Consider the following 68265-nt stretch of genomic DNA (forward strand, 5'->3'; position numbering starts at 1 on the left):
AATACAAAAATTACAAAAATTACAAAAATTACAAAAATTACAAAAATTACAAAAATTACAAAAATTACAAAAATTACAAAAATTTCAAAAATTTCAAAAATTACAAAAATTACAAAAAATACAAAAATTACAAAAATTACAAAAATTACAAAAATCACAAAAATTACAAAAATTACAAAAATTACAAAAATTACAAAAATAACAAAAATTACAAAAATTACAAAAATTACAAAAATTACAAAAATTACAAAAATTACAAAAATTACAAAAATTACAAAAATTACAAAAATTACAAAATTACAAAATTACAAAATTACAAAATTACAAAATTACAAAATTACAAAATTACAAAATTACAAAAATTACAAAAATTACAAAAATTACAAAAATTACAAAAATTACAAAAATTACAAAAATTACAAAAATTACAAAAATTACAAAAATTACAAAATCACAAAAATTACAAAAATTACAAAATTACAAAATTACAAAAATTACAAAATTACAAAATTACAAAATTACAAAATTACAAAATTACAAAATTACAAAAATTACAAAATTACAAAATTACAAAAATTACAAAATTACAAAAATTACAAAATTACAAAAATACAAAAATTACAAAATTACAAAATTACAAAAATTACAAAAATTACAAAATTACAAAAATTACAAAATTACAAAAATTACAAAAATTACAAAATTACAAAAATTTCAAAATTTCAAAATTACAAAAATTACAAAAATACAAAATTACAAAATTACAAAATTACAAAAATCACAAAATTACAAAATTGCAAAATTACAAAAATTACAAAATAACAAAAATTACAAAATTACAAAATTACAAAATTACAAAATTTCAAAAATTACAAAATTACAAAATTACAAAAAATACAAAAATTACAAAAATTACAAAAATTACAAAAATCACAAAAATTACAAAAATTACAAAAATTACAAAAATTACAAAAATAACAAAAATTACAAAAATTACAAAAATTACAAAAATTACAAAAATTACAAAAATTACAAAAATTACAAAAATAACAAAAATTACAAAAATTACAAAAATTACAAAAATTACAAAAATTACAAAAATTACAAAAATTACAAAAATTACAAAATTACAAAATTAAAAATTACAAAATTACAAAAATTACAAAAATTACAAAAATTACAAAAATTACAAAATTACAAAATTACAAAAATTACAAAAATTACAAAATTAAAAATTACAAAATTACAAAATTACAAAATTACAAAAATTACAAAATTACAAAATTACAAAATTACAAAAATTACAAAAATTACAAAAATTACAAAAATTACAAAAATTACAAAAATTACAAAAATTATAAAAATTACAAAAATTACAAAAATTACAAAAATTACAAAAATAACAAAATTACAAAAATTACAAAAATTACAAAATTACAAAAATTACAAAATTACAAAATTACAAAATTACAAAAATACAAAAATTACAAAAATTACAAAATTACAAAAATTACAAAAATTACAAAAATTAAAAATTACAAAAATTACAAAATTACAAAATTTCAAAATTTCAAAATTTCAAAAATTACAAAATTACAAAATTACAAAAATACAAAATTACAAAATTACAAAAATTACAAAAATCACAAAATTACAAAATTACAAAAATTACAAAATTACAAAAATAACAAAATTACAAAATTACAAAAATTACAAAAATTACAAAAATTACAAAAATTACAAAAATTACAAAAATAACAAAATTACAAAAATTACAAAAATTACAAAATTACAAAATTACAAAAATTACAAAATTACAAAAATTACAAAATTACAAAATTTAAAAATTACAAAAATTACAAAATTACAAAATTACAAAAATTAAAAATTTCAAAATTTCAAAAATTACAAAATTACAAAAATACAAAAATTACAAAATTACAAAATTACAAAATCACAAAAATTACAAAAATTACAAAATTACAAAATAACAAAATTACAAAAATTACAAAATTACAAAATTACAAAAATTACAAAATTACAAAAATTACAAAATTACAAAATTACAAAATTACAAAAATTACAAAAATTACAAAAATTACAAAAATTACAAAAATTACAAAAATTACAAAAATTACAAAAATTACAAAAATTACAAAAATTACAAAAATTACAAAAATTACAAAAATTACAAAAATTACAAAAATTACAAAAAATACAAAAATAAAAGGTCCTAATAAAAATAAGTGACGAGTAAAAAAAATAGACTTCCTACAGACTTTTTGTCAAGATTATAAAGACACCGCCTTTCAGGAAAATGGCATCCCTTCCTACAAGGCTTTTTACGTGGCGATCAGACGGGACCATTTGAGGTTAAGTAAATTCAGACCATTTTTGAAACTGCTTGTAATTTTAGATAGTTAAGTCAGATCTTGAAAATTCTTAATCCACAAGAAAGGTCTTCTCATATGCTTTCTATAATATATATATATAACATGTGAGGGTTTAATGAAAAAAAAAACACCCTTTTTACCATAATTTTAATTTAATATGAAACAGTTTTTTAACATAACTTTTTGAATACATGATAAAACTGCATGAATTTAAATAGCAACTTAGGGAACGTTAAGACGGATCGATTAAAACCATTTCGGCCAAAATCGGTTGAGCCTGTGACAAGATATTCCAGTGACATTTATTTGGTACACATGTCTACATACAGCCAAACACACAGACATTTGCTCAGCTGGTGATTCTGAGTCGATATGTACAAATGAAGGTAGGTCTAGGAGGTCTAACTAAAAAGTTCGTTTTTCGAGTGATTTTATAGCCTTTCCTCAGTAAAGTGAGGAAGGCAAAAAGGAAATTCTGTTTTGTTGTGCAAATACTAAAGGCCATAACTGATTGTCGAAATTTTCTAATATCGATAACTCAGCAACTAATGGTTCGATTTTTAATGTTAAAACATGAAACATTTGTGAAATTTTCCGATCTGTTCGGAAACAATATTTTCGGAAACAATATTTTTTAAATCAAGACTAACATTTCAAAAGGGCGTAATATTGATTGTTTTGGATATCACATTAGAAAATGGTGGGTTGTTTGGGTGAGACTTAGAAAACTTAAATTTTCTTGTTTCTTATTCATAAAGCCGCAGTATCTCAGCAACCAGAGGTCCAATCTTCAATGTCTCTTAGACAATTTTATACCCAATTTTCTGAACCTTTCAAAAAAAAAATATTAGAAATGGTCACTCATGATCACTATTTTTTTTTAAAGCGAAAAACTACAAATATTTCGCTAAAATCAAACTTTCGGTGGCTTTATCTTGAAAACGGAGCCCTTTATCAAAAAATCTGTACAGTACTTTTCGATTGCCAATTCAATTTTACATTGAAAAATTCATTCAATTTTGTTTTTGCATGAAATTTCAATTTTTTCCAAAAATCACATTTTTTTCAAAAAAATCGTAACTCGGCGGCAGGTTTTTTGACCATGTTTTTCTATGGCTTATAAGTTGCGGGTTTTTGTCTCCCAAAACATACATAAAAATCCCGAAAATCGAAAAATACATATTTTGGGAAATTGAGTTTTTGTGAAAACAAGTTGATTAAAAAATCTGCAATTTTTTTTCCGTGTACCTATTTTTTCCTCAATAGTCCTCAACAAAACCTACAACTTTGCCGAAGACACCAAATTGATCAGAAAATTCACTCAAAAGTTACAGCTGTTTGTAAGGACAGCTGCCAAAATTGTATAGAGACTTGTATGGGTGAACCAATGACACAAAATAGCTTCTTTGGTCATAGGGAAGGCCCCCACAAAGTTTGAGCCAAATAAAAAAATTCAATTAAAATCAATTTCTGGTTTTGGAAGAGAATTGCTCACATGCAAAAAAAAAAAAACACACACACACAATAAATTGAGAATTTATTGATTATTTTATCAAAACACCTTCAGATGGTCCACCAATTGATAACATTCCCCTTAAAAAATATCTTAGCATCCGTTTTTTAAATTTCCAATATGAGAAAAGGGCTTCAGGTATCGTCACCTGGGTGAATCTGGACAAATGGGGTGAATTGTGTTCATAAACTGCTATTGAACAAAATTGATTAAGGTGAAGCCGTTGATCATTTTCGAAGAAAATTAATCATCACTATAAAAAAATGTGTATTAAATTCAATTTAACGAATTTCTGCACAAAAATGAATCAGCATGTGCCGGTTGTTGCCTTCTTGAAGCCACTTAAGGAATTTTTGATCTAAATCAATTGTGCTTCAAAATTTATATAATTTTGTGGCACAGTCATTGACGTCCTAGTTGGCAATCATTGATTAATGACGATTTCCATAACTTAACAAGGAATGGGATATTCGTTACCAAAAGGAATCAGCATGTGTAGGGCACTATTCTAAACAACTTGTTGAAGAAATTTTGTCAAAATATTGAAAGCGACGCAAAATTTATATCTTTGAAGGAAAAATCATGACAATGATGGAAGTCTTCACGTTAATAGCATAAGTTGATTGGAATTCCAGCAGAACGGTCGAAATCGAAACAATCGTCCAACATCGGAAAAATACGTATCAATGCAATGAGCAGTCAAATGAGGGTGTGGCCGGTGCTTCTACCTCAGCGCGGTACAAACCCCGACCCGACCCGTAATTTGCTATCGATTATGTATCAATAAATTCGCCTGCCACTCAAATTGGCGCGGAAACACCTTGCGCCAGGTTGGAGCTGCTTAATTCCAACGAATAATATTAAAAAAAAAGAACCTCACCCTTTTCCCCTTAACCCCGTGGATTGGCGATTGGAAACCCCATTCCATTGTTGTTCCACAGCGGTTGGGTAACCTTCAAAAATGCGAAAATTGTACTAGAACTTTAAAATAGTTCCGGGGCCTCGTGGCAGAACTATGCGGCCTGTCCCATTCATGGGCACCCAGCGAACGCGCGATACTGTTCAGTGCTGATTGTTGTTTAAGTTTTTATTTTTTTTCCTTGGTGGGGAGCATTCCAGCAGAGGTGCATATAATATTCTGTGCTTTTAGCAGGAGTGAGGTTGGATTCGTGCTGGGGTAGGTTGGTGGGGGGAGCAGCGACGTTGGACTGTCAAGCTAGAGCATAACTTTTATCGTGGGAAAACCGATAAAATGGAACATCATAAATTGTTGTGTGCACTCTAAGAATAAAAAAAATATTTTATATTAGTTAGACAAGTTTAAGTTTGTCCAAGTATCACAAAATACATTTACTGTCGCAAAAAAACTATTTTTTTCTCAAAATTCATTCAAAGCGTTATAAATTAGAATAACAACATATTTGTTAGTGTGCAAGGATGAGCATTGGCCAGGGTTTTTCCGCACGCGCCTTCAACTCCTCAACTGAGCCGTTCGTGATTATTTGTCCAAACTATGAAAAGAGAGGAACCTCTACACAGCACTCCCATCCACAATCACCCTCCCGCGTGCACAACCGTATCACAAGGTAATCATTTTATTTTTTACGACCACTATTTATTGTTATGATTTGCTGAACTACCACGTCGGGTTTATACACTTGTCAGTTTTGCAATGCAGCATGGTTCGTGGTTTAAACTCGGGTGATTTTCCCTGAATTTTCCCACAAGTTTTTGATGCTTTCCTATTGCAGGAAGAAAATTGCCTTGGACCAGTCAATCAGTTGGGTTGCTTTCCTTATTTTGCAGAGAGGCCGGAGTGGTAAACTATGCTGCCATTTCTCTGGGGTGAATTCACTATATAGACGTATCAAGGCGGTTTGTCACTTCCTTTCGGTTCGCGCCAAAGTACGACGCGTTCACCAAACGAGTTATTGAACTGTTATACATGTTTGAAATAATGCAGTATGAACATTACGAAAAGTGTAATTCAGATTTTTTCGCTGTCAATCATATCGGAATCGTTTATGTTGGTGAAGCGACATGTGTCGGAAGTGAAATTGGGTCAATTTTTATGGAAGAATTGACGTTGCACGTTGATTTGAATTTGAATTTCGACGCAAATTGCTGGTCATATATACTTTTAGCGTTATGGCGCTAGTTAAATTAATAAAAAAATTTGCTCAATCAGTTTGAAGGAGTTCATGCTTGATATTATGCTATTTTCTATTCAGAAAGTGATGAAATAAAATAATTCACAAAGAGTTAAGCTGATAAGATTATACTCAAAGAAATCAGTGATTTTAAATTTATATAGCACAACAAAATAGTTCTTAGCTTAGGTGTAAAAAGAAGTTTGCAATTGAGCCTTTGGACACCTTGTTTCGAGTAGGTATCTCTCAATCGAGAACGCCAAGAAAATGATGTAGAGCGAACATTTTTTTTTAATTTATCAAACTAAATTATCTAAAAGATGCTAGGGGAAATATGCCCATTCTAATCACTCTAAGCCGTTCGACCAATTCTCATCACTTTTCCGTTTTCCGCTATTAAATCAACATTTTCAGATGTTTCAACAATGGAGAGTTGCTTGCTCACTTTTATTTGAGCTATTCATTACTTTGGAACAGTCAAAAACACTTTATGAAAGCTGTAATTCATGATCAAAGTGCTGATAAGCCGATAATAGAAATAGGCTGAGAAAGGGTATAGTTCCCCTATATTAATGATTAGAGCAAGCGGTCCAAAAAAAATAAAATCAAATTATTCGCTCTACAGCATTGCCTTGGCGTTCTCGAAACTAAGTGTCCGAAGGCTTGATTGTTGAGGCAATAGCAAACCTCTTTTTACTCCTTAGCTTCCATCCACCCCGGGATTCGAACTGACGACCGTTGGATTGTTGGTCCAACTGCCTACCAGCGACTCCACCAGGACAGGACCCAGGGAGACAACTCCTACACCTGGACTGAGCTAACGACCTAACCTTTTTTTAGGTTAGTGCGGGGCCAACATTTACTTCCTGTCCGACGGAAGGCGTGATCAGACAAATCTCGTCTCAAAATTTGCCACCGGGGCCATCTGGGATCGAACCCAGGCCGACTGAGTGAGAGGCAATCACGCTTACCCCTACACCATGGTCCCGGCTAGCAAGTGGTCCATGAAACAATAAATTATTTATTAATAAAGTGTTCTGAAGTCTCTAAATTGTTTAAATTTGTTGGTTTTTTTAGTCTTTTTGTGATACTCAATTCTCTAAATAAACAAAATTTATACAGTGTAATGAAGCATAAACATAAAGAAATACACTAAAGAAACATTTTATTCATTAACATTCGATTTATCACTAACAGTCTTCTCCGCTCGTAAAACTGGAATTGTCCTGTCCATTGCTGGTGCTTCAAGTAATGCCAATCTGGGAGCCCTAACGGTCAGCACTCCATCGGATGAGAGTGACGATGCAACCTTCTCCAGATCGTGTCCCTCCGGAAGTCGGTACTTCCGAACAAAATGCCTCGACACAAATCCGTGCTCGTCCTGCTTTTCCTCGTGCTTTCCCTCGACTGTAATGTAATTGTCCACCATTTTGACGGAGATTTCCTCTGGTTTGAAGTTCTGGACATTGATGCTGACTTCGAAGTCTTCTTTGATTTTCTTCTGAACGATCTTATTTTCCTCTGGGTTACATGCGCAGCGTCGTTTATTTCCTCGACGAGTTGGAATGCCGTTGAATGCCACAAGAAATTCGGACGGAAATTCATCTTCGAAAACTGCCTTGTCCAAAATGCTTGGGCGCAGCAAGTCGTCCATGAAACTGTCCCGGAACAGGAGGGGAATTAGCGACATGACGATTTCACTTGTTTTCACTTTTCCAATTGAATTAAATTAAATTATTCTTCGACTTGAAGTGTTTGGTACTATTCGTGTTTGATGTGTTCACTTGTTTGCGTTGCCTCGAACTGATGTCGAGCAGTGAGTTCTGCTGGCAATTTATACATCAAACACGGCATTTCTAGTACTTTCGAGGGAGATGATTCGAGAAGAATCTCGTGGGTTCTGCTTGAATCACGATTCGAGAATGAACTGGAGGGTTCACTTTGGATCGAATTCGAGAACTCACTAGAAACACTCATCACACGAACAATTCATGTGGTGAGTGCCTCATATTTATTAGAGAAGGTTCTCTAACATTCATGTGTAACGAACTTTGAGTTACATTTGGAAACATTTTGTTGACCATTCTCCAAATTCACGTAGCTGTGTTATTTTTGATAAAAAACCTGGACGGAAATGTTATGCCCTATCCGATGGTGCATAAAAGAATATATGGGACCGGTTCGATGCCGACGGATTTTCCGACTACGTAATTCTGGATTGGTACGAATGTTCAACGAAAAATCCATTCTAAGACTGATTGCAACGCGGCTCTACTTTGTTCTATCTGTTTCATTTTTCAAATAGAACTGAAACAGACCACCCGCAACGCGGAGTTGCAGTTTTATTTTTCGAGCAGTATTTTGAAACCAGAATAAAACTGCTCGACGAGTTTGTTTCAAACGTGAGACGATTTGGAACTGGAATAGAACTCAGTTTCTAAAAAAAATCAGTTATATGGAGATATCCACGTATTCTTACACACACACACTATGATGCTGTGTTGATAATCATACGCACACAATTAAAAGCATTTTTTTGAAACAACATTTAGATCAGCGCGTTGCGAGCACCGTGTTCTAGTTTCATTTCCGCCAGTTCTAAAAATTTAAAACTGCTCGCAATTTGAAACAATTATAAAACTTCGCGTTGCAACCAGTCTAACGATTCAAAGGCTACTTCAAACTTTGCAATGGAGCATCTGCAGTCGAGCAGTTTTTGACAGTTCGCTCCATAAGAAATACATTGTAGAAAAACGCAAAAACTGCTCGAATGGAAGTGCTCCATTGTTGACATTTAGTCGAAAATGTTGTTAAATTATGATAAGTTTTATATAGAACATTCAAAGTCATATAAACTACTTTTTTATACTAAGCAATAAGTTAACTCTATAATCAATCTTAATTCTTTTTCTGGAAAGTTGGGGTTTGGAAGTTCGAGTAACGGTGATTTATCAACAAATAACTTCATATTTGTTAATATTGCGAAAGAAGTACCTACAAAGTTTTTTTTATTTTTTTTTGTTATGGAACTCAAAAGGAACTTTTTAGAAAAAATCATATTTTCATAAGCTTTCTGTGGCCAAATGTTCGGCATGAGTTTCTTAACAAAACGTTCCACAAATTTCATCAAAAAAGTATATAGCGATTAAGGGGTGTACACACTTTTTCACATAAATACTCTGATTTAAAAGGAATCCTTATATTGCCAAACATATTAGAGTTTCGTTATTTTGCTCTGTAAATATATGGAGGATTGTTAGTAGATGTTGGAAAAAAATAACTTTCCAATGGCGGCCTTATTTTAAAATAGGTAATGAATATTTTCATGATATTTGGTTAAACTCTGCTACCTAGAAAAAAAAAAAACAGATTAATTCAAGCTTCTCGTACAAACCACCATTTCAAACGAATGAATAATTGTGTTGACATCACTCACATTAGTTTCCATTGACAGTTGAGTTCTCAATAGCTGAGTGACCCATCTAAAACAGCTGATTTAATTTCCAAAACATTAACATTTGCTTAAGTTTGCATAAAGTAATTTTTGTTTGATAAAAAAAATGCCATCTCATACATGTATTGTGTGTAAATTAAAGTTGACATTTGTGAAGCAAAGAAAGCTTGCCGTTTCCTTTCACGCATTTCCAAGGTATCCATACACAAAACAAGCATGGATAGAGTTTTGCGGCACCGACACAGGTGTGGTGTGCTCGGGACACTTTTCCGACGACTGCTTTATTGCTGGGCGTGATGAAAATTATAAACGTCGCCGATTGTTTGCATGGGGTTTGTATTTTTTGTGTGATATTTCATTGAAAATATTTCATGATAATTTCATTGGAATTTCCAGCTGTACCCACTATTCGAGTCCCAGTAAAAATAAATGGATCAAGCATTTTATCTGAAAACAGTTCATCGAGTTTGAGTGAAACTATTCAACCAGAAATTTCAAAGTCCGTTGACTCGAAGGAAGCTACGCACATTTCGGCGGATGATATAATTTTAACACAGAGTGCTACAGTTTCCCAGCTCAAGGCCCAAGTGCAGGAGCATAAATCAAAGGTGGGAACTGATATTTTTTTTCTGTTTTGTTGTGCTAAACATTATAAATTTTAGCTGGAAGACACGAACAAAAAGTTACACGAGATCAGGGTGGCCACCTCGGGAAAAAACCGGGAAAACCGGGAAAAACCCGGGATTTTTATCCACCGGGAGAAAACCGGGAAAAACTCGGGAATTCGACTGACAAACCGGGAAAATATTTTAAGTTTATTTAAATTTTGACAAAAGCCCCTCTTTAATGTATTCAATATGTTCTTTTCTCAAATAGAATATTATTCCTGTTATTCTAAATGAATAAATCGCGAAAACTAGCATTTTTTTCCTCTACAGCAGCGGTTCTCGACCACATGTACCCCTGTGGGTACCACGAGCGGTCTCAGGGGGCCAGAAAACCCTCAAACGAAATATTTAAGAGAAAAAAAAAAATTGATTTGAAGCAAAAGCTAACAACCATATTTAAGGTGCAGTGAATTACGGGCGAATTATTTTTGACCAATCAGAAAATGTTTAAAAAAAATATTTGAATGATAAACCTATAATTTGCATTCGTTAAGAAATTTTAAGAATTTAAAATAAAGTGCACCGTTTTAGAGTTTTTTCGTTTAGTTTTTTTCTACGAATATTTGTTTCAAATTTGTAAATTGTGCCAAAAATATTCAAAAATATTTGAATGATAAACCTATAATTTGCATTCGTTAAGAAATTTTAAAAATTTAAAATAAAGTGCACCGTTTTAGAGTTTTTTCTTTTTGTTTTTTCTACGAATATTTGTTTCAAATTTGTAAATTGTGCCATTTAATTTAAAACATTCAAAATATTTGTAAAAATAATCATATGTTTCATAATTTGGATATTGTTAATTTGACTTTTGTTTGCTTAAATATAAGTTGTGCATAAAATTTAAATCAGGATTTTTTTTTAATTTAATGATCAAGATTTGTCCTTCAAAGAAAGGAGTAAAGAATTTTCTCAACCATTCGATTTTTTAAAACTAAAATAGAATGATTTTTTAATGAAAAAAGCTACAACTTCTAAAAAATACTATTAAATAGCATGTTTAAATCTGAAATCAAAACTATTTTTGAAAATTTTTCAAATGTATATTTTGGGCAGTTTAAAAAATCTCTGTTCCAAAAACAATTCGTCGGTCATCATAAATTTATACAAAATTATTATTATTAAATATGGAAGAAAAAATAAAAAAAGTCAATGAATATTTAATTAACAGAAAGAATATCTCCAAAATGCTTGGCATTTTCAGCAGATAGTTTAAGAAATACAGAAAAACATTTTATTTTGAAGCTTTACTAAGAAAACTGATTTGAAGAAATGTACATGGACGTTGAGTAAAAAAACAAAAAAATAAAATATAACAAAAAAATTAAAGAACAAGCCATAGTCTCAACATTTGAATGCAAAAAGTGTTTAAAAATGCATTTTACACTAGTTCAGTTGTTTTGCAATTATTAGTCTTCAAAAAATGTACGGAAAAAACTTTTTGCGTATTAAAGACCGAAAATTAAAAAAAAAAAATCAAAAGATTATTAAATCAACCCAAACATGCTTAAAAATGATTCCAAACGCAGGGGAATGTATTTTAAATAGATTTCAGCTGATTGCACTCAATTTTCGATTGAAATTTAGATGTTCTATGAAAAAAAATATTTTTTTTTTGCCCCCTGATTTTTCGGGGCAACTTTGAAGGAAGGGACAAAAACTTCAAATAAAATTTGTACCAGCCTTAAGTGTTGTTGGAAAAATTGCAGCTCGATCATTTTTTATGATTTTTTACCATTTTGTGTTTTGGGTATTTCAGACAGTTTTTCTAAATTAAAATTATTTTCGAAAATTTATTCCATCAATCAACTTACCGAAGATACTTAATCGATAAAAAAAGTGTCAAGATACCGTTTTTTATATTTGTATGGAACTTTCCTGCACTGCTGCCAAAGTGTATACATTTTTGTTTGGACTAATGATTCAAAAAGACTTTTTGGTTAAAAAGAAAGTACTCACCAAAAAATAACAATTAATTCACAGAAATTGATAATTCTTGTAAGAATCGTTCTTGTTGAATACACAAAACCTTTTTTCAAAGAAACTTTACGAGCATTTATATAAATGTTGATAACAATGTATTTTTGCAAATCTTTTCTACAAAAAAACTTTTCTACAAAAATTGTAAATGCCATTTCCTGCTTTCTAATAATTAATGTTATTCTAAAAATAAAAAGTTTTTTTATATTTTTATTTTTGATGAAAAATCCCAATCATTAGAAAAATTAGAGGTTTGGATTGGAAACAGATAAAAAGGCTTCGTTTTCAACTTACTTACTTTGTACTCAAGATATTTGAAAGCTTTCTTGAGGAACTCAAACTTTGAACCAAATGTATGCGTTCCAAAAGTATGTTGATACCAACGTTAGCCTAAAAAAACATTGTAATTTGGTTTAAAAACATTCCAGAAAATTCCTTCTGGTCTCGGGAGAAAACCGGGAAAAAACCGGGAAATTGAAAATCGAAATCTGGTGGCCACCCTGCACGAGATGGAAAGAGCGATCTTCGAGCGAGATTGCGTAATCGAAAACCTTCGAAAAACTCTGGACGACGTGACGAGAAATTCATATTCAGGAACTCTTCATGTTGATTTTATAGATGATATCAAAATTGAGGATAGTGAGCTTCAATCGTCTTGAATTAACATCTTAAACTTAAAATTAAATTTGCTTTATTCCGTGACGAATTTTATTGTGTTTCATTATCATATCCGAAAGGTTTATTTTTGAATAGTTTTTTTGCTTCAAAAAAAAAAACATCAATTTTTGGGCGTGCAAAAATTTGTGAATTTTTTCTTTGAAAATCTTGTTTTGGAACACAAGAAAAATAGTTTCACATATTGGAAATTGTACACCAAACTGTTGGAAATATTTTTTCTCATCCGCATCCGGCATAAGTTTTATAAAAATGCATAATCAACAATACTTTTTTTTTCAAAAAATCATAGGTTTACGCTATTTGTTAATAGGTGGCGAAATATGTCTTTTAGCTTTGCTGCAAATCCTCTACAGGTAAATTATATTCTTTTAGATATTTATTTAAATACAATTTTGTTATCATTTTTTTTTATTTTCTTAGCAACTGTTTTGAATGTTTCGAATGAACTAAGTTGGATTCATCCGCTTCACTCAGATGAGTTGTGATTGACAGTTGAATTTGAGTTCTCAATGGTTGCGCTGACCAACATAAACAGCCTGTGTTCATTTTTAAAAACGTAAACAATTTTTCATAAGACGACCTTTGCTAGGGAAAATGCCGTCCTACAGATGTGTTGTGTGCCAACTATCGTCGAGATTCGTTAAGTCGAAAAACCTTTCCATTTCCTTTCACGGTTTCCCAAGTGATCCAGACAAAAAACAAGCATGGAAAGAGTTTTGTGGCACCGACACAGGTGTGGTGTGCTCGGAGCACTTTTCCGACGACTGCTTTCTTGGAGCGCGCGAAGAAAAGAATAAACGCCGTCGGTTGGTTAACAAGGGTAAATACATGAATTTAATATTATTATTATTTTAAAATTAAGTTTAAATTTAATTTTTCAGCTGTACCCACTTTGCGGTTCCCTGTGACGACTCATGCAACAAGAATCCTGTCGACTACCTACTCCCAAGAAAATGATTCCTCTTATTTTGGTGTTCAGCCTACGAAGGAGGACTTTTCTGAGGAAGACTTTTCCCAGTCCTTTGACTACATAGCAGAAGAAGACATGTCAGAGGAAGATGCAGTTTCGGCAAAGGATGACATAATTTCCGATCTCAGGAGCCAAGTTGATGAATATAAAACACAGGTGATAAATATTTTTTTTGGCTACGTTTATTTCTACTAGATTAGATAGATAGATTCTATATTCTGTTTTAGCTGGAAGACACGACCAAAAAGTTAAACGAGATGGAAGAAGCCATTTTTGACCGAGATTGTATCATCGAGGACCTCCGCAAAAAGCTGGACGATGTCCAGAATGGATTATTACCCGACCAAATTAAAATAGAGATTAATGATTAAGTATGAAACGAAACAATTCGCGTTTCAGTCCCATTAATTGGCATTCAGTGATTAAGATTTCTTCATCTGACTAAAAGCGGTTGAAAAATTTGTTAAAGATGAGCGCGCTCAACCCCACTTTTTGTACACGTAGGGCCATTAACCTTAAGATTCAATCACACGACCTTTAGATGCGAGTTAAATGGTCGAGAATCTGTGTCCTTGTAGAAGCTGTGTATGTGATGTGTTAATTAAATAAAATATAAACTAGCGTATAACATTTGTTTTACATTTCGGAATGTTCATTTATTGAAAATAAAAAAAACGGATATTTTTAGAACTTAAATATATATTTTTTATTTTCCGATGTTAATTTAAGAAACGTGAAATCGAATGGTCTGAAATACTGAAAATACGAAGTTTTATTAATCAGCTGTTTTCTGACTTTTCGGTTCATCCTCAGCTATCTGCTCTGTCCGCACGATTGGTATCGTCCTTTCTTTTGCTGGTACTTCTGGCAGTGCCAATCTGGGAGCCCTAATGGTCAGCACTCCATCGGATGACAGTGACGATGCAACCTTTTCCAGGTCGTGTCCCTCCGGAAGTCGGTACTTCCGAACAAAGTGCCTCGACACAAATCCTTCCTCGTCCTGTTTCTCTTCGTGCTTTCCCTCAACTGTAATGTAATTGTCGACCATTTTGACGGAGATTTCCTCTGGTTTGAAGTTCTGGACATCGATGCTGACTTCGAAGCTTTCTCTGGACTTCTTTTGAACGGCATTGTTTTGTTGGTTCTCGGTGACACACGTACAACGACGTCGTTTTGGTCCTCGGCGAGTGGGTATGTTGGCCACGAGAAGATTTGCCGGAAACTCATCATCGAATAATGATTTCTCCATAATGCTCGGACGCATGAAATCGTCCATGAAACTGTCCCGGAACAAAATCGGAATGATGGACATTTTGTATGAATCGCTTGATTTCACTTTGTATGATAACTAAAGAACTTTAACTAAAACTTGAACTTCTTCGACGTAGTAACGTTTGCGCTTGATGTGTTCACTTGCGTGCTCGGTGTTGAACTGATGTCGAGCAGTGAGTTCTGCTTGCAATATATAAGGCAAACCCTGAATTTCTAGTACTTTCTAGGAATATCTCGTGAGTTCCACTTGAATTTTCCATTCATTCATCACATACCTACATTCAACTTGCTCTTTTGCGAATCTTCATGCGTAGAAAAATCGGGAAATGTATCGAATATTTTCGCGATTTGCTTAATACACGTCGCGATTCTCGAACTTTCGCAAAGTAATTAGTTTTTTCAGCAATAGTAATTTTTGATAGCTTGGCAATTTCTTTTTTTTCTATCATTAAATGACAGAACTTGACAATGGATTAAACTCAATCTTAAAATCTTTTAATGGCTGAATAATACTAGTTTTAATAATTTAAAAAAATATATTTGTAGGCCAAATTTCCAACCCACGAAAAAAACAAAAGAGACTTAAAAGTATCGGTTTAAATAATAAATGTAAACTATGTTTACTACTTAATTATAGAGATTTTGCTAGCAAAATCTCAAAAAGAAAAAAAATGGTTCTGTTGAATTCTGTTAAGGTGAAATTCATTGTATTTTTGAGAATGATTCATGCAGAATTCACGAGCAGGTTCTCGAAACATCCACTCAAATGAACTCCGAATACCGCGCTCGAATATAAAAGCCACCAGCACTCACAGCTCGACATCAGTTCAGCGCAAAGTGAGCAAGTGTGCAAAGCTACAAGAAAAAAAGCAGCTAGTTCTTAATACAAAGTTACAATAAAATTCAAGTGTTGAGCAGAGAAAAAGTGTTAAAAACTGAAAAGCAAAATGTCGATCATCCCAATTCTGTTCCGAGACAGCTTCATGGATGACTTCCTGGACGATTTCATGGAGCTTCCGAGGGAACGATTCTTCACCAGAGCATACCCAAATGATATGCTGATGGCCATTAATAACTTGCCCCTCCGTCGAGGATACCAACGATCTTGCCCGTACAATCAAGTTAGAAAGGAAAACCAGGCTAAGGATGGCAGCTTCCAAGTCAGCGTTGATGTTCAGCATTTCAAACCAGAGGAAATTTCCGTTAAAATGAATGGAAATTACGTCACAGTTGAGGGAAAGCACGAGGAAAAGCAGGACGAGCAAGGTTACGTGTTTAGACACTTTGTCCGAAAGTATCAGTTGCCAGAAGGACACGATCTGGAGAAGGTAGCGTCGTCACTCTCATCCGATGGAGTGCTCACCATTAAAGCTCCCAGATTGGCACTGCCAGAAGCACCAGAGACGGACAAGTTCATTCCTATTGTGAAAACGGGAAAACCTGCCAAGCAAATCGAAAATGGAAATGTCAACAAAGAAAATAAGACAATTGCTGCTGAAAAACAGTGAAATGCATTTGTAACCTTACTAATTATTATTAAATTATTCATTGCCATTTTTCCGTTTTCATTGCCAAAGACTTCTCAGTTGAGGAAATAAATATAAGAAATTAGTTTTGCATACCAAAAAAGAGTCTTTATTTAAATCCGAAACATTTCCATTGCTCCATAAAACTTTAAAACTTAAAACTGTTCACTGACTTGTTTCCATAAATTAAACGTTTACGCACTTAAATTGACTCTAACCATACCATTACGCACTTAAATTGACTCTAACCATAAATTAAACGTTTACGCACTTAAATTGACTCTAACAATGTTGCATGGAGAAAAAATAAAAGTTACTAAAATTAGTTGATTCATATGACGTGGAAAAAACCACTAAGAATACACTCAAACCTAGTTGGTTTGACACCAACTGTTGTCAAACGAACGGGGTCACTTTTTAGTTTGACACCCCTTTTACGCGGAGTTTACACAAACAACCAACGGTTTGTTTTGATAGTGTGCGTGAGCGACGTTTAAAAAGGGACATTTCGTCACTTTTTAGTTTGACTTTGACCAACCAATGGGGTACAAACTAAAAAAGTGTCAAACAAAAAAGTGACAAACCACTGGGGTTGAGTGTTATCGAATCTTCTGATAATCAAGATTTAGGATAATAGAGTCTGCACTGTACTTACTTTAAAAAAATCTTTTCTTAAAATAATAAATAGCAGATAGATGATAACTTAGATGATAACACACAAATAATTTTGTTCTCAAGCAGCTGAAGCATAAACGATCATTTTAAATGTTTAATGAATTTTCTTGAATTCATTCGACACTCACTTTATTTGCGATTGACAGTAGCAGTTGAGTGTCCCCAACATAAACTATAAAGCAAAACATAAACATAAACATTAGCTTTCGCGAATCTTGACCACTCGCTTTCCGCTTCGTGCCCGCAGTTGTTTAATCCGGAGTATTTCCGCCGGGCTCCCTACTTTCGGCGTGATCCGACGTGCAGTGACTCGTCGCATTATTTTTCGTCGCCGTTTCGTGCGTTCTTAAGTATTTCGCTTCCCGCGCCGTGGCCGCGGTAGATTAACCCGGAGTATCGAGGAGACTACACTGCGAAATCGCTCATTCAGAATTCGGACAAGGGTCGTGGCAACGTACGGACCTACAACGACACACAGCTCCTGTCGAAGGATGCTAAAACGGCGATCACGCAAATTGTAGTCGACGAATTCGTGGACAAATTTGGCAAACCAGTTAATTTACATAGTTTCGAGGATAAGATTTATTTGAGGCTCCCAAATTACTACGACTGCAATGCAGATATCGTAGACACGATTATTGTAAACGATGAACACTAGAATAAATGTAATAAAAATTACCAGGAATTGCTTAATTATGCTGTTAACCTGTACATAAAAGTAAGAATAAATATATGGAATAAAAAATTATCTGTATTTTATTTGATAAAATCCAAATTTTAATCAGTATGGCATTTTTAGATTCAATTTAATGCTTTGTTGTTTCAATTTAACCACTAGTTTTGAATTGAAAAAAAGCTGCGTTTCTTTCAACAAAAAATAATACGTTGTTTCAACAAAAAACCGATTTGAACGCAATTCTGTCAAATTTTAATCAACAAAAATAAAGGTAGATTCAACAAAAAAACTGCTTTGATACAACAAAATGTTCTGATTTGAAACAACAAAATTGAAGGGTTGATTCAATGCGAAAATTTTGTTGATTATATTCAACAAAATATTTTGTTGAATCAAACCTTGTACAGGCTGATTCTACAAAACATTTTTCTGCGTGCTTTTAAGTGCTCTAAAAACGGCTGATCCTATTCAGACTGTAGTCCCGATTCGCCCCAGTTGACGGTATTATTCTTTTTTTGATACTCAATTCTCTAAATAAACTAAATTTATACAGTGTAATGAAGCATAAACATATAGAAATACATTAAAGAAACATTTTATTCATTAACATTCGATTTATCACTAACAGTCTTCTCCGCTCGTAAAACTGGAATTGTCCTGTCCATTGCTGGTGCTTCAAGTAATGCCAATCTGGGAGCCCTAACGGTCAGCACTCCATCGGATGAGAGTGACGATGCAACCTTTTCCAGATCGTGTCCCTCCGGAAGTCGGTACTTTCGAACAAAATGCCTCGACACAAATCCGTGCTCGTCCTGCTTTTCCTCGTGCTTTCCCTCGACTGTGATGTAATTGTCCACCATTTTGACGGAGATTTCCTCTGGCTTGAAGTTCTGGACATTGATGCTGACTTCGAAGCCTTCTTTGATTTTCTTCTGAACGATCTTATTTTCCTCTGGGTTACATGCGCAGCGTCGTTTATTTCCTCGACGAGTTGGAATGCCGTTGAATGCCACAAGAAATTCGGACGGAAATTCATCATCGAAAACTGCCTTGTCCAAAATGCTTGGGCGCAGCAAGTCGTCCATGAAACTGTCCCGGAACAGGAGGGGAATTAGCGACATGACGATTTCACTTGTTTTCACTTTTCCAATTGAATTAAATTAAATTATTCTTCGACTTGAAGTGTTTGGTACTATTCGTGTTAGATGTGTTCACTTGTTTGCGTTGCCTCGAACTGATGTCGAGCAGTGAGTTCTGCTGGCAATTTATACATCAAACACGGCATTTCTAGTACTTTCGAGGGAGATGATTCGAGAAGAATCTCGTGGGTTCTGCTTGAATCACGATTCGAGAATGAACTGGAGGGTTCACTTTGGATCGAATTCGAGAACTCACTAGAAACACTCATCACACGAACAATTCATGTGGTGAGTGCCTCATATTCATTAGAGAAGGTTCTCTAACATTCATGTGTAACGAACTTTGAGTTACATTTGGAAACATTTTGTTGACCATTCTCCAAATTCACGCAGCTGTGTTATTTTTGATAAAAAACCTGGACGGAAATGTTATGCCCTATCCGATGGTGCATAAAAGAATATATGAGACCGGTTCGATGCCGACGGATTTTCCGACGACGTAATTCTGGATTGGTACGAATGTTCAACGGAAAAACCATTCTAACGATTCAAAGGCTACTACAAACATCGCAATGGAGCATCCGCAGTCGAGCAGTTTTTGACAGTTCGCTCCATAAGAAATACATTGTAGAAAAAAGCAAAAACTGCTCGAATGGAAGTGCTCCATTGTTGACATTTAGTTGAAAATGTTGTTAAATTATGATAAGTTTTATATAGAACATTCAAAGTCATATAAACTACTTTTTTTATACTAAGCAATAAGTTAACTCTATAATCAATTTTAATTCTTTTTCTGGAAAGTTGGGGTTTGGAAGTTCGAGTAACGGTGATTTATCAACAAATAACTTCATATTTGTTAATATTGCGAAAGAAGTACAAAGTTTTTTTTTGATTTTTTTTTGTTATGGAACTCAAAAGGAACTTTTTAGAAAAAATCATATTTTCATAAGCTTTCTGTGGCCAAATGTTCGGCATGAGTTTCTTAACAAAACGTTCCACAAATTTCATCAAAAAAGTATATAGCGATTAAGGGGTGTACACACTTTTTCACATAAATACTCTGATTTAAAAGGAATCCTTATATTGCCAAACATATTAGAGTTTCGTTATTTTGCTCTGTAAATATATGGAGGATTGTTAGTAGATGTTGGAAAAAAATAACTTTCCAATGGCGGCCTTATTTTAAAATATGTAATGAATACTTTTATGATATTTAGTTAAACTCTGCTACCTAGAAAAAACAGATTAATTGGGTCCTAAAATGAAACTTAGATTGCTGATATTATTGTTTACAGCGATAAAGTTTATTTTTCTGAGTACAATGACCCTTTGTACGACCACAAAGAGTTTAAAATGGATTTTTAAATTAATTTTGAAAAATTATCCTCGCGGTCCTTCTTGACAGAAAAGCTCCTACTTGACAGCTCGTTCCAAGGGGACCATAGTCCATCGAAAAAATGTTGTCTTGTCAATATTTTTTTTGCATTAAAACGAAAAAAAGTGATCAGAAATGGTTTTTAATCGTGTTTTTTACCGTTGTACATAAAAATTGACATAGGGATGTAGTACCCAATTCAAGCTTCTCGTACAAACCACCATTTCAAACTAATGAATAATTGTGTTGACATCACTCACATTAGTTTCCATTGACAGTTGAGTTCTCAATAGCTGAGTGACCCATCTAAAACAGCTGATTTAATTTCCAAAACATTAACATTTGCTTAAGTTTGCATAAAGTAATTTTTGTTTGATAAAAAAAATGCCATCTCATACATGTATTGTGTGTAAATTAAAGTTGACATTTGTGAAGCAAAGAAAGCTTGCCGTTTCCTTTCACGCATTTCCAAGGTATCCATACACAAAACAAGCATGGATAGAGTTTTGCGGCACCGACACAGGTGTGGTGTGCTCGGGACACTTTTCCGACGACTGCTTTATTGCTGGGCGTGAAGACAATTATAAACGTCGCCGATTGTTTGCATGGGGTTTGTATTTTTTGTGTGATATTTCATTGAAAATATTTCATGATAATTTCATTGGAATTTCCAGCTGTACCCACTATTCGAGTCCCAGTAAAAATAAATGGATCAAGCATTTTATCTGAAAACAGTTCATCGAGTTTGAGTGAAACTATTCAACCAGAAATTTCAAAGTCCGTTGACTCGAAGGAAGCTACGCACATTTCGGCGGATGATATAATTTTAACACAGCGTGCAACAGTTTCCCAGCTCAAGGCCCAAGTGCAGGAGCATAAATCAAAGGTGGGAACTGATATTTTTTTTTGTTTTGTTGTGCTAAACATTATAAATTTTAGCTGGAAGACACGAACAAAAAGTTACACGAGATGGAAAGAGCGATCTTCGAGCGAGATTGCGTAATCGAAGACCTTCGAAAAACTCTGGACGACGTGACGAGAAATTCATATTCAGAGACTCTTCATGTTGATTTTATAGATGATATCAAAATTGAGGATAGTGAGCTTCAATCGTCTTGAATTAACATCTTAAACTTAAAATTAAATTTGCTTTATTCCGTGACGAATTTTATTGTGTTTCATTATCATGTCCGAAAGGCATCTTTTTGAACGGGAGCGAATGACCCATAGGGTTAAAGTTCCCCCAATAAAATCAACAACAGCAACATCTTTTGATCTGAATAGTTTTTTTTTTGCTTTAAAAAAATAAACATCAATTTTTGGGCGCGCAAAAATTTGTGATTTTTTTCTTTGAAAATCTTGTTTTGGAACACAAGAAAAATAGTTTCACATATTGGAAATTGTACACCAAACTGTTGGAAATATTTTTTCTCATCCGCATCTGGCATAAGTTTTATAAAAATGCATAATCAACAATACTTTTTTTTCAAAAAATCATAGGTTTACGCTATTTGTTAATAGGTGGCGAAATATGTCTTTTAGCTTTGCTGCAAATCCTCTACAGGTAAATTATATTCTTTTAGATATTTATTTAAATACAATTTTGTTATCATTTTTTTTTATTTTCTTAGCAACTGTTTTGAATGTTTTGAATGAACTAAGTTGGATTCATCCGCTTCACTCAGATGAGTTGTGATTGACAGTTGAATTTGAGTTCTCAATGGTTGCGCTGACCAACATAAACAACCTGTGTTCATTTTTAAAACGTAAACATTCGCTTGAATTTTCATAAGACGACCTTTGCTAAGGAAAATGCCGTCCTACAGATGTGTTGTGTGCCAACTATCGTCGAGATTCGTTAAGTCGAAAAACCTTTCCATTTCCTTTCACGGTTTCCCAAGTGATCCAGACAAAAAACAAGCATGGAAAGAGTTTTGTGGCACCGACACAGGTGTGGTGTGCTCGGAGCACTTTTCCGACGATTGCTTTCTTGGCGCGCGCGAAGAAAAGAATAAACGCCGTCGGCTGGTTAACAGGGGTAAACACATGAATTTAGTTTGTTTTTGAAAAGATTTACCGTAAATTTGAATTCTCAGCTGTACCCACTTTGCGGTTCTCTGTGACGACTCATGGAACAAGAATCCTGTCGACTACCTACTCCCAAGAAAATGATCCCTCTTATTTTGGTGTTCAGCCTATGAAGGAGGACTTTTCCGAGGAAGACTTTTCCCAGTCCTTTGACTACATAGCAGAAGAAGACATGTCAGAGGAAGATGCAGTTTCGGCAAAGGATGACATAATTTCCGATCTCAGGAGCCAAGTTGCTGAATATAAAACACAGGAGATAATTTTTTTTTGCTACGTTTATTTCTACTAGATCAGATAGATAGATTCTATATTCTGTTTTAGCTGGAAGACACGACCAAAAAGTTAAACGAGATGGAAGAAGCCATTTTTGACCGAGATTGTATCATCGAGGACCTCCGCAAAAAGCTGGACGATGTCCAGAATGGATTATTACCCGACCAAATTAAAATAGAGATTAATGATTAAGTATGAAACGAAACAATTCGCGTTTCAGTCCCATTAATTGGCATTCACTGATTAAGATTTCTTCATCTGACTAAAAGCGGTTGAAAAATTTGTTAAAGATGAGCGCGCTCATCCCCTCTTTTTGTACATGTAGGGCCATTTCACCTCTAGATTCGATCACACGACCTTTAGATGCGAGTTAAATGGTCGAGAATCCGTGTCCTTGTAGAAGCTGTGTATGTGATGTGTTAATTAGATTAAATATAAACTAGCGTATAACATTTGTTTTACATTTCGGAATTTTCATTTATTGAAAATAAAAAAAACGGATATTTTTAGAACTTAAATATATATTTTTTTATTTTCCGATGTTAATTTAAGAAACGTTAAACCGAATGGTCTGAAATACTGAAAATACGCTGTTAATCAGCTGTTTTCTGACTTTTGGGTTCATCCTCAGCAATCTGCTCTGTCCGCACGATTGGTATCGACCTTTCTTTTGCTGGTACTTCTGGCAGTGCCAATCTGGGAGCCCTAATGGTCAGCACTCCATCGGATGACAGTGACGATGCAACCTTTTCCAGGTCGTGTCCCTCCGGAAGTCGGTACTTCCGAACAAAGTGCCTCGACACAAATCCTTCCTCGTCCTGTTTCTCCTCGTGCTTTCCCTCAACTGTAATGTAATTGTCGACCATTTTGACGGAGATTTCCTCTGGTTTGAAGTTCTGGACATCGATGCTGACTTCGAAGCTTTCTCTGGACTTCTTTTGAACGGCATTGTTTTGCTGGTTCTCGGTGACACACGTACAACGACGTCGTTTTGGTCCTCGGCGAGTGGGTATGTTGGCCACGAGAAGATTTGCCGGAAATTCATCATCGAATAATGATTTCTCCATAATGCTCGGACGCATGAAATCGTCCATGAAACTGTCCCGGAACAAAATCGGAATGATGGACATTTTGTATGAATCGCTTGATTTCACTTTGTATGATAACTAAACAACTTTAACCTAAACTTAAACTTCTTCGACGTAGTAACGTTTGCGCTTGATGTGTTCACTTGCGTGCTCGGTGTTGAACTGATGTCGAGCAGTGAGTTCTGCTTGCAATATATAAGGCAAACCATGAATTTCTAGTACTTTCGAGGAATATCTCGTGAGTTCCACTTGAATTTTCCATTCATTCATCACATACCTACATTCAACTTGCTCTTTTGCGAATCTTCATGCGTAGAAAAATCGGGAAATGTATCGAATATTTTCGCGATTTGCTTAATACACGTCGCGATTCTCGAACTTTCGCAAAGTAATTAGTTTTTTCAGCAGTAGTATTTTTTGATAGCTTGGCAATTTCTTTTTTTTTCTATCATTAAATGACAGAACTTGGCAATGGATTAAACTCAATCTTATAATCTTTTAATGGCTGAATAATACTAGTTTTAAAAATTTAAAAAAAATATATTTGTAGGCCAAATTTCCAACCCACGAAAAAAATAAAAGAGACTTAAAAGTCTCGGTTTAAATAATAAATGTAAACTATGTTTACTACTTAATTATAGAGATTTTGCTAGCAAAATCTCAAAAAGAAAAAAAATGGTTCTGTTGAATTCTGTAAAGGTGAAATTCATCGTATTTTTGAGAATGATTCATGCAGAATTCACGAGCAGGTTCTCGAAACATCCACTCAAATGAACTCCGAATACCGCGCTCGAATATAAAAGCCACCAGCACTCACAGCTCGACATCAGTTCAGCGCAAAGTGAGCAAGTGTGCAAAGCTACAAGAAAAAAAGCAGCTAGTTCTTAATACAAAGTTACAATAAAATTCAAGTGTTGAGCAGAGAAAAAGTGTTAAAAACTGAAAAGCAAAATGTCAATCATCCCAATTCTGTTCCGAGACAGCTTCATGGATGACTTCCTGGACGACTTCATGGAGCTTCCGAGGGAACGATTCTTCACCAGAGCATACCCAAATGATATGCTGATGGCCATTAATAACTTACCCCTCCGTCGAGGATACCAACGATCTTGCCCGTACAATCAAGTTAGAAAGGAAAACCAGTCTAAGGATGGTAGTTTCCAAGTCAGCGTTGATGTTCAGCATTTCAAACCAGAGGAAATTTCCGTTAAAATGAATGGAAATTACGTCACAGTTGAGGGAAAGCACGAGGAAAAGCAGGACGAGCAAGGTTACGTGTTTAGACACTTTGTCCGAAAGTATCAGTTGCCAGAAGGACACGATCTGGAGAAGGTAGCGTCGTCACTCTCATCCGATGGAGTGCTCACCATTAAAGCTCCCAGATTGGCACTGCCAGAAGCACCAGAGACAGAAAAGTCCATTCCTATTTTGAAAACGGGAAAACCAGCCAAGCAAATCGAAAATGGAAATGTCAACAAAGAAAATAAGACAATTGCAGCTGAAAAACAGTGAAATGCATTTGTAACCTTACTAATTATTATTAAATTATTCATTTCCATTTTTCGTTTTCATTGCCAAAGACTTCTCAGTTGAGGAAATAAATATAAGAAATTAGTTTTGCATACCAAAAAAGAGTCTTTATTTAAATCCGAAACATTTCCATTGCTCCATAAAACTTTAAAACTTAAAACTGTTCACTGACTTGTTTCCATAAATTAAACGTTTACGCACTTAAATTGACTCTAACAATGTTGAATGGAGAAAAAATAAAAGTTACTAAAATTAGTTGATTCATATGACGTGGAAAAAACCACTAAGAATACACTTAAACCTAGTTGGTTTGACACCAACTGTTGTCAAACGAACGGGGTCACTTTTTAGTTTGACACCCCTTTTACGCGGAGTTTACACAAACAACCAACGGTTTGTTTTGATAGTGTGCGTGAGCGACGTTTAAAAAGGGACATTTCGTCACTTTTTAGTTTGACTTTGACCAACCAATGGGGTACAAACTGAAAAAGTGTCAAACGAAAAAGTGACAAACCACTGGGGTTGAGTGTTATCGAATCTTCTGATAATCAAGATTTAGGATAATAGAGTCTGCACTGTACTTACTTAAAAAAATCTTTTCTTAAAATAATAAATAGCAGATAGATGATAACTTAGATGATAACACACAAATAATTTTGTTCTCAAGCAGCTGAAGCATAAACGATCATTTTAAATGTTGAATGAATTTTCTTGAATTCATTCGACACTCACTTTATTTGCGATTGACAGTAGCTGTTGAGTGTCCCCAACATAAACTATAAAGCAAAACATAAACATAAACATTAGCTTTCGCGAGCTAAATAAGTTTTGCTTCGGGAAATGCCGAGCTTCAAGTGCATTGTGTGCAAGATATCGTTGACGTCCGTGAAGCGGAGAAATGTCGCCATTTCTTTTCACAATTTTCCCAGCGATCCAGAGAGAAAGCAAGCGTGGATAGAATTTTGTGGCACCGACACAGGTGTGGTGTGCTCGGAGCACTTTTCCGACGATTGCTTTCTTGGCGGGCGCGACGAGAAACCCAAACGTCGTCGGTTGGTCACAAGGGGTAAAATTTTTAATTGATTGCAGTTTTTATTTGAGTAATAAATTTAATATTCTCAGCTGTTCCTACAATACGATTCTCTGTAATGGAAAATGGAACAAGAATCCTGCCGACTACCAACTCTGAAGACCATGATCCCGATGACTTTTCCGAGTCCTTTGACTACATGCCAGAGGAAGATGCAATATCGCTACAGCATGACACGATTTCCGAGCTATCAAACCAAGTTGAAGAGTACAAAAACCAGGTGAGAAATTATTGCTAAACTTATTTCTATAACATTGTTTTACAGGTGTTTACTTTTAGCTTGAAGACTCGACCAAGAAGTTACACGAGATGGAAGTAGCATTATTTGAGCGCGATTGTATCATCGAGGAACTGCGGAAAAAGTTAAACGAAGCTACAAAGAACTAATTTTTGATTAGGTCCAATTAAAACTCTGTTTCGGAAAATTAAAATCAAAATGCCAACAATTTATTCGATGCTTTTTATTTGTCGTCTTTTGTTGTAGGGTAATCTATTAGTGGACCCCTTTCCAAAGGGTTTTGGATGAAAAATTAAAAAATATCACAATTTCAAGCGTGTTTTTTTCTGCAAATCTTTTATTTGGCAAGTTCAGCATCATTTAAAACAATGTTTACTGACATTTAATTGTCCCTTTCGCCAAAATAAGTGATTTTATTTCGACATCTGAAATCAGCCATGGCCACTAGCATTTTCACAGCAAAACAGCATTGATATTTTATGATTGAATTAACTATCCAATAATTTGTTGACTGATTGTTTAACTTCAGTAAGTCGAAAAAATGTAAGTTTAAGAAACTTTACTAAAGTAAAGCGAAACACTGCTAATTTCGATCAAAAATTAGGGGGTCCAATATAGGACACCGAAAATCCTATCTTTTCCAAAAGTGGACCCCTGTAGATTAAACCTTCAAAAATGAAGTAAACTGTGTATTTAAGCAAATTTTTCTCTGAAACATGCAATAAATGCTTGTTTTAATCAACCTAATTTCATATTTTTTCAATTATGAGTATAAATATAGCTGTTTTCAAGGAAAAAGTACCCGTAGCCGTAGGAATTTTTAACTAATCAAAAAGCATCATAATTAAAGTTTGAAATGATATTTTATAATGATAAAGCAATAACAAAACATGTTTTGAAAATAAACATGCGAGATTTTATCAGCAACTATAAACAAATCTATTGTTTTGATTCAGTCAACTATTTATGTAATTAACATGGAAAAATTTGCATCAAAATTACGTTTTTAATCATTTTTATGTTTACAGAAATTTTTGAAACGTTTTCTTTGATCTTTTTCAAAAATAAATGTCTTTCGATGTCTATTAAATTTTTGTTGTTGATGAAAACAGGTGTTTTTTTGGGTAAAGCAATTTATTTCAAACAATTCTTATAATCTCTAATGATTGTTTTCTACAGTAAGAATAGACAAATTATTTGAAAATAGAGTCAAAACTCCTTTATCTTTCTATGAATCATGCTTCTAAAAGTTACATTGATAAAAGGGCATGTTTCGGATGAAAAACTGTACGCATTGAATTTACACTGGAAAGCTAAATAATGAGGTTATTTTTATTAGTGACTCTTAAAAACAAAAAATAAAGCTGAAATTGCTTTAAAATGCGTATTGTTAACACTACTTCAAGTCTTTCTTATTTTCCTTATCCTTTTCAATCTCAATCTGTTTTGCGGGTTTTCCCGTTTGTACTATTGGAATAGTCTTTTCTTTCTCTGGTGGAGCCAGTGCTATTCTGGGAGCCTTAATGGTCAGCACTCCATCGGATGAGAGTGACGACGCTACCTTCTCCAGATCGTGTCCTTCTGGCAACTGATACTTTCGGACAAAGTGTCTAAACACGTAACCTTGCTCGTCCTGCTTTTCCTCGTGCTTTCCTTCGACGGTGACGTAGTTTTCATTCATTTTAACGGAAATTTCCTCTGGTTTGAAATGCTGAACATCAACGCTGACTTGGAAGCTGCCATCCTTAGCCTGGTTTTGCTTTCTAACTTGATTGTACGGGCAAGATCGTTGGTATCCTCGACGGAGGGGCAAGTTATTAATGGCCATCAGCATATCATTTGGGTATGCTCTGGTGAAGAATTGTTCCCTCGGAGGCTCCATGAATTCGTCCAGGAAGTCATCCATGAAGCTGTCTCGGAACAGAATTGGGATGATCGACATTTTGCTTTTCAGTTTTCAACACTTTTTCTCTGCTCAACACTTCAATTTTATTGTAACTATGTTTTAAGTATTAACTGCTTCTTTTCTTACAGCTTTGTACACTTGCTCACTTTGCGCTGAACTGATGTCGAGCTGTGAGTGCTGGTGGCTTTTATATTCGAGCGCGGTATTCGGAGTTCATTCGAGTGGATGTTTCGAGAACCTTCTTGTGGGTTCTGCGTGAACCATTCTCAAAAATACGATGAATTTCACCTTTACAGAACCATTCAAAAAAAATCTGTTTGGAATTTGCTAGCAAAATCATTACAATATATCTTTTGCAAACAGGACATTTTGAAATTAAAAAAAAAATACCCTCTACGACCCGCCTTTAGACGGGCTTCGATTCAAAAAATTGCCAAAAATCAATTTTTCAACCAATTTTTGATCTTTAAAAAAGCTTTGGAAAGAAGAACTCGCAAAATTAAAAAAAAAAATGGATTGGCAGTATTACTTGTTTTATGTGACTTTGCCAATGTTTATAAAAATGACATTTTTGTAGGGGTCATCTTTGGTTGTGTTTTTTAGTAACATTTTCCATATTTTAAGTAAAATGAAGCATGCAGTAATTTGTCTAGTGTCCCAGACTATGCCTCTACGTATTTTTCTACAATTTAAATGATAATGGTGCCATTTTATTTCAGAAAATGTGAAAAACGAGCAAAAATTGAAAAAGTGACTGTAAAAACATGAAAAACATAGATAGGCAAAATGTAATGATAGGAGGTGGTAGAATAGGCCAAATACTACCAAAAATATACATAAAAAACAAGATAAATGCAAATTAAAATACTAAAAATGAAACAAGAAAAACATAAAACAAGAGAAGTAAAGTTTTTCGTAGAACAAAAGTTGCTCAAAATGACGTCTTGAACACAGGAAAAATTAAAAAAATTCGAATAAAAAAATTTGGACGGTAGAGGGTTGAATATTTGTTTTGATTGTTCCTGTGTTTGCAATTTGGCTGTAAAATATTATTAACGAATTAATATCAAAGGGCTCATACATTATCAAACTTTATCTTTTGAAGAATAGAAGAAATAGTAAAACAATTCAAATATATGTCTGTAGAAGCAACTATTCAAATCTAGAGTTTTTTTTGGAAAGGTCCCATAAACAATGGAAGGCACATAGGACCTCTACAAAAAAAAGTCTTTAGAAATGTTTTATGAAATTAAGCAAGGATCGAGTCATGCCGAAATTACGTGAATTTTCTAGACTTTTCCCGATAGTCCTTTACGTGCTGACTCATGTGAACTCAAGCTAAATGTGTGTGATTAATGTATGGAAAACTCAAGCAGAACTCACGAGACATTTCTCGAATCGTCTTCTCGAAAGTACTAGAAATTCATGGTTTGCCTTATATATTGCAAGCAGAACTCACTGCTCGACATCAGTTCAACACCGAGCACGCAAGTGAACACATCAAGCGCAAACGTTACTACGTCGAAGAAGTTCAAGTTTTAGTTAAAGTTCTTTAGTTATCATACAAAGTGAAATCAAGCGATTCATTCAAAATGTCCATCATTCCGATTTTGTTTCGGGACAGTTTCATGGACGATTTCATGCGTCCGAGCATTATGGAGAAATCATTATTCGATGATGAGTTTCCGGCAAATCTTCTCGTGGCCAACATACCCACTCGCCGAGGACCAAAACGACGTCGTTGTACGTGTGTCACCGAGAACCAACAAAACAATGTTGTTCAAAAGAAGTCCAGAGAAAGCTTCGAAGTCAGCATCGATGTCCAGAACTTCAAACCAGAGGAAATCTCCGTCAAAATGGTCGACAATTACATTACAGTTGAGGGAAAGCACGAGGAGAAACAGGACGAGGAAGGATTTGTGTCGAGACACTTTGTGCGAAAGTATCTACTTCCGGAGGGACACGATCTGGAGAGGGTTGCATCGTCACTGTCATCCGATGGAGTGCTGACCATTAAGGCTCCCAGATTGGCACTGCCAGAAGTACCAGCGAAGGAAAGATCGATACCAATAGTGCGTACTGACCAACTAACTAACGGGAAGCCCGCTGATGATCATGTCGATAAAGAAAAGCAGAGCAAATCACATGATTCAATGACTGAATAAATAACTTTTAGTATACTCCACCTGTTTGATTTCAAAATATCCGAAAGGTTGTTAAGTTGAGTTGATTTCGTGGCTTGAGTTTGTCAATGGCAGCTCGTTCCAAGCTCAATGTAAGACACAATGGAGCATCGGATTCTAGTGGTAGATATGACAGTTCTTCCATAAGGAATACATTGTAGAAAAAAGCAAAAACTACTCGAATTGAAGTGCTCGATTAATAATTTTGTGTGGGGTTGGAGTGAGCGATTTGTTTACAAATCTATGGCACTCAATTTATCCTTCTTATTGGACATCTTACAATCTTATTGGATATTTATTTATGTTAGCTAGTTCTTGAATTTAGTGTTTGTTGATACATTTTAATTTATTTTTAAATTCCTGTTTGTCTAATCTGCTCATATTTGTAAAAAATATAAATTATTCTAAATGAACTCAATCAAATCCCAATTCGAGCAGTTTCTCCAAAAGTTTCTCGCAGTGAGTGCCACCTTAACCGTGTTGCATACCTCAAGGGGTGGCTAGAACAAAATCCATAAAAGCCATCGTTCATGGTCCCGCTTTTAGCAATCACTATCTAAAACTGCACGCGAGCACAAGCCCATTTTCGCACGGTCCGCACCTCGTCTAGGTCAATTTCCCTTGCGGATCGATAATTGGTGAATTCGATTGTGACATAATCGTGCGGGGATGTCGCTGGTTCCGGTCCTTTTTCGCGACTGGTGGGACGACGTTTGGGACGTTCCGTTGAGGAGTTCGCACATTCACGACCAGCATTTTGCCTCGGGACTGATGGCGGACGATCTGCTGGGCTCGGTGACGTCCTGTCCGAGGTCTGCTGGGTATCATCATCACCATGGTCACGGCTATGGTCACCGTAGAAGATCCGGATACTACCACCGACCGTGGAGAACGGCAGCTTCGATGGAGGACGGTGGTTCCGAAGTCAACGTTGACGGCGAGCGGTTCCAGATTAACTTGGACGTCCAGCAGTTTAATCCGGATGAGATCAGCGTTCGAACGGTGGACGACACGGTGGTCATCGAGGGCAAACACGAGGAGAAGGAGGACGAGCATGGTTTCGTCTCGAGGCACTTTGTACGGCGTTATTTACTGCCGGGTAAGTGCTAACCAAATGTTTATCTTCTTCTTTTTTTGCACCATGATGCCATCAATAATCTATTGAAACCGATTTGAGCACCGTAATTGAATCCATTAAGAATGAATTTGGTTGATTTCAGTTGGCTACGAACCTGCCGGCGTCTCATCGTCGCTATCCTCGGAAGGAATTCTCACGGTGAATGCTCCGAAAAAGGAACCGAATCCGATTCCGGCAAACGAGCGAATGATTCCAATCAAGCAAACCGACGAGATCGTCAAAGGAGAAAAGAAGAGTAATGGTGGTGACAAGAAATCAACAAGTGAAAAAAAGTAGATTTAATGTTTTTAACAAGTTTTCCACAACGAAAAGTAGTGCCTAAACCTTATGGTGAATACTGAAGTGCATTTGAATTCGCTGTGAATCTCACATCAAAATTTTAACGTTGTTCAATAATATCAATTTGAGGATAAGTAATGAAGTTGCACTGCGCTGCACAAATGAAAAAGTTCGTTAAAATTGGACTAATCAAAAGTTGCTGAGTGCAGCGGATGGCCGCAAAGGCTGTCAAAAGTAAAGAAAATAACAACAACAGCAAAAGTTGTTGTAAAACGTTTTACTCGTTGTGGATGCTAGATGATGTTTCTAGAAAAAAAGTTCTATTTTAGCATCTGTTATTTTCATCGTTATTCAAATAAAGTTGATGAAAATCTAAATGCCCAAAAAGTTCTATCCTTACACGAACTACCAAGCCTTAAAACAGTCGGAACGGGTACTCAACTCAAAGGTTCTCGGTCTTATCTCCACCAATCTGGGTGATGTTTTACGGTGCTTTGTACACAATTGGTTGTCTAACGAACTGTGTCACTTTTTGGGTTGACAGCCTATTTTCTTTACATAAGGCAACCCAGTCACGAAATATTCTAGCAGAACTGGTTCTGCCAGAATCCTGCTAGAACGGTGGAACATTTCTGCTAGAATGCTGTAAGAATATCCAGCTCTGTGAGAACTCTGTAAGAATCCTGCTAGAACGTTGTTACTGGGAACTTACAACCAATCGTTTGGTTTGATAGTAAGTGTGAGTCCTGTGTGAGAAGTGACAGTTCGTCAATTTTAGTTAAACTTTGTCAAACCAACGGGGACCAAAAAAGTGTCAAACGAAAAAGTGATAAACTACCGGGGGTTGAGTGTACTGATGTTTAGATCAGCCTAGAACTTCCGGAATAATGTCAAAATTAATAAAAAATCAACCCTACAATACAATACATTTATACAACGAAATTTTCCTAGTTAGATATATACGAGGAGTGTTGAAAAAATCGAGTTTTGCTACGAGTAGAATACAACTTTTTTTAACGCCTGGAAACTCCCTATGAATTGGACCATATTAGTGAAACGTTTGTTTCCCCATTTGAATGCTATTAGCCGTCAAGATAAGTGTCCAACGCCTAAACAGTATCGGTAAGTATAACTTTCGATAGACGTGCTGAGCATCTCATAGAAGTCCATTTCGTCATAAAGCGGTATACGCACTTCGGAAGGAACCGGTCAAGAAAAAAATCATATGGGCAGCAGCGGCAGCGCAAGCAAGTCAGAACGGGGGAAGAAAAGCCCCAAGAAATTGCTCCCTCTCCTTTGTTCTGCTGTTCGTAAAGCTGTTTCTTGACCCCTTCCCTTCCGATCTGCATACTAGCCTTAAGAGAATAAAGGTTGGTCACTTTTTCGTTTGACACTTTTTAGTTTGAACCTCGTTGGTTTGACAAAGTTAAATTAAAATGTGGCGAACTGTCACTTACCTATCTTACTTTCTATAAATCCTTACAATACTGGCAGACCAGATTTGTGGTCAGATGATTTGTTAAAAAGATCCAATAAGGGACAGTTGCGTTATATTCTTAAATTCTGAAAACATTTCGACGCTATCGTGTTATTCTGTCAGTCGTATCTTTTTGACGTTCAGAGAAAAACGCGTGTTAATGATTGACCTTGGTTAAACAACAAAACAAAGCACACAATGTAATCAATAACAAACACATTTTGTTTGGTTGACCAGTCGGACTTGTACGTGTGTCAAACGCGTTCTGACCTAAAATTCCTTTGGCCAGTTGTCGCACTAACTTCATTTTTTAGGGTCGAAACTGTAAGGAATCTGAGTAAATATAAAAAAAAGAGCGAGGAAGAAGATGGCAGACAGAGGTAAAAGGGGTTTCTGAGTATCGACAAAACAAGTGTTTCATTTGATTGCAAATAAATTTATATTCTGCATTTGGGATTGGTTTTGATATGTTTGGTACTGTTCAGTGGAGAAAATGAATTCTTGTTTTTAAAAACAAAAATATTACAACAAGTTTAAAGGCCTCTCAGACCTACACATCACATGTCACTATTTTCGACTTTTAATACTTCGTCCAGCGTTTCAACAGCACAGTCTGGATTTCACTTATCATTTTCCCCAGTTTGCGTGACGGTTATGGTTCGTTCAACTGGGGCCGCTCCTTCCTTTTTCGGGGGTGGAAGCAACTTTGGGGGTGCCATCACGGTGAGTACACCGTCGGACGAAAGGCTCGAAACGACATCCTTTGGATCGTAATCGGCTGCAAGTTTGAAGGGAAATTTAATTTGATGGAGACTCGTGGTGGTTCACAGTGGATCCTCACCTGGTAGTTGATACCGGCGGACAAACTGTCTGGACACAAATCCATGCTCGTCCTGTCGTTCCTCGTGCTTTCCCTCGACCACGATGAAGTCGTCGACGGTTTTGACGCTGATTTCGTGCGGTCCAAACTGCTGCACGTCCAGATTGACCTGGAAGCGTTCTTTGTCGATTCGGGCTAGTTCTTGACTGAGCGGTTCGAAGCTCCAGGGTCGTCCAAAGCGGGCTCGGTTCCGACAGGCCATAGACCGGCTCAACAGATCCGAATCGTCAAACAGGCCACCTCCAAAGCCGTGATGGTCCCAGAATCGGCACGAACCCGGTCGGTGGAAATCCGTCGTCCACCAGGGGTCCAACCCCCAATCACGGAACAACATGGGCACCGGCGACATCTTTTTATCGATTTCTTCCTTTCGAAAACCACTAATTCACAACTAGCAGAGAGAAGATACTACGCACTAGATTAGTAGACGCTTTAGTTTCGCGAAACAGACAGCCGGACTGTTGGCGATGACCTGGACGAAGTGGCTCTTTTATAACAGCGAAAAGGGTAATTTCAAACGGTGAGTGAATTCGACCGAGTGCGGACTTGCGCAGTACAAGTTCGAAAATGCTGTTTGTTCGTTATTTAGTTCGACGTCGCAGTACAGAAATTTCGTGAACTCGAAATTCGTTGTGCACACAAACAGTTCACACTTTGTGGGCAGAGCTGAGTAATTTCGCTGTTTGGAGTATAAAATGTGTGCAGTCATCCCTATTTGGGAGCACTTTTAGTGGGAGGGAAATAGGCAAGGGGTTTTCGTTCAAAATTGGCGCAATTGGTGGAAATGCAATTTCACAGGCCTGATGTGGCAGATGGAGTGACCGGCGGGACTGGTGTCAGGCGGGTTAATTATCCGTGAGTAATCGGACGAAAATATACATTAATCGGTGATGGTTAGGAGGTTTACGGGATGAGAGGGAAGGAGTGCTGCGAATGCCAGGGTCAAGATCATCGAGAAGATATTGATAGATCTTGAGTGGTTCTGTTGCGTAGGTCTGGGATAAAATTGTTATTATTTACTGACTAATAATCAAATTTGTGAAATATATAACGGAGGCAATTTTTACATCTGAGAACATTTTTGGAAAATGTAAGGGAGAGTGAGGAGACCTGATCTCTAGCCTGTTTCTCGTCAGCGTGTTGGTAAACAATTAGCTTGTTCTAGAGAGTTGTGCAAATTGACTCAAACTCACTGTAGAATACAAAGAAAAAAAACAAATATTTGGATTGAGTTTTCACAGATTTTTCTAAAAAGAACTGCAAAAACCTCAAATAGATCTTTTTCTGGTTTTAATGTGTTTGAAACAAATTCAAAACCAGGTTCAAATACTAATTTTAATAAAACATTGTTTGATGAACTTATCAACTACAAAACACTTAAACATTTGACGTTTATTTTTGAAAAAATAATCGTTTTCCACCCAAAGTTAATGACCGGGGGATAGTCCTCCCGAAAAGAAACATGATGAAAGTACTATTTTGCGAGAGTATAGACCTCTCGCGTGTTCATTCGTTAATTGAAACAGTTCATCCTATTGAGAGGCTTATATGGACAAATGACCGCCAATTAGTCACCGAACCATGGTGGCCCATACGGCAAAGGCACAGTTCAATACACCGAAGGTCTTGGGTTCAAGTCTCGGTACCGTTACATTTTTTTTAATAGATGAACTTTTTTGGAAAATGAACCCATGAGTAAAGTATTCTCGGTAATTTCGGGATTTTTTAAAGTTTATTGTAGATTAAAGCTTTTTTGAACATGCTCAATTTTGGTTCAAATAAGAATATTCTATGTGTTAAATATTTGAGCAATTCTCTACAAAATCGGCCGATTTTGACCATTTTCTTTTTTTTTTGTATTTCTTATTTGGCTCAAACTTTGTGGGGCCTTTCCTATGACCAAAGAAGCTATTTTATGTCATTGGTTCACCCATACAAATCTTCATACAATTTTTGCAGCTGTCCATACAAAAAACCCGATTTAATCCCACCTGGGGTGAGATAGAGCCTTTCTTACAAAAGGAAGTTAACGGCAGTTGATTTTTTTTTTTTTCAAAGAAATAGCAATATAAAGAATGGTCCATTCATAATACAATTCGAAACTCAACCATATTTTTTCATATAACTGAAAAGCGCTGGTTTTTGCCCCATTTGCCATGGCCGGTTGTAAGCTGTGCTCGCACACAAGCATTTTCGATTTTTTTAAATCAGAACACATTGTTTTTGAGACAGAGAATTAGCTCACAATTTGCGATGTTCGTAATGTTTTCTGCATATCGCTAAATTGTTCGTATTCTCTGAGTGTTTTTTTGCACTTTTCAAAATATTAAAAATTAACGAGAAAACAAAATAATTCTGTCTTGCTCCAATGCGTTAAAGTGGTTACAAAATAACTGGCAGAAAGTGTTTCGACACCCGAGAATTTGCCGTGTTGTAAACAACGATGTAACGGTAAAGCCGCATAAATGTTCTTGAAAGCTTTGAAACGCCTACTGTAATTCACTAAACTGTCATTTAGGCGTTAGGCAAAATTGTGAGCTTTCAATAAGCAAGCATTTAGGCGTTTTTGGGATTGGGAAGCATACAACGACTGAGCGCTCGGTGGGACTTCACTACGACAAACGCAAACGTACCGAATAAACCACCTTGGTGCGCTGGTACGATAAACAAAAATACTAATACACAAAAAGGCTAGTACCGAAGCTAGAAAACCAAACCCGCGATGTGCGTTGTCACTGGCACATGGGAAGCTTGAACGCTTCCCAGAAATTCGTTCGCTCAGAGTTCGATCAGAGAATGAGCAAAACAAAAAGAAAGGCAAAAGAATGAGCATGAGGCTTCAGAACAGATAGCTGCTTGCGTCTAGTTTGCGTTAACTGAAGCTTAGCATAGAAAATAATGATAGGCGATGTGTGATGAACGAGCAATCGATAAAGCAACTTGCACTAAAAGGGGGTAATCTAGTATCAAAACTCTATACGCGCCAGCATTGCTCGCGTCTGCATGTGAAGCTCAACTTGACAACTTGGCGACGAGGCGACGAAAATCGATCGTCCATAATTTTTTGCAGATTTTTCAAATGAATATTTCTCGAGAAATGATTTGGGAACGAAGCTTGATTTGGCGTCGGAGCCAAAAGCAAACACTATACCTTTCTTTAGTAAGAAAGGCAAAAATGGAAATTTTCTAAAATCTGAACGGTAAATCCAAATGAGGTCAAATTTGTTTCAGAGCATCGAGTATGGTCTAGATTATGATGTGGAGAAAAAAAATTAGATAAAATGCCAAAGGATTAGTTTTAGCATTTGGTGAAAATTGGCTTTTACCTTTTTTAGGGGTTTTTCCCCCTCACAGTGAATTAGTCCACAAGCTGTAAATCAAAAACCACATTACCGACATGGATGAAAATTTGGGAGGATGTAGGGCTGGAAAAATGCAATTTTTGGACAAATAAACGATTTTAATACTTCAATTTTCGACCGAATTTTCATTTGAAAACCGCCTGATTTGGTGAAAACACTCCGAGTCCCCATAAAAATGGATAAATTCAAATTTAGTATGGAACTGGTTCAGGTTCAGCACATCCCCTTTCAAATGCGCCCAAGAGAGCTTAAATCCATAATGTGGGCTCTGAGAAACCCCCTACCACAAAATTGAGCACTTTTTTACCACACACGGACGACACGCGTGCTCTACAGTAAATTAAGCGCCAAAATTCGGATATTGGAGGCAGACGAATTCTGTCACTGTCAATCGATCGGGCGTCGAAAATCGATCGTCCATGATTTTTTGCAGATTTTTCGAATGAATATTTCTCGAGAAATGATTTGGGAACGAAGCTTGATTTGGCGTCGGAGCCAAAAGCAAACACTATACCTTTCTTTAGTAAGAAAGGCAAAAATGGAAATTTTCTAAAATCTGAACGGTAAATCCAAATGAGGTCAAATTTGTTTCAGAACATCGAGTATGGTCTAGATTATGATGTGGAGAAAAAAATTAGATAAAATGCCAAAGGATTAGTTTTAGCATTTGGTGAAAATTGGCTTTTACCTTTTTTAGGGGTTTTTCCCCCTCACAGTGAATTAGTCCACAAGCTGTAAATCAAAAACCACATTACCGACATGGATGAAAATTTGGGAGGATGTAGGGCTGGAAAAATGCAATTTTTTGGACAAATAAACGATTTTAATACTTCAATTTTCGACCGAATTTTCATTTGAAAACCGCCTGATTTGGTGAAAACACACTCCGAGTCCCCATAAAAAATGGATAAATTCAAATTTGGTATGGAACTGGTTCAGGTTCAGCACATCCCCTTTCAAATGCACCCAAGAGAGCTTAAATCCATAATGTGGGCTCTGAGAAACCCCCTACCACAAAATTGAGCACTTTTTTACCACACACGGACGTCACGCGTGCTCTACAGTAAATTAAGCGCCAAAATTCGGATATTGGAGGCAGACGAATTCTGTCACTGTCAATCGATCGGGCGACGAAAATCGATCGTCCATAATTTTTTACAGATTTTTCAAATGAATATTTCTCGAGAAATGATTTGGGAACGAAGCTTGATTTGGCGTCGGAGCCAAAAGCAAACACTATACCTTTCTTTAGTAAGAAAGGCAAAAAAGGTAAATTTCCATAAATACATATTTTTTTGGTTTTCGAGATTTTTTGATATGTTTAAGGGGACAAAAACCCGCATCTTTTGAGCCATAGAAAAGTATGATCATGAAATTTGCTGCCGAGTTATGATAATTTGAAAAAATAGTGATTTGAGAAAAACCTAATTTCATGCAAAATATTTTTTGACTTGATTTTTTTCATGTAAAATTCAATTTGCAATCGAAAAGAACTTTACAAATTTGAAAATCAATATAGGGCCCTGTTTTCAAGAAATAGCCACCAAATGTTTCATTTCAGTGAAATATTTGCAGTTTTTCGATTTAAAAAAATAGTGACCTTGATGACCATTTCTGACAATATTGTTTTTTGAAAAGTTCAGAAAATTTTCTATAAAATTATCTAAGAAACATTGAAGAATGGACCTCTGGTTGCAGAGATACTGCGTCTTAAAGAAAAAAAAAACCGGAAAATTGAAGTTTTTTTTTTCGAATGTCGATATCTCAGCAAGTTATGGTCCGGTTCTTGAAATTTTCCGATTTTTTCGAAAACAATATTTTGAATTTTTTAAATCAAGAATTACATTTCAAAAGAGCAAAACTTTTCATCCTCAAATCTGAAAAATATGTCACTTCTCGATTAAATTTTCAAAAAGATCTGCATAGGAATCCCTTTGCTCACAGGTTGTTTGGAGTATGCAAATGTATTTAGTTTTATTTAAATTTCTTATTATATATTATTTAGAAAAGTCTAACATATAACCTTTCATTTGCAACATGTCAACCTTAAATGGTTCAGCCGTTCCGGAGAAATCATAAAAAATGAGGGTTTTTTTTTAAATAAAAAATCATCTTCATTCTAATTGGTAAACAAAAAAAAACATGTAAAATTTGAGCCAAATTGCACTTTTGATTTGGATCTTGCTGGTTTGATGTGGAATCGCTTATAATTTACATCAAATGAATCAATGCATTTATGTGTTTTATAATACAGTATTTGTTTGGTAACTGAGCTGAGAACGTAGCCCAGTCACCGAATGCTGCTCGCTAACTGGGCTGAACGAAATATAACGAGGGGACCACCTATGAATTATATTTTCCTGATGGAATATAAAAATAATAATAATTCACGAAATTGATTAAAAATGCTTACTTTTTACATTTATGTAATTGTAACATGAAATTAAATAATAAAAAACGTTTTTTTATTTATTGAACATGATTTTTGCATCCATTAACCCCTCGGTCATTCCGGTTTGTTTTGGTTTTTTGACGCTTGTCTGCTTTTTAACTGGGCTACGGCCCAGTTATCGTACTTAAAAAGCAGCTCAGTTAACGCCTAGTTACCGAACAACTACTGTATAAGTCAGACATGCATCCGCTCTAATTCCTCTTTTAGAATAACTTGTTTGGTATTTCGCGTTGATAATTTCCATCATGTTGTGCCTGTGATCTTTTTAACTCAAAAAATAGAATAAAATCTTGAACATTTTTTTGGCAAAATTCTTTATTACAATAATAATACACTCAAACCCCGATGGTTTGACACCAACTGTTGTCAAACGAACGGGGTCACTTTTTAGTTTGACATCCCTTTTACACGGAGTTCATACATACTACCAAACGTTTGTTTTGATAGTGTGCGTAAGCTCCGTGTAAAAAGTGACAGTTTGTCACTTTTTAGTTTGACTTTGACCAACCACCGGGGTACCTACTGAAAAAGTGTCAAACAAAAAACACGGCGTATTTTCTGGGCAACCTTTTCAGGAAAAAATAGTCATCGCTACTTTCAAATGTGTCTTATAGGAAATTTTCTCAGCTTTCCAATGCTTCTTAGAGCGAAATGTTTCATCGGGAAATTTCTGAGATATCTCTATTTTAAGCTTTTTGTTTTAAAATCCTTAGGCATTTATTGGAAACTTTTAAATAACAGTCCAGGAAACTTGTCAAATTATGTGTTTCATGTGTCATTTACTCATCAAAATGTGTAAAATAAGACAAAAAAAAAACTTTGTAGAAGGTTGTAATTCGCTAAACATTAGAATAATGGAGTTTTAACCGAATTGTTGAAGATATGGGTTTTATTCAGAAATAAAAATCATAAAACAGTAATTAAATATGATTTTTACAAGTACAAATAGATTATTACATAACTGTTGTGTACAAATAACACCGGTCTGCTCTGATTTAGCTTGTTTAACCGAAATTTGGCAGGTTTGTGATTAATAGGGTATTACTAGATTTTTATTAATATCTATCATATTTCTTTAACCAACCATCAACCAGTTGCATGGATTCAAAACATGTTTTATATTAGAAATTGAACTGCAAACACCATTAACAACTGTTGCAAGCTTTAGGAGGAATACTTTTCATTAGTATGAAAATGATTGTTTTAGTTTTTTTTTGTATCAAATTATCAAGGAATTAGCAATATTTCTTCTTTTTTAAAAAATGTTATATATACCTTGATTTTTGTTCAAATATGTAAAGGAAGTGTCTGTTTGTTTTTTTTTGTTAAAATAATATTGAATTTTTGTTCAAACAAAAAAAACAAGTTAGTTACGGTGTTTTCAGAATTCTGAGTTTAAAGACTTGAGTTTCATTACTACTTTTAAGTGCATTTCTAACAGTAAACATTTTATAAAATGTTATCTTTATTTTATACTCATGAAAATATGACTTTTGAAGCTTGTTACAGTAATATGAAGAATATTTTTGATTTCAAAACATATTTGTTTTTATGCTCCTTGTTAATGTTTGCTTAAGAAAATATCGAATTTATTCATTAAAATTCAATAACACCATTAACAACCACAAACCAAAGTTTCGGTTGAACAAGCTAAATCAGATCAGACACGTGATTTTTGTACACAAAAAATAACCCAAACCAAAACAAAAAATATGTAATAACCCAATAATCTTGTAAAAAATCTATTAATACGGTTTTATGATTTTATGTTCTGAATAAATCCCATATATTCAAAAACTCAGATAAAACAAAATTTTCACAATGTTAAGCGAATTGCAACCTTCTACAAAATTATTTTTTGTCTTATTTTACACATTTTGATGAGTAAATGACACATGAAACACATCATTTGACAAGTTTCCTGGGCTGTTATTTAAAGGTTTCCAATAAATGCCTAAGGATTTTAAAACAAAAAGCTTAAAATAGAGATATCTCAGAAATTTTCCGATGAAACATTTCGCTCTTAGAAGCATTGGATAGCTGAGAAAATTTCCTATAAGACACATTTGAAAGTAGCGATGACTATTTTTTCCTGAAAAGGTTGTTCTAGAAAACACGCCGTGAAAAAGTGACCAACCACCGGGGGTTGAGTGTATTTGGAGTTGTTTTTGAAAAGGTCCAATAACCCAAATTTCCAGTTTTTGCTTTTTTAGGTGTTTTTGAAACCGCCTTGAGTCAGGGGCATTAAAAACACCCAAAAAGCAAAAATTGAAAATTTGGTTTATTGAACCTTTTTTTTTTAAAAAAAAAACTCCAGATATGTATTTATGAAATTCATCTTGCATAAGGATTCCATTCACTGCCATTAAATTTATCAATCTGACTTGCAGTTTTAGAGCAAATAAAGCTGCAGATCCTCAACACCGTCCGTAAAGCCGCAGAATGTTGTTCATTGAAAATAGCCTGTAATAAAAGCAGTACAAAAACTCTTCCATAAAAATATCACAATCCAAGCAGAACTCACCAAAAATGCAAAACACGCCACCACGGGGAAAAACAGCTTGCAAACAATGCGCGTCACCCACGAGAGCACAAACCACAGCGAGATTGCCCAAATTATGTACATTAGACAGGAATAGATCGCTTCATAGCTGTCAAAATGCTCGCTCGCCAATTTTCCGAGGGATTCTTTGAGGGTGTTCTGAGGGTGAATGATTGAACTTGTTTTAGTACGTTTTTTTTAAAGTAAATTTTGAAATAATTACAGTTAGTGTGTCACCATCCATTTTTAGGGGAATTTTTAAGTTATTCTTCCACACTGGAATTTGAATGTTATGTTATGTCAAAACGAATTGTAGTTGAAAGATTACTCTGAATACTAGATTTGGAATGACAAAATTTCTAAGAAAGAAATCAATGTAAAAATTGAAATTATCTTACATTATGACGTCTGTTTAGGATTTCCTTATTCATTCAAAAAACGTTCCCACACTCTTCGCTCTCCCCACACCGGTGAAAAAATGATACAAATTCTATTTTCGGCTTAGCCAAAATGTCGTTAACACGTTGACTCACTATAAATAAAATGTAAACACATCAGTCAGACAGACTGCATCATCTCTCCGAGCGTGTTAGCGTCCGAATTTCCACCACATTTCCACGATTCTCAGAGAATCGTTGGATTGCAAGGAGATTTTTGTTTCTCTCAGAAAAGTTTAAGCCATGAAAAATCGGCTCTTTTTCTCAAGTTTTACCCCACGAGAATGAATTTTGAGCAAAAGTGCAACGTTTCGGAAAATTCTCCGCTGGGAAAAATCTTATAAAAGCCAACCACGCAGACCGGGCGGAACGCAGTGCGCACGACGGATTTTTCCGACCAGTTTCATTCCGCGCGGTCTGAGTAAGTCACTTAGTTTGCTTCCCTCAGGCAGTCAGAGCTTAGTAGAGGTAGAAAACGCAGAAGGTGAGCGAAAATTATGAGGGCAATTATTTAGAGTGTTACCTTTTGGTGGGTGGAATTTTAATGAGTTTTTTTTTCGGGAAGCAATGAAGAATGAATGATTTAGTGTTGTGCTGAATTCGGAGGAAAACTACCTTCAACTGGTGAATAATACGTGGAAAAATGAGGAAATTTTTGAAATCCAAAGACTAAAATAACGCACGTCACACCACCAACTGCGGATGGTCAACGGGGCGGAAAATTGCTGGCTGCGTGGGTTGCAGTGTGTTTACCTGTGCAACGGGAAAGAAGATTGTTCGAGAAGTGGAAATTTTGCCGAAACATCATATTTCTATTTCGGTTGAGTTTGGGTGTGACACGAAGAGCCGGTTCATTGGAAAGTGTTTTTCAAGTGGACTGATTGTTGCCCCAGTTATGTTGGTTTAACCGAAATAGTGAATATTAGCAGTGAAACAGTTTGAATTTCCGAATATACAACTCGAGGTTTTTAAGTTATTTTTTAGTGCCTGTTTAACTCTTTCAGGCTTGAATTTTTGATAAAAAAAAATAATGATGGGAAAATAATCCTGAGGGCCAAACGAAAATTATAGGATACTTAAGAAAATTTTGATTATTGCGTCATATATGACCCATCAGACGAAAAGGGTTAATTCATGAAGACTGCATTTTAAACTTTTTTACACCGATTTCCAAAATCAGCGAGAAAAGCATACTGACTTTTTTTCTAGATTGAATATTTGAAAAAAAATAAAAGTAGAAGCATAACATTAAAAATGTAAGCTATGAACTGTGCAAATCATAATCAGCATTAACATTTATCAAGTCACTTTAGTGTATTTTAAATTCATTAAACTAATCTTATTTTATTTTGGTACTATAGCCAAAATACATGTTTAAATGTTGAAAATAAGATATTATAAGGAAAATCATTCATGCCAACTTGCAAATGGTGCTCCGTTTGAAAAATCCACGTGAAACATGACGCATTCTAACTTATCAAAATATTTAAAGAAAATAAATACATACATCCAAGGACATTGATCACTGAATTGGGTCCTAAAATTCAGCTTAAATTTGTGATTTTATTATTTACAATGACTTTTTGTACGACCATAAAGAATCGCGTCCCTTCTTGACAGAAAAGGTCCTACTTGACAGCTCGTTTCCATCCATCGAAAAAATGTTGTCATTTAATTTTTTTTGCGTTAAAATGAGAAATAGTGATCAGAAATTGTTTTCAAACGTGTTTTTTGCCGTTGTAAATCAAAATTTACATATGGCTTTAGGACCCCATTCACATTTCAAGTGTTTTTTTTCATAAAAAGCCGTTACAGTGAAAAATACCACAATCCAACCCTTGATTTCTGAACAAAGTTCGGACATTTTTCTCATTATCGGCTATATCGATAAGGCTAAAATAAATTCAGAAAAGTGCACATCTAAAAAAAATGTTCAGTCAAAAAGAAAAGTTTATTTCTGGTCCTATTTGGATTTCGACACTGAAATCAAAAAAAGTAACAAATTCCTAAAATTAAGCTTAAATTTGTGATATTCTGAGTAAAATGACCCAATGTACGACCGCAAATGATTTAAAATGGATTTTTAAATCAATTTCAAAAAATAACTTCGTGGGAGTGCATAATTGACAAAGGGAGCGCGTGGTTGTAAAAAAATATTCGGAGTGAAAAGTGATTTCTTTTGTGATTTTTAAAGCCCTTCCTATATCATCGTTGATCGGAAGGTACGGCGTCGGGTGGATTGTGTTTAAATTTTTCGAATAAGGTTTTATTTTTTTGCGGTGAAAAAGCCATTTCTACATAGTAGAACATGTCATTTTAATGGAAATTCAATGTACTTTTCGAATCTACATTGACCCAGAAGGGTCATTTTTTATTTAGAACAAAAATTTTCATTTTAAAATTACGTGTTTTTTCTAACTTTGCAGGGTTATTTTTTAGAGTGTAACAATGTTCTAGACATAAGAGATTTGCTTATAAACATCACGAGTTATCGCGATTAAACGAAAAAAAGTTTTGAAAAAGTTGGTCGTCATCGATCATGGCCGTTCATCGTCACCCGCGACAGACGCAAAAAGTAACTTTTTCAAAACTTTTTTTCGTAAAATCGCGATAACTCGTGATGTTTATAAGCAAACTCCTAATGTCTATATATCAAAATTTTGTAATTGTCTGCTCTACAACTTTGTAGAACATTGTTACATTCTGAAAAATAACCCTTCAAAGTTAGAAAAAACATGAAATTTTAAAATGAAAAAATTTGTTCTAAATGAAAAAATGACCCTTCTGGGTCAATGTAGATTCAAAAAGTACATTAAATTTCCCATAAAATGACATGTTCAAAACTATTTTACAGTCGAGTAACGGAAAATGGGAGAATTTAAAAAAAAATAGTGTTTTTTTCGATGAAAAATACGTTTTTTCGGAATTCTGAGTACCGTAAACCGGGGTGACTTTGATAGGATTTCAATTTGTTTTTAGAATATTTTCCAGCAGGTAAGGCTTTTCTCAAGATTATTATTTTTAAAACATGTACTGGGGTAGGCCACACAAAGTCCATGCACTATTTTGGAAAAAAAGTTTTTTCAATAGTGTTTAGAAAAATAGTTACGCTAAAAATTCTTGGTTTTAATTCCGGGGTGACTTTTTCTTGTTAAAATCATATTTAAGATGTTCAAACTTTATTTGTACGTTAAATGTACCATCACTAAAGTAGCTGATATAGTTTATAAGATAAAAATCAATGTTTATATTAAGTTAACTAAGTTTATAAGCTTTTTAACAAAATACATATAAATTTTAGGTAAAATTGCTAAAAAGTCGGAATTTAGCCTGAAATTTGTTAAAAATAGTTTTGTTTATAAAATTATCGATTTATATTGCATTTTAAACTGAATTCGAAGCACGAATCACAAGTTTTAACATTTTACATGAAATTTGTTCAACTGAATTTGCCTATAAATTTGGAGATTTTTTTTAACTGTGTTTCAAAAACACATATTATTTATTATTTACAAACTTATTTAACCTTCTCCTAGTGGAAAATTGTCCAAAGAATCCGAAAATGCATTCCATTTTCCAATTAAAAATCATGTTCATTGAGAAAATCATGACACTTTAAGAAGTTTAAAATAATGACTTTCATCCACATTTTCTTAACTATAGTTAACTAACTTTATAAACTTTTCAAAAATTTATGAAAAGTTCTTCATGAGGTACTTTGAACACTTCTCTACCACGGTCAGTATGTTTCTGAACCATTCCTTACGTATTTTAATTGTACTCTTCATTTTGCGGAAAAATCTCAAACCTATCAAAGTCACCCCGGCTATCAAAGTCACCCCGTTTTACGGTACGCCGATTTGGGCGTCTAATTTTACATAAAAGTCCCTTTGACACCAAATTTCTATCTCATCACCGTTTCAGGCTGCAAATCATTGAAAAACACCTCTTTTTTCGCATGTTCAAAAATGGAAGGGGTCGTACCGCCCCTCCGTCACGAGATATCAAAAAACGGACCTCGGATTCATGATCAGGGACAAAAGTTACCCCTTAGGACAAAGTTTTACGCAAATCGAAGAGGGGTCGATGCAACTGCTGTGTGAGTTGGCGGAGAATTACCCAAATACAACAATATTTAAAACACTTACACCCTTTTCAAATGTCAATCGAGTGTAGCTGGCTCCATATACACAAAAATGGCTTATATAAGCGTAGAATAACATGTCTACAAAGTTTCATTGAAATCGGAGAGGGTCGAGAAAAAAGTACCTAAAAAATCCTGTTTTGGGCTGGAATTGCTCTATAGTTAGTTAGAGTCTCCCAAGGCATATCAATAAGAAATTTGATGGATATCAACTTGAAAGCACCGATTTCAGCGACTTTTCTTAACATTCCAACGCCTAAGGCTCCAAAAAAAGTTGGAACGGTAACTTCAACTCAATGGTTCTCGGGCATAACTTAACCAATCAAGATGATTCTTCTTTCCAGTGATTTGTTAGGATGTCTAGATGATTCTAGAACTTTGCAGAACTTAATTTGATCAAATTTGTAATTTTTGCGATCAAAAACATCGTTCCAACTTTTTTTTCGCGTGTTTTCTTACAAACAAGAACCGTCCCGATTGGTTGAGTAACGCCCGAGAACCAGCGAGTTGAAGTTACGTTCCACCTTTTTTGGGTGGTGAGAAATCAGAATATTCAGTATTTTTTTTATGTTACATCTAAAGGAACGGTTTTGTATAAAAATTAAGCTTTGTTCTACAAAGATGTGTGTAACTGACCGAAAATCTATGTAGAAATCAAACATTTTTGTTTAGGTTTTGGGTTTAGTTATATATTTTTCTAAAAAGTGCTGCAAAAACTTCAAGAGATATTTTGTTTAATTCACACACTGTTTGATATACATGGCATGGCGTTTCAGGGAGAAAATTTTGTATTTTTTAGTGAAAAAAATCATAAATCATAAACCCATAATATATTGAAAGTGTTTATTTATAATATATTAAAGTTTATAATATAAGCGCTTGGATCTATTTCATCAAAAACAGTTAACAGCCAGATATATTTGAATGTTTAAGCTTTCAACTCTTGCAAAAAGTTGAAACTTTTGGGATGAATTGAGCGAGCTATGTGCGAAATAAAATAAAATGGGATCAAGTCTCCCTACAATCCTCTAATGATTGTTTGTTTATTTCAGATGTCCATCGTACCAATGATGTTCCGTGACTGGTGGGAAGACTTCGACACTCCGATGCGCTCGTCGCGGTTGTTGGACCAGCACTTTGGTACCGGTCTGCGGTAAAACAAACCAACTATAGATACCTTAAGTTTTGCTTTAACTATACAAGCTTTGCTACCCAGTGTCGACGACCTGTTCAGCTCGTTGTCCACCCGGACCCCGGCCTCGCCGCTGCTCCGTTCCGGCTACTACCGGCCGTGGCGCAACACGGCCCTGGCCCGGCAGGATTCCGGTTCGACGCTGAACCTCGAAAAGGACAAATACCAGATCATCCTGGACGTGCAGCAGTTCACGCCGGAGGAGATCACTGTCAGGACCACCGACCGGTACGTGGTCGTCGAGGGAAAGCACGAGGAAAAACAGGACGAGCATGGGTTTGTTTCGCGCCATTTCACCCGCCGCTACCAGCTGCCAAGTGAGTTGAGACAATTTTTGAAAAATATCTTCAAAATATAAAAAAATAAATATTCCAGGTGGTTACGATCCGCTCGACGTCGTATCGACCCTGTCTTCCGATGGAGTGTTGACCGTGACGGCGCCCAAGAAGGCCCTGCGCGCACCCAATCCGGAACGCAGCGTACCCATCCAACAGACCGGGCAACCGGCCAAGGAGCTGCCAACGGCCAGCAGTGACCAGCCAAAGATCGAACAGGTGGCGTAAATCGAGCGTGGGCGAGAGAACGGTACAACGGAGTGCAATTAAATGGATGATGCTTTTTATGTTTGGGTTTCCTGGTATTTATCAAAGTATTAGTGCTTGTTTTATTTTTGGAAGAGGTTTTTTTTGAGTTGGTAGTTATGCATTTCTGAAAATATAATGTCAACTTTTATTGAACACAAATTATTTTATTACCTTTTTTTCTATATCACATGCACAATAACAAAGAGTAAATTAGGTTTTTATTGACTTTTTTGCATTTTAAATATTTTTTCAGAGTGAAAGATGAAAGGAGTTTGCTTTTTTTTTAACTCTCTAGCAACTCACACGAAATCGGGAAAAGTTGCCCCGACGATCACGAAAAAAAAAACATTTTTTGATATCTCGTGACGGAGGGGCGGTACGACCCCTTCCATTTTTGAATATGTGAAAAAAGAGGAGTTTTTCAATAATTTGCAGCCTGAAACGGTGATGAGATAGAAATTTGGTGTTAAAGGGACTTTTATGTAAAATTGGTCGCCCGATTTGATGGCGTATTCAGAATTTCGATAAAACGTAATTTTCATCGAAAAAAAAAAAAACACTGAAAAGTTTTAAAAACTCTGCCATTTTCCGTTACTAAACTGTTAAAAATTGGAACGTGTTTAAATGAAATTTAATGTACTTTTCGAATTTACTTTGTCCCAGAATGGTAATTTTTTTTCATTTAGAATAAAAAAAATCTTTTTGAAATTTCGTGTTTTATAATTTTGCATGATTATTTTTAAGAGTGTAACAATGCTCTAGAAATTTGAATTATGAAACATTCGTGAAATTCTCCGATCACATCAATGAAAACAATATTTTCATTTTTTAAATTCTGGACTAACATTTCAAAAAGGCTAAATATTCAATGCTACGTCCTTTTGAAATGTTAGTGATTAAAAAAATATAATATTGTTTTAGAAATGATCACAAAATATCACGAATGTTTTATAATTCAACATTGTAAATCGGACCATTAGTTGCTGAGATATTGACATTAGAAAATGGTGGGTTGTTTGGGTGAGACTTAGAAAACATCAATTTTCCTGTTTTTAAATCTTTGCATGGCAAAATATCAGCAACTAAGGGTCCAGATTTTCAACCAGATTAAAAAGTACGAAAAAAATCGAATGATCGAAATCTGAGAGAATTGTTCTGCTGTTTATCGAAGCCGTTGCATCGTATCAAAAAAGGTCAAAGACAAACTTATAAGAAAAAAACACGTAAATTACATCAGATTTTTATACTTTTAAGTTTAAAAGTCAAATTTAAAGGTGAGCCAACTGTCATACCTTGGCAGCACTGCGCGCCGGGAGTGTCACCACCCGTTTGACACCACCTTGACGGTGCGCTCCGCGACCGAGTTGCCGCGCTGACAAACGTCATTCTCACAACAACCACAAGCAGAGCAACAACGTGGAATTTACTCTTTATACTTAAACCTAGTTTAATAAATGTATTAATAGTTAGTTGCTTGTTAATCTTTGCTGCCATCCGTCCCGCCTTGCCTCCTCCACCCTCGGATACAACAGTTGGCGACGAGGTAGTGGATTCGCAAGAAAAATACGGACTTTTTTGCGGAACCTGAAAGTACAATGGTGCTGGAGGAGGAAAATGCGGCGCCTGCTGCGCCACGCACGTTCGCGTTCGAACCTTTCAACCCAGCTGCAACGAAATTCGATCGTTGTGTCAAACGGCTGGAAGTGTCGTTCCGGATCTTCAAGGTTGTGGAGGCGGACAAGCGGGACTTTCTACTGCACTTCATGGGAGGAGCCACTTACGACGTGCTGTGCAACAAGCTGAACGCCGTTGCACCGGAGGATCAAACATACGATCAGATTGTTACGCTGCTGCAGGCTGCTACAGCCCGGCGCCGCTCGAAATTTTGGAGAACTTCAAGTTCAAAAGCCGGAAGCAGCAGGAGAACGAGTCGCTGCAGGATTACGTCACGGATCTTGAGAAGCTGGCCCTGACGTGCAATTTCGGCAATCATCTCGAAAACGCTATCCGGAACCAGTTCGTTTTCGGAATCCAGAACCGCGTCGTTCAATCCCGGCTGCTGGAAATTCGAGACCTGACGCTGGCGAAGGCGAAGGACACCGCTTTCGGTATGGAAATGTCCCACCGGGGAACAAACGAAATGCAAGGTTCCGGGACGAGCTCGGAACTGCACCACGTTGAGCATCTGGCTGCAAAGAAGCAGACGACGAACGAACCCAACAGGCAGTCTACGAGCGATGCGAAGCTGTGTTACCGGTGCGGTGATGATGATCACCTGGCAAACGAGTGCAAGTACTATGCTACAGTTTGCAACTACTGCAAGACCAAGGGACACCTGGAGAGGGTGTGCCGGAAGAAGGAAGCGACGAAGCAGAACAAGGACACGCACAACATCGACGAGGTGTTTGCAAGCGAAGAACCCATCTACGTACAGGATTTTTCACGTCGAAGAGGAGCGAGACTCGGCGGCCAAGTTCCTGCAGCTGCGGGTCAATGGGAAGCAGCTGGTTTTCGAAGTAGACACCGGTTCGCCCATTTCTGTTATCAGTGCTTCGGACCAGCAGTGCCACTTCCCGCACCTGAAGCTCGTTCCAACCAGTGACCACCTGGTAAGTTACTGCGGTGCAACCATCAACGTGCTGGGGAGGTCGATGGTCGATGTAGATTCGGATGGTGATCTGTTCACATTGCCCTTGTACGTCGTCGAATCAGCGAAGCACCCACTGTTGGGGCGCGAATGGTTGCTGCAGATGCGTTGCGATCTCAATCGCATGCTCAATGCTGCGGTCGGTAAGGGTACCGACTACTAAGATGATTCTTGCGTGCGGTCTACAAGACCAACTTGCGGATTGGCATTTGCGCCAAGTCCAACCGCTCACGGAGCGAAGCTACGCTGGACGTGCCCAGTAACAACAACTACTACTACAAAACTACTACTACTGCTCGGGGGAGCACTTGCCGCCCGGACGTGCCCGGCACATTCGAGATTGCTTGATTACTGCTGCTGCTGCTTACGGAGCAAAACGACCGGATGCGTACGGTTACTTCTACTCTTGCTTCTACTACTTCATATTCTTGCCATCGAACGATACCGGAAGTCATATCGACGAGGGGGAGAGTTGTCATACCTTGGCAGCACTGCGCGCCGGGAGTGTCACCACCCGTTTGACACCACCTTGACGGTGCGCTCCGCGACCGAGTTGCCGCTCTGACAAACGTCATTCTCACAACAACCACAAGCAGAGCAACAACGTGGAATTTACTCTTTATACTTAAACCTAGTTTAATAAATGTATTAATAGTTAGTTGCTTGTTAATCTTTGCTGCCATCCGTCCCGCCTTGCCTCCTCCACCCTCGGATGCAACACCAACGATTTTTTTTCTTAATTTTTTTTTGTGAAAATAGCCTAAGATGTTACAAAAAGATTCACGAAAAATATAGGATGGAGCAACTCTCCTAAAAAATATAAAAAAAAAATTATTAACACTGTTTTTTGAAAAGTGCTATAATCGTCAAAATTTTCAAAAACTGAATACAATCTGATGGGAAATTGGACGAGCTTTTCGTTAAAATTATTTTCAAGACTGAAAAATATCTGTCTGTCTGTCATATAGAAACACTTTTATTTACAAAAACCACTGTAACTTCAAAACGATTGAACTTAGGACAGTTGTCAATATGGAGACTTTTATGTCTAATTGTCTGGAAAATTGATTTCCAATATCGGTTTTGAAAGTTTTGATGTTCAGGCTACCGATAAAAAAGTTAAGGTAATGATTTTTGTATTTTTTAGGAGAGTTGCTCCATCCTATATTTTTCGTGAATCTTTTTGAAACATCTTAGAAATCTAAACTTAAAAATCAAAAATTCTCATAAAATGTGCGTGTTTTTTGCTTTCAGTGTATTTTTTCGGAAAGCCCGTCAAATTTCCTATAAGTTTGTCTTTGACCACTTTTTAATCCGATGCAACGGCTTCGAGATACAGCTATATTTTAATTACGAAACACAAAAATTCTCAAATGGAATTATCGATTGAAAATGGCTCCTTATACATAAACATGGCTTAGCTTAGCGTAGGATAACAAAGTTTCATTGAAATCGGAGAGGGTCCGGTACAACCGATTCCCTATTTGACATGGAATTGCTCTTAGATCTTTTTCCAAAAGTGTATGGGAAATTTTTAGGATTAGAAAAAAATCCCGCAAAACCGCTGTGTTGGAAAAACATAGTCCAATGGAAAAGGATGAATATTACCAAAAAATAATCAAATTTGTATGAAGAAACTAATGATGCAAAATTTGCTCAATATAAAAAAAAATCAAACATTTGTCACAATTCCTTTCACCTACTCTTACCTGTCGAAAACATTTGGGTCACCCATGTTATTTCGCACCACCTCTCGAAACAACCCAAGCGCACGTGTATCCAGTAAATGCACGCCACACTTTCCCGTAGAATCGGTTCTATTTTGGGTCCTAAAAACAAAAATAAACCTCCCAATTTACTGCAACGATGAGGAAGTTTCTGTCGCTCTCTCTTTCTCCCTCTATTGGGATCATGGAGGTTGTGAAAATAGCAAAATAAAGAGACACAAACAGGTTTCGCACTAAATTACAGCAAATTCCACTCATCATCCTTTATTGAGACTTTGGGTGTGTAACATTTTGACAGCAGTTTTTGTGTTTCTTTTTGTTCAGTTTTTGCATTGATTTTGATTTCCAGTTTGCTTCCAATTTTCCATTATTCTATTTCCTTCAAACTATGCATTAGACTTAGAGCAGTTAATTGTAGATTTTTTTTCAGATTCAGCAAAACATTTACCATCGTGTCTTAAAGTTTTAAACTTATTTTTTTTTCTGTGGGCTTTCTTTGTCAATTGTCTGTGTTATTTTTTATTTGTTGCTTCCGATTTGCATTGTCGCATTGGTTTCACATTTCGTTACATGGTATTATTTAAATATTAGGCTCTAATTTACGACGATTCACTCTTAATGTAAAGTACAGTATATTTTACGTCTGTCTGTTTTAGATTTCCTCTGTATATAGCTGCTTGTTGAATTAATTTTGTTTTTTTTGTTAGTGTCAATTTGTCAAACCTTTAATTAGCCTTGTTTTGTTGCTCCAGGAAAACGTTTTTTTCTTCTCTCGTTTCTACCTTGCAAAATTTAGTATACTTATAATCAGTTAACATCGTTAGTAGTTCTCGCCCGCAAACTTGTTCTATCTGTTATGCTCTGTTTTTTTTCTTTAGATATATTTTCTTCCAACTAAAAGAGCTCATTACAGTAACATTACATCGTGTGTGTGTGTGTGTGTGTGTGTAAAAGTGATATGACCAGCATACCAGAGATAGTGCTTGTTTGTTTTGCCTCCCTTTTCCCGTTCCTACGAATCGTACGCAAGTTCGTACAAAATTTAAAAAAAAAACATTAGTCTAAGCCGGTTTTCGGTAGAGCTGTGACAATTTGCACAAAATCGATAGAGCTCGTTTATCGTGGGGTGAGGAAAATTTCCTATACACAGAGTTACAAAGAGTTGTGCTCACGTTTATGTAAAGATGTAAATCTTGTTAGGGGGTGATTAGAATCACAGAACCTTGTATTTTTGTTGTTATGATTTTTTTTCTTGTGTACATAACAAAGTCTTGCACAGCGTTTTGAAAACCTTTATCTTGGAGTAAAGTAAAAAGTTCCTTATCGGGTGCAATTGCACTGCAATCATCAAAGGGATTGCAACAGGTGGTGGTAAATTGGGCGCCTAGCTAAAAGGGACAGTTTGTTTTAGTTTAGTGGAGAAAATTGGTAACCGGACCATTGATTTCCTTCAACAGTTTGCTAACATCTAGTTTCATTTATCTTTTTTTCGAAGGGGTTTATTCATTGCCCGAAATTAGTGGTTTATTTTTTTTTTTAATTTCATCTGTTTCACGTTACATGTTAAGCCACTTAGTACATTCTTGTTTTTTACACTTTTTTATTCTTCTAGTAAATATTAGTTTTTGACCCTGCAAACATTTAATCAGCTTTATTTTTTGCTCCGTTTTAACTAGATACACTTTTTTCCTATAATTTATTGATGCAATAATTTAAATTTATTCATGGCTGCAATCTTTCGGCAAACGATGGGATCAAACGATTTAATTTAATTTGTTAAATGTATCGCATTAGCTATGACATCTTATCACATCGATTTGTTCAGATGTGCAAAAAAATAGTAAAATCACGACGAGATGTCTCTTCTGGATTGACTTTTTTCGTGTTTTGTGTGGATTGATAAATTGATTGCTATTTATTGAAATATAAAATTGTTACGTAAAACTTGAAGTGAAAATTGGACTAAAATTTAAGAAACCATGGATGCAAAAATATTAAAACAATAAAACCGATTTGAAAATAATAACTAAAAAAGTTTTTTTTATTGATTACAAATAAAATATAAAGGGTAGAAAGAAGAATTTAAAAGAGTTCTATAACTTAAAATCGTTGATTTATTTTTTGATCGAAGTAGTCATGCGCGAGATCGGACGTGAAATTTGTTCGGTGCTGAAAATTTGACGTTTTTCTTCGGTTTAGAGTTATTTTTCATTGTCAAATTCCAAGAAAGTTTCTGATTATTTTTTTCGGATTTGTTTGTGCACCGTTCCGGCAAGACCAGAAGTTGTTCACAACCTGCAGATGCCTGGATTCAATGATGTTCTAGTGAAGCAACAGCATCGTATTCGATGTATATTTGGTTTGTCGAATGCTTTGGAGACCCTTGGTGAGATCTTTCCATACGTTTTTTTTGCTAGATAATTCATATTACATTCTATTTATCAAATGAAATATCCTTCCTACCCCACCCCATCTACCATTTCCTTAATCCAGTTTCAACCCCCATCCTCCTCCCTTTTCCCCCTCCATAAATAATAATAATAACATGCCAAATTTACACTTACACACCCAACTACAACTCATTCGGAGCGTTTGGTACGGTATATCCACGCATCCTTCCTCCCCTGTTGATTCTGTGAAATGTGATCCGTTCTCAGAATCTGTCTCTGCGGTTAATGGAACGCAGTAGGCCTGGCCGCTTTAATTTTTGCAATAGAGGAGAAAAGCAACTCGCGACAAAATTTTTAGGCTAGGAATTTTGACAGGTATGATTTTCATAAAGTATTCGCCTCCTTTTCTCTCCCACAAAAAACTGGGGACAAGGTAGCTGTCAAACTAGGCCAAAATGTTAAAATCACTCTCAAAATAAACTTTGAGTGGTTTGAGTTCATTTGTGACGTCACGATTTTCTCCTCTATACATGTTCGGGGTTACTCGGATGTAATGCAATCATTAATATTGACAAGAAAGGACTTGGGGCGTAATCTAACCAAAAGTTCTTCCAGGATGCTTTCTTCGGACTGGCTGCGGTTGTGTTCGATTAGATTAGATTAGATTAGATTAAAATCGTTGATTTTTTTTTCTAGCAAGGCCAACAAAGCCAAAAACGATAAAAAAATTATGATTTATGTAAAAAATAAAAGTTTTCTCAATTTCATTCTAAATAAGTAAGTCATCATTCATCGTGGACTCGATCGTTCAATGTTGACTGAGCGCGCCTGGCATGATAGACATTATGAAGCGAACGTCAGTGAACGCACACGAAGTTAGAACGAACGAAACCGAGCTAATCACTCAAGCAACCGTCTGACCCGAAGCTACTCGCTCTTTCTGTTTCTCTCTTCGTTGTCTCTCTTTCTGGTTTGCTTGCGTGGTGACAGCAACCATTTGAATGCAGCCAGGGGGAAAAAATCCAACGAACGAGCCCAGCGCGAATGAGAGAGTTGGTGAGAGTCAAATGGCTGCGTGAGTGACTTTGCGTTGCGCTCATTCGTTCGTGTTTGAACGAATGAAAGTCAAAGTCAGCTCGACGAAGTGAAGGCGAACAAAGTGTCAAGTCCCCATTCACATGGCAACAGATTTAGCTATCACATTTCCTTTTTTATGGTTATTGGGCAAATTTCCAAATTTCCTCGCTGATTCAATCGCACCAACATATTCTTCCTCCCAAAATCGTGTACCACCAAATTGGGGGGGAGTATTCAAAATGTATTTTCTCCCCTTTATCCTTCCCAATGTAATACTCCACGCTCGATTAAGAGGCGCAAGCCATTTTACCCCCCAACATCACCGTCACCTTATTTTCATCTTCTTGTGGTTTCACGCACCCGCACGGGATGTGTGTAACGCAATATGAAAAGCATTTAAATTCAAATTTCACTCGCATTATTTAGCCTTGTGTGCGTACATTTTATTCCTCGAATAACGCACATTGACGATGACGAAAATCGTTTTTTGGCCCCATCTTACAAGAGATGGGGAAATCGAATTTTCCGTCCCCAAATCCATTCAGCAAAAAATACACACGCAGGGGCGAATGTAACCCCATGTAACTCTATTTTGCTGATTTTTATCTGCCGTTCGGGTTTTTTTAGCTTTTTTTTTCATTTTCAAAGGAAGCTCACTTTTGAATTGAAATTGGAGCGTATTGTTGATTGGTACATATCTTGCACGGAGATGATGAAAGGTGTTTTTCAATTTGTTTTTTTTTGTTAAGGAGTTCTCATCTATCTTGTACCCCGAGAGCAAGAGATTTGACAATTGGTTAAAGATTGTTTTGAAAAAAGTACTAAACAAAAATCATAAATATCTTAACGCAGTGACAACAATGACTTGTTATTGGAATTCAGGGGTTTGTAGTGGCTCCTCTTACGTCCAATTAAGCTTTATTTGGGATTTCGGCTCAGTTTCAAGTGTTTTGCCTTCCTCACCTTACTGAGGAAAGGCTATAAAATCACTCGGAAAATGAACTTTTTAATTAGACCTCCTAGACCTACCTTCATTTGTACATATCGACTCAGAATCACCAGCTGAGCAAATGTCTGTGTGTTTGGCTGTATGTTGACATGTGTACCGAATCAATGTCACTGGAATATCTCGTCACAGGCTCAACCGATTTTGGCCGGAATGGTTTTAATCGATCCGTCTTAACGTCCCCTAAGTTGCTATTTAAATTCATGCAGTTTTATCATGTATTTAAAAATTAGGGGAGATCCATAAACATGTGGACACTTTAGGGTGGTTGGAATCACTATAAATGAGAGGAAGGCACCAACTACCTAAAGGTGGGTTAAGTAACGTTTTTTTTTTTTAATTTTGACGAAATATTCTCCTTGTCAAAAAAAGTAATGCATCACTAGTTTTTCCATACTATTTAACAAGAAAATATATTTGATGTGGCCCGTAAAATTCATAATAAGCCTTAAGAATGTTCGAAGAATTGTTCAACCGTTAAACTTTGCCGAAATAAATGTTCAGCAAAAGGTATCGCTAAAAAAAATTGTGGTTATGAAATATTGCGCATTTTGCACTTTACTAGAGTCTCGCGCAATTATTTTCATCACAGTATTTTTTCATCACAGTGATTTTTCTTCACAGTGATGACGATGATATCCGTTGCTATGGCAGGCTGTTTATTTATTTATTTTTGGAAGTTCAGAAAGCTCGTCCAGCCCAGAGAAAGTGTGTTCCGACTTGTTCCGACTGTGGAATCGCGGTCTTTGGTGCCGAGATGCAGTGGTGTTGCGCCGGCATCTTGGCTTACGGTGGATCTTTGGAGTCAAATAACGGCTGATGGCTGTTGTTGCTGCTTCGGGCAGGATTCCGCTGCCGGATGTCGAGCGGGTGTTGCTGGGCTTCCTCGCGGCTAGGCGTCTTCTCAGTGACGGTATCGGCCAACCCAGCACCTGGCTGATCCGGTTGAACCGAGAGAACCTCCTGACGATGATGGCGCGTTCCGCGCCAGAGGTGAAGATGGTCCACGCCAGAGATGAAGATGGTCCGCCAGAGGTGAAATGTATGGTGGACGTTTTGATGCAGGCAATGGCCCCTACGCACTCACATGCCTAGACCGACCAAAAACGTGGGGTTGCCGAGGTCCTGCGGGTTATTGACTTCCGCCGGGGCACTTCCTTTCCGGGATGCAGAGCGTGACCAGTACGAAAACGGGACTGACACTGGGACACTTGACTAACCACACAGATGCCTAAATGGCAAAAGATTCCGATCTTTGCAATCGGTGATAAAATTCCACTCTACCCTTCTAATCTTTTTCGGAAGGAAACTCCACCATTTTCCAATCCAACCCATTTTTGATGCAGTTTCGACGCAGCGCTGTCGAGCCTGTCTTAATTGCAGTGGTACGCAAATCCCTTCGCTGCTAGTGTAGGATGTAGTATTGTAGGTTGAGGAATTATGTTAAAAGTAAAGGTTCGTTCAAGAACTGTGACCAACGGTTACAAGATGGCCAATATAATTATGGCCTGGAGCTTATTAGAAAAATAACCTGTAAAAACTCAAAAGTGTCAACTACAAGAATCGATCCAAGAACCTTTAACAGACCATCTCAAGACTTAACTGCCACGGCCACCACAGCTTGACTAGATTGGGGTCAGAAGTCGATGCATTGCACTTGTTTTGTTTTGATGGTGTGATAGAAATTCAGTTTGCCAACTGTGATGAAAATAATCCCGCAGCACTCTACTGAGGTGCAAAGTGCGCAAAGTTGACAGCTCTCAGTCCTGCAAAGCAGTGTGATGAAAAAATCTAGGCCTAGCACGATTGACACAAAACTCTAGAAATTGCTGCAAGGCGCAATATAATAGCGATATCATTAATGGTAACCATACTAGGTAAAGTTTGTTTGTAATTTCGATTTTTGGTTATTCGGGTTACTAGGACCAGTGAAAAAAAATATAATTTAACTTAAAAATGTCCTGATGCTAACAATGATCGAGCTCGAGCAATCACAGCCCCGCGAAACATGCTGGCTGACATATCGAGCGGTCAATAAAAAAAACAGCTAGAAGTCGCATGAAAAAACACGTTTGCTAGAAAGAGATGGCAAATCTGATGCAAAATAAGCCCGCAGCTGCAGTGTAAACATTCTTTGAATGTGTTGGTGAATTTCTGACTAGAAAGCCAGACACTAAATGTAAAAAAACAGTCTATCCTTTTAAGGCAGTGGTTCTCAACCTTTATTGATCCAATCCCCCTTTGGCTAAAATTTATGAACTTCATTCCCCCCTTTGATATCTAACTAATTGGTAACAGTTAAAAAAATGTAACACAGCACAAATGCCACCATTTGGGTTTAAATGATTATTTTTTTCACAAAATTAAATATTTTTATCACTAACAGAAATTTCCAAATACTATCAAACACCAACTGTTGTCAAACGAATGTAGTTTGACACCATATTTACACGGAGTTCACACATACTACCAAACGTTTGTTTTGATAGTGTGCGTGAGCGCCGTGAAAAAAGTGACGGTTTTTTACTTTTTAGTTTGACTTTGACCAACCAACGAGGTATAAACTAAAAAAGTGTCAAACGAAAAAGTGACCAACCACCGGGGGTTGAGTGTACTCGATTTTGCGTAATCTAGTCATATATAATGTAATGCCAAGCCTTATTAAAAATATTTTGTCTAAATGTTTCTGTTAGAGTGCAAACACTCTCAGTTTAAGATTTTTTTAAAAATTAAAAAAAAATTTGCTCAAAAAGTGCAAAAACATCCAGATATTATTAATATAAATAACGTTCTCAAAACTCAAACCAACGCAAAAGAGGAAAATGTTTTTTGTTCGAAAGTTACTCACTTTGAAAAAAATTGAATTTAATAAAACCCATTTTTGAAAACTGCATTTTAGAGAGGATGCAAAAACTAACAAAAATAACAAATGCCTGAAAAAACTCGAAAAAAAACTGCTGGGACCCGTGGTGTAGGGGCAAGCGTGGTTGCCTCTCACCCAGTCGGCCTGGGTTCGAAATGTTGACCCCGGTCTAACCAAAAGGGTTAGGTCGATAGCTCAGTCCAGGTGTAGGAGTCGTCTCCCTGGGTCCTGCCTCGGTGGAGTCGCTGGTAGGCAGTTGGACTAACAATCCAAAGGTCGTAAGTTCGAATCTCGGGGTGGATGGAAGCTCAGGTGTAAAAAGAGGTTTGCAATTGCCTCAACAATCAAGCCTTCGGACGCCTAGTTTCGAGTAGGAATCTCGCAATCGAGCAAATAATTTGATTTTTTAATTTTTTTTTTAAAACTCGAAAAATATATTTTAAAATCTTTTATTTTATGGATCTAATCAGCACAATTTTACGAAATTTTCCATTTTTTCTTTTAACAGTTTTGAATTTAAGTTTGTGTTAAATATATTTTGAAAACATCTACAAAGATTAAATCTAAGGAGACGCTGTTGTATCTTAACGAAGAAATTCACATATATTCAAATATATTGTAAGCTTTAAAGATTCAAAAAGGTACAACTAAAGATTTATATTTTTCAAAAACGCATTAGATATCTATAGCATCGCCATTCCTCCCAAGAATGGCCAAATTCCCCCCGCCCCACAAGTGGATATTTTTTGTTAAAATCTCAGATCCCTTCGTAGACAATTTCCATACAAAACGATTTTTTGTATGAAGTGTGGACACTCGATGTTTTTAATCGCAAAAATTACAGATTTGATCCAATCGAGTTCTGCAAAGTTCTAAGATCATCTAGACAACCTTAGAAATAACTGGAAAAAAGAATCGTGCATTGGGTTACTGTTAAAAAACGTAAATCGTGTATTTTTCAACACATATTTTTATTTTAAAACATTGGTCATCAATTTAACCCTCTACAACCCAACCCCGCCTTTAAACGGGCTTCGGTCCGAAAATTCACCAAAAATCAATTTTTTAACAAATTTTTGATCTTTAAAAAGCATTGGAAAGAAGAACTATTAAAATTATAGAAAATTTTAGGTTTGGAAGTTTGACTTGTGTTATGTGACTTTGCTAATGTTTTTTTTAAAAAAAAGAGCAGTTCTCTACGGAAACGGTCTTTTATCTTTAAATTTAATTTTTGTATTTTTTAATCCGGCTGAAACTTTGTTGGTGCCTTCCGTATGCCCAAAGAAGCCATTTTGCATCAATAGTTTGTCCTTATAATTTTCCTTGCAAATTTGGCAGCAGAAATGATATGTGAAAATTCAAAAATCTGTAACTTTTGAAGGAATTTTCTGATCGATTTGGTGTCTTAGGCAAAGTTGTAGGTATGGATATGGACTACACTGAAAAAAAAATGATACACGTTAAAAAAATTGGCGATTTTTAATTTCACGTTTTGTCACTAAAACTAAAACTATTTTTGTTATTTTTTGATATGTTTTAGAGGACATCAAATGCCAACTTTTCAGAAATTTCCAGAATGGGCCAAAAATCTTTGACCGAGTTATGATTTTTTGAATCAAAACAGATTTTTTCAAAAAATCGAAATGTAGGTCGCAAATATTTTTCAACATCATTTTTTGATGTAAAATCGAATTTGCAATCAAAAAGTACTGTAGTGAATTTTTGATAAAGTGCACCGTTTTCATGTTATGTCAATGCGAAAAAAACGGAGCTTTTTTTTTAGGTAACTTTTCAAAAATTAGTCGAAGTTTTTCCTTTTTAAAAATTAGTGCCCATGTTTGCCCATCATTGAAACAAATATTTTTAAAAAGCTGAGAAAATTCTCTATATTTTTGCTTTATTCAACTTTGTTGATACGACCCTTAGTTGCTGAGATATTGCCATGCAATGGTTAAAAAAAATGAAAATTGATGTTTTCTAAGTCTCACCCAAACAACCCACCATTTTCTAATGTCGATATCTCAGCAACTAATGGTCCGATTTTCAATGTTAAAATATGAAACATGCATGAAATTTTCCGATCTATTCGAAAATAATATTTTTAAATGCAAAGAGACGAGTTGCTCCTTTTAATTCCGCTATATATAGCGGAATTAAAAGGGACAACTCGTCTCTTTGTATTCACAGTAATGCATTCTGCTAAAACGCTCAACCAAACCACAATATTTTTAAAATTTAAAATCAAGACTAACGTTTCAAACAGGCCAAACATTCAATATTACTTTCTTTTGAAATGTTAGTCTTGATTTTAAATTTTTGAAAATATTATTTTCGAAAAGATCGGAAAATTTCACGAAAGTTTCATAATTAAACATTGAAAATCGGACCATTAGTTGCTGAGATATCGACATTAGAAAATGGTGGGTTGTTTGGGTGAGACTTAGAAAAAATCAATTTTCCTGTTTTTTAACCTTTGCATGGCAATATCTCAGCAACTAAGGGTCGTATCAACAAAGTCTAATAACGCAAAATATAGAGAATTTTCTCAGCTTTTTAAAAATATTATTTTTAACGGTAGGCAAACATGGGCACTCATCAAAAAAAAGGAAAAAATTTCGACTATTTTCAAAAAAGTTTCCTAAATATGGCTATAACATGAAAACAAAAATTCACTAATGTATTTTTTAATTGCAAATTTGATTTTACATCGAAAATTGTGAAATGACCCCAAAGCGTTTCTGTTAGATAAAGGTATGGATGAATTAACTAGGAAGAACTTGAAAATCCTTGTACCCAAACTCCACATAAAAAAGTCAAATTTTGTGAAATTAAATCAAGTTTCAAAATTAATTATCTATTTATTTTATAAACACATATTTTACAGAAAAAAGAACGAACAAAAATATAAAAAACACTTTCTCAGATATAAAAAAGAAACAATATTTTCAGCAATCAATTTACCCCACAAACACGCACGCCGTTCAAAAAACACAAATCTCTTATTCTTTTTTCTTCACACAGCAATCATGACTCTAAATCGCGACCGTTTTGCGAATAAAGCTGCCGTGGATGGCTAAAACTGGGAAGGGGTTACACGTAACGTTCGGACGTTCGGACCTACTACAAGACGCACGCACCACACTCTAGAGCTCCTCCACGGACGAGGTCGTACCGGCCGCCTCGCTCGAGTTGAGCGTAAACTGCTTCCGCTTGATGTCGTTGAGCGTGTTGATGCCCTGCTCCTCAAACAGCTTCCACTTGGAGTAGTTGTGCTCCATGTACCGGATGATTTCGGGCATTTCGATGAAACCTGTCGGAAAAAAATGGTGGGGGGGAAAGGAGAAGTTTTGCGTTTAGTTTTTGGCGGGTAAGGTTTTGCAAGGATCATCTCACTGTTCCACGCGTCCATCATGTCGTGGATGATGTACTCGATGAAGCCGATCTGGCTCTTGCTGATGCTGCACGTGGTCCGGTCGAACATCGGCATCACGATCGGGAGATTCTTCCGCTTTTCCTCGTCCGTCTGCGTGAAGTACTCCTCCGCTATCCGGCGGGCCCACTCGACGCAGAACTTGAGGGGCCGCGTTGGGTTGCTCACGTCGGCGCACTTGATCAGCATCCGCCGCACCAGGATCTGGTTGTCCTCGTTGTCGTGGGTCGTCTCCTTGCCGGCGTCCACGTCCGTGCCGAACACGCTCACAAACTTGGCCAGGTGCTCAAAGTGGCGCGTCATCTCCGTGGCCAGGATCATGTCGATGATGACGGACCGGGCCAGCTTGTACGACTCCCGGTCGAGGTGCTTGAAGATGTTTATCTTGTCGTCGCCTGGAAAGAGACCATAATTAAATCCCACTTGTGATTCAGAAGGAGGCAGGACTTACCCAGGGTCAGCTGGAAGGTGGTGGCCGCGTGGTGCGACTCCAGCACGCAGATGTCGTTGTACAGCAGGGCGAGCCGGTCGTCCGAGTTGCACAGGAAGGCGGACGAGCGGCCCGGGTGCTCAATGTCATGGGTTGCGGCCGCGATCAGTGCCGTCGCCTCGTCCATCCGGTCCATCACCTTCAGCTCGCGGTTGGACAGCTGCTGCAGGTAGCACGCCGTGGCCTGCGGACAAAACGTTTTTGGATCGAGTTAAATTACAGCAAAAGGGGCGATGCTAACCTTCTAATTTCTGACAGCTTTCATTTATTTATCTCTTAATTCAATTAATAAAATATTTTTTTTCCAAACTCTATGATTGGATCCGAGCAGATTTCTATGCAACTGACCACAAAATTACAAGGGAACATAAAATCTACCTATTAATGTCCATACATCAAAACTATTTGCACAAATAATTATACGCTCGCAGCGTGTAATTCGTAACAAGATCCGTTTTGGTACACCATTAGCATTCCGGTTGATTTCGCTCAACCATTCCCAAATTGAGTTGGTAACGAAAATCTTTTCCTAATTCTGCACACAACAGGTGGTCCCCAAACAACCACATGTTGAATGAAAGTGGAACGCCCCCCCCCCCCCCCCCCCCCTTCTCACGAAATCATAAAGTCAGCTCGTCACAAAGCCATCAAATTAGATTGGACGATCCTTCAAAAGTCCTCCAGCTTTTTATGGGTCTACTGAACCCACGACTGAACCACACACCGGGCGCGCGCTGTGTACAGAACAACTCAATTTGCCTTCTATTCCCCCCCCAAAAAAACCTTTAGTATACCTTCTCTCCGGAGGATTAGGTCTGTAATCGAAATTGGGACCGGGGATCTGTCCTGTCCCCCACTTAAAACTTGCTCCTCGAAAGGGGAGGCCAAGAAACTGAGATTGATTTGGCCGCAGGAGCTTTCTCTCTTAGAGTCTTTGAAGAGGGGCTCGAGGGACGAGCACACACACACATGGAACTCTCGGAAGGTTGTTTTGGGACAGAACAAATTAAACCCGAGCAAATTATGGTTTTCTGTTGCTTGTGGAGAGGGTAAATGATTTATAAAGTATTTGATGTGTTATTTGAAATTTATGTAGTCCATATAGTTACTCGGATTTTGATAGATTTTTCATAGTTTTCATGCATATAAAAAACCAAAACCAAAAACAAATTGTGTTTTCAAATGTTCAAAAGTTAGTTGATTAATACCGTAATCTGGGGTGAATCGGGACTTCAGTCTGAATAGGGACAGAAGTTTTTAGAGCACTTGAAGCTTTTAAATTTGGAAATGGATGTACACATTTTGTTGACCTGAGTCTGTTTTAACCAAAACCAACCAGAAAAATCAAAATATTGTGCTTCAACATGGATAAAATTGCTGTCCCAATTCGCCTCATGTATCCCGATTGACCCTAGTATACGGTACTAAATTTTACGTCAATGGCCGTTAATGAGAGTATCACCAATCCTTTTTTTGTAATTTTGTAAGATAATGAAAAAAAAAAAATGAAAAAAAATCTTCACAAACAGATTATCGAACTGTTGAAATATCAATTTTTTTCAATATATCTTCGAAACGATCGTAAAATTTTACAAATGTTTTATTAAGTTGAAAATCTGACGAAAATACTCAGATTTCCGTACCACTTTTGTATGGAAAGTCTTTCTGATAAAAAAAGCCCCGATTTTTTTTCTGATCGATTTGCTGTCTTCAGCAATGTTAGGTATTTTGAAAAAAAAACAATCTAGTGCATGAAAAAAAAACAGATTTTTTAAGGTTTGGTACAAATAGAATATAAAAATTATTGTCAAAAATGCCCCGAAAAATCAGGGGCAAAATAGTATTTTATGCAACAAGTTGCAAAAAAAAAATTTTTTCAGCACGAGTCGTAAATTTATCAAACGAGGTTCACCGAGTTGGAAAAATACGACGAGTGATGAAAAAATCAAGTTCTGCAACGAGTTCCATGCAACATTTTCTGCAATTCCGATAAACACCATTTGATCAGAATTATAGGACAAATGTCCATGCATTGAGTCAATGAATCGTTTAAATAAAAAAATGTTGAAAAGTAGGAAAAGTTGTACTTTTCAACATTTTTTTATTTAAACAAGTGCTGAAAAGTAGATCTTTTCAGCATTTGGGTTGAAAAGGGTTGCTATTCGATTCTGTTATTTTTGGTAGAGAAAAATAGGCTGTTTCGTCATTCGAGAATGACAGGAAAAGTAAGTAGTTTCACAAAGGAAATGCAAAAAAAAAACTATTTCCAAAAAACTTCAAAATTATAATGGAAATTAGGGTTGCGGTTTTTGTATCAGTTTTAATAAATAGAAACATCAAGCCTTAATAATGTACGAATATTTAAAATAGTTAATTCATGATATTCGTAAAAGTAGCACTATCCGGATAATCATCCGAATAATTCTATCAGTCTTTATAAACCCCAGAAAAAATATCCGGATATCCGGAAAACGAGAATGTTCGGTTCAGTTTAGCGTTGCTAACTATTTTCTGCTATTCTGGTTATTTAAAATCATAATTTCTTGTTGTTATAATCAATCAAATTTTTTTGATTTTTTTGTAAAATTCCGTTGTACAGTACCGCAAAATGTATGATTTGACGAAAACTAAAATTTTAGCGTTTTTTGTGTTGAAATGTTTGTATTCGTCAAATCATACATTTTTGATGATTTTTAATGATTTCAAAACAACTAACCTTTTTTGTCCAAATTTAGAGACGATGGCTTGTTATTTCAAAAAATATTTTCGGAATTCTGAGAAAATTTCTCAGGCTATGGAATGCGTACAACTAGGTTCAGAGAAACGGCCTCACAAAGAATTCGAATCGAAGGAAATGAGTTTTTTTTCCTAAATGTCACCTAATTAACAAGTTATCTGCAACTGACTGATGTCTCGGAAACTTTTGGTTCGATTTACAATGTTTGAAATTAAACTTTTTTTAAAATATTCTTTTTGTCTTTTATAAAAATAGTTTATTTTTTTAATCAAGCATAATTTTTAAATTGGTCTAATGATAACTTTCCTCATTTCATATTTTTGATCAATTTTTTTAAACTAGCATAATTTTTAAAAAGGTTTATAAATGTATAATTTTTTTAATTTCAAATTTAAGAATAAATTTAAAAATTTGAATATTATATATTTTGAAAATATCAGAAATGTCTTTATTGTTTCATTTGTTAGCATTGAAAATAGAACTCAGAGAAAACTTCACTTGAAACAGTCTAATTATGTGATACTTGATCTCTGAAAGAAAATTGCAGGA

General features: G+C 35.9%; 13 protein-coding genes and 1 long non-coding RNA gene across 35 annotated transcripts in view; 8 read left to right on the forward strand and 6 right to left on the reverse strand.

The window, feature by feature from the left end:
* Positions 1-7204: 7204 nt before the first annotated feature.
* Positions 7205-7858, reverse strand: LOC119770533 (heat shock protein 23-like). Its single transcript, XM_038265585.1, has one exon. The coding sequence runs from the start codon at positions 7744-7746 to the stop codon at positions 7222-7224; it is 525 nt and encodes a 174-aa protein (XP_038121513.1). The 5' UTR covers positions 7747-7858; the 3' UTR covers positions 7205-7221.
* A 1671-nt stretch (positions 7859-9529) lies between these two features.
* LOC119770528 (THAP domain-containing protein 2-like) lies at positions 9530-14494 on the forward strand. Of its 4 annotated transcripts, none has more exons than XR_005278873.1 (6): positions 9530-9842; positions 9907-10118; positions 13123-13186; positions 13423-13653; positions 13715-13959; positions 14031-14494. XR_005278873.1 is itself a non-coding variant. In XM_038265579.1 (3 exons), the coding sequence occupies exons 1-3, from the start codon at positions 13428-13430 to the stop codon at positions 14172-14174; spliced, it is 615 nt and encodes a 204-aa protein (XP_038121507.1). In that variant the 5' UTR covers positions 13213-13427; the 3' UTR covers positions 14175-14494. The 4 variants fall into 4 exon arrangements, 1 of the variants encoding a protein (XP_038121507.1); XR_005278874.1 differs by having other exon boundaries at positions 13144-13186; XR_005278875.1 differs by lacking the exons at positions 13123-13186; positions 13423-13653; positions 13715-13959; positions 14031-14494 and adding an exon at positions 10173-10496 and having other exon boundaries at positions 9535-9842.
* Positions 14495-14505: 11 nt separating this feature from the next.
* Positions 14506-15259, reverse strand: LOC119770532 (protein lethal(2)essential for life-like). Its single transcript, XM_038265584.1, has one exon. It carries the CDS (start codon positions 15113-15115, stop codon positions 14579-14581), a length of 537 nt encoding a protein of 178 aa, XP_038121512.1. The 5' UTR covers positions 15116-15259; the 3' UTR covers positions 14506-14578.
* Positions 15260-15870: 611 nt separating this feature from the next.
* Positions 15871-16704, forward strand: LOC6037265 (protein lethal(2)essential for life). The gene has a single exon (XM_001847141.2). It carries the CDS (start codon positions 16023-16025, stop codon positions 16581-16583), a length of 561 nt encoding a protein of 186 aa, XP_001847193.1. The 5' UTR covers positions 15871-16022; the 3' UTR covers positions 16584-16704.
* Positions 16705-18531: 1827 nt separating this feature from the next.
* Positions 18532-19176, reverse strand: LOC6037267 (heat shock protein 23). The gene has a single exon (XM_001847143.2). The coding sequence runs from the start codon at positions 19071-19073 to the stop codon at positions 18549-18551; it is 525 nt and encodes a 174-aa protein (XP_001847195.2). The 5' UTR covers positions 19074-19176; the 3' UTR covers positions 18532-18548.
* A 1591-nt stretch (positions 19177-20767) lies between these two features.
* On the forward strand, positions 20768-21633 carry LOC119770536. The gene is made up of 3 exons (XR_005278877.1): positions 20768-21076; positions 21141-21352; positions 21406-21633. It is a non-coding gene; the product is annotated as an uncharacterized LOC119770536 (long non-coding RNA).
* A 338-nt stretch (positions 21634-21971) lies between these two features.
* Positions 21972-23288, forward strand: LOC119770529 (THAP domain-containing protein 2-like). The gene is made up of 4 exons (XM_038265580.1): positions 21972-22030; positions 22274-22504; positions 22563-22807; positions 22876-23288. Exons 2-4 carry the CDS (start codon positions 22279-22281, stop codon positions 23017-23019), a joined length of 615 nt encoding a protein of 204 aa, XP_038121508.1. The 5' UTR covers positions 21972-22030; positions 22274-22278; the 3' UTR covers positions 23020-23288.
* A 42-nt stretch (positions 23289-23330) lies between these two features.
* LOC6037266 (protein lethal(2)essential for life) lies at positions 23331-24069 on the reverse strand. Its single transcript, XM_001847142.2, has one exon. It carries the CDS (start codon positions 23955-23957, stop codon positions 23421-23423), a length of 537 nt encoding a protein of 178 aa, XP_001847194.2. The 5' UTR covers positions 23958-24069; the 3' UTR covers positions 23331-23420.
* A 644-nt stretch (positions 24070-24713) lies between these two features.
* Positions 24714-25547, forward strand: LOC119770531 (protein lethal(2)essential for life-like). Its single transcript, XM_038265581.1, has one exon. It carries the CDS (start codon positions 24867-24869, stop codon positions 25425-25427), a length of 561 nt encoding a protein of 186 aa, XP_038121509.1. The 5' UTR covers positions 24714-24866; the 3' UTR covers positions 25428-25547.
* A 673-nt stretch (positions 25548-26220) lies between these two features.
* On the forward strand, positions 26221-26985 carry LOC119770534. Its single transcript, XM_038265586.1, has 3 exons — positions 26221-26511; positions 26568-26755; positions 26815-26985. The coding sequence occupies exons 1-3, from the start codon at positions 26286-26288 to the stop codon at positions 26920-26922; spliced, it is 522 nt and encodes a 173-aa protein (XP_038121514.1). The 5' UTR covers positions 26221-26285; the 3' UTR covers positions 26923-26985.
* Positions 26986-28072: 1087 nt separating this feature from the next.
* On the reverse strand, positions 28073-35131 carry LOC6037261 (protein lethal(2)essential for life). 2 transcript variants are annotated; one of them, XM_038265583.1, is made up of 2 exons: positions 34598-35131; positions 28073-28354 (listed from the first exon to the last, which is right to left on the reverse strand). In XM_038265583.1, exons 1-2 carry the CDS (start codon positions 34983-34985, stop codon positions 28170-28172), a joined length of 573 nt encoding a protein of 190 aa, XP_038121511.1. In that variant the 5' UTR covers positions 34986-35131; the 3' UTR covers positions 28073-28169. The 2 variants fall into 2 exon arrangements, with proteins under 2 accessions (XP_038121511.1, XP_001847189.2); XM_001847137.2 differs by lacking the exon at positions 28073-28354 and adding an exon at positions 34172-34534 and having other exon boundaries at positions 34598-35118.
* LOC6037263 (protein lethal(2)essential for life) lies at positions 30127-30859 on the forward strand. The gene has a single exon (XM_001847139.2). The coding sequence runs from the start codon at positions 30272-30274 to the stop codon at positions 30842-30844; it is 573 nt and encodes a 190-aa protein (XP_001847191.2). The 5' UTR covers positions 30127-30271; the 3' UTR covers positions 30845-30859.
* LOC6037260 (protein lethal(2)essential for life) lies at positions 31559-49508 on the forward strand. 4 transcript variants are annotated; one of them, XM_038265575.1, is made up of 4 exons: positions 31559-31961; positions 48626-48726; positions 48790-49082; positions 49141-49508. In XM_038265575.1, exons 1-4 carry the CDS (start codon positions 31698-31700, stop codon positions 49326-49328), a joined length of 846 nt encoding a protein of 281 aa, XP_038121503.1. In that variant the 5' UTR covers positions 31559-31697; the 3' UTR covers positions 49329-49508. The 4 variants fall into 4 exon arrangements, with proteins under 4 accessions (XP_038121503.1, XP_038121504.1, XP_001847188.2 ...); XM_038265576.1 differs by lacking the exon at positions 31559-31961 and adding an exon at positions 43746-43850; XM_001847136.2 differs by lacking the exon at positions 31559-31961 and adding an exon at positions 43786-43913.
* A 14493-nt stretch (positions 49509-64001) lies between these two features.
* Positions 64002-68265, reverse strand: part of LOC6037257 (high affinity cAMP-specific and IBMX-insensitive 3',5'-cyclic phosphodiesterase 8) — a 368336-nt gene continuing 364072 nt past the window's right edge. For all 15 annotated transcript variants that reach the window (XM_038265561.1, XM_038265562.1, XM_038265559.1 and 12 more), the window contains 3 exons: positions 64941-65163; positions 64453-64884; positions 64002-64369 (listed from right to left, as the gene is read on the reverse strand). In XM_038265561.1, coding sequence (XP_038121489.1) covers positions 64203-64369; positions 64453-64884; positions 64941-65163 — 822 coding nt within the window. In that variant the 3' untranslated portion in view covers positions 64002-64202. The remainder of the gene's footprint in view (positions 64370-64452; positions 64885-64940; positions 65164-68265) is intronic.

The sequence above is a fragment of the Culex quinquefasciatus genome, chromosome 3, assembly GCF_015732765.1.
Source record: "Culex quinquefasciatus strain JHB chromosome 3, VPISU_Cqui_1.0_pri_paternal, whole genome shotgun sequence".
Classification (NCBI taxonomy): domain Eukaryota; kingdom Metazoa; phylum Arthropoda; class Insecta; order Diptera; family Culicidae; genus Culex; species Culex quinquefasciatus.

Excerpts from the sequence above, each read along its gene's own strand:
- LOC119770533 (XM_038265585.1), bottom strand. The coding sequence starts at position 7,746 with ATGTCGCTAATTCCCCTCCTGTTCCGGGACAGTTTCATGGACGACTTG.
- LOC119770528 (XM_038265579.1), top strand. The coding sequence starts at position 13,428 with ATGCCGTCCTACAGATGTGTTGTGTGCCAACTATCGTCGAGATTCGTT. Across the intron at positions 13,654-13,714 it reads CCGTCGGTTGGTTAACAAGG|CTGTACCCACTTTGCGGTTC; the intron begins GTAAATACATGA and ends TTAATTTTTCAG. Across the intron at positions 13,960-14,030 it reads TTGATGAATATAAAACACAG|CTGGAAGACACGACCAAAAA; the intron begins GTGATAAATATT and ends ATTCTGTTTTAG.
- LOC119770532 (XM_038265584.1), bottom strand. The coding sequence starts at position 15,115 with ATGTCCATCATTCCGATTTTGTTCCGGGACAGTTTCATGGACGATTTC.
- LOC6037265 (XM_001847141.2), top strand. The coding sequence starts at position 16,023 with ATGTCGATCATCCCAATTCTGTTCCGAGACAGCTTCATGGATGACTTC.
- LOC6037267 (XM_001847143.2), bottom strand. The coding sequence starts at position 19,073 with ATGTCGCTAATTCCCCTCCTGTTCCGGGACAGTTTCATGGACGACTTG.
- LOC119770529 (XM_038265580.1), top strand. The coding sequence starts at position 22,279 with ATGCCGTCCTACAGATGTGTTGTGTGCCAACTATCGTCGAGATTCGTT. Across the intron at positions 22,505-22,562 it reads CCGTCGGCTGGTTAACAGGG|CTGTACCCACTTTGCGGTTC; the intron begins GTAAACACATGA and ends TTGAATTCTCAG. Across the intron at positions 22,808-22,875 it reads TTGCTGAATATAAAACACAG|CTGGAAGACACGACCAAAAA; the intron begins GAGATAATTTTT and ends ATTCTGTTTTAG.
- LOC6037266 (XM_001847142.2), bottom strand. The coding sequence starts at position 23,957 with ATGTCCATCATTCCGATTTTGTTCCGGGACAGTTTCATGGACGATTTC.
- LOC119770531 (XM_038265581.1), top strand. The coding sequence starts at position 24,867 with ATGTCAATCATCCCAATTCTGTTCCGAGACAGCTTCATGGATGACTTC.
- LOC119770534 (XM_038265586.1), top strand. The coding sequence starts at position 26,286 with ATGCCGAGCTTCAAGTGCATTGTGTGCAAGATATCGTTGACGTCCGTG. Across the intron at positions 26,512-26,567 it reads TCGTCGGTTGGTCACAAGGG|CTGTTCCTACAATACGATTC; the intron begins GTAAAATTTTTA and ends TAATATTCTCAG. Across the intron at positions 26,756-26,814 it reads TTGAAGAGTACAAAAACCAG|CTTGAAGACTCGACCAAGAA; the intron begins GTGAGAAATTAT and ends GTTTACTTTTAG.
- LOC6037263 (XM_001847139.2), top strand. The coding sequence starts at position 30,272 with ATGTCCATCATTCCGATTTTGTTTCGGGACAGTTTCATGGACGATTTC.
- LOC6037260 (XM_038265575.1), top strand. The coding sequence starts at position 31,698 with ATGGTCACGGCTATGGTCACCGTAGAAGATCCGGATACTACCACCGAC. Across the intron at positions 31,962-48,625 it reads ACGGCGTTATTTACTGCCGG|ATGTCCATCGTACCAATGAT; the intron begins GTAAGTGCTAAC and ends TGTTTATTTCAG. Across the intron at positions 49,083-49,140 it reads CCGCCGCTACCAGCTGCCAA|GTGGTTACGATCCGCTCGAC; the intron begins GTGAGTTGAGAC and ends TAAATATTCCAG.
- LOC6037261 (XM_038265583.1), bottom strand. The coding sequence starts at position 34,985 with ATGTCGCCGGTGCCCATGTTGTTCCGTGATTGGGGGTTGGACCCCTGG. Across the intron at positions 28,355-34,597 it reads CCGCCGGTATCAACTACCAG|AAGGACACGATCTGGAGAAG; the intron begins GTGAGGATCCAC and ends ATCAGTTGCCAG.